The following is a 72,089-nucleotide window of genomic DNA, read 5'->3' as shown; positions in this document are numbered from 1 at the left end:
TCAGGGGTGGTATCTCACTATAAAAGGCACGAGGCACTCACACTCCGCCTCTTTCCACTGATGAACACCTACAGAGTGAGTCAGGGTGTATGTACAGTATCACACCTCCAGAACGTGGCTAAGAGCTAGCCTGGTTCAGTAAAACCGAGTAATCACACTTAGATTAGCAGAGAGTCAAACTCATATAGAACTGTGCTAACTGTGCTACTGGTTCAATAAATCCGATTGAACTAACTTCAAGGTTTGGAGTATCTTTTGGTTAAAGCTGCAACCAGTTGCAGCCTGTGTTATCCCAAAGTACATCACACAAGACGGGTTTCCTGGTGGCAAGGGGTGTATTCAACGGGAAACCCCGTTGACAATGGCAGCACCAGAGTTCTTGCTGCTGGCCAATGTTGGCCGGATCCGCTGTCAGAAAACCTCCTCCATTATATCAAAACAAAATTGAAAGAATGATGCGTGCTGTTGTGAGAGTGTTGGTTACAGAATGATATCTCTTAAATAAATCTTTGCAGTCTTCAATTGGTTAACTGCTAGTCTTTAGTAACAAGGAGAATATATACACATGAACTGTAAAGGGCACAGGCTCGGAGCTATATCCATGCGTAGGTCTTCACCCGCCTCTGCTCAACATCACAATGACTCCTAGGTCTTGCTCATGTGTCTTTGTACAACATTGTACTCAGACTCACATTGTCCTGTATGTGCTAGACCCTTATACTAAATAGTGCAGAGAACCACTTAAAATCAAATCAAAAGAGGTCGCTGAAAACCCCAAAATATTTTGTGAGTTTTATCTTCCTTTCTAAATATGCATTTCGTGGATTGACTCGTTTTATACTCATCAACCTCCACCATTTATCTTATTATGCTGAGTTAGTTGAGTCTTTTGCCTGGAGTTCTGCTGTGTGATTGTCAGTCGTGATTGGAGAAAGAAAAATGTTTTCAACCAAAATTAATGCTCATTTACTTTCTGAGAATGAGGGCACCTTTTCCCCATATGGAGGGATTATCTAAGGTGTTATTATCCTGGGATGTTAGTGTGCTAAAGTAAAGCTGAGCCATAGCAAAACGTATGCCTTTGCTGTCTGAACGAGATGGAATAAACCCACAAAATGTTTTAAAAAACAATTAAACTAAGAGGTTAGTTGCTGCTGTGGGCTAGGAAATTTAGAGTACCCAATTCATTTTTTCCAATTAAGGGGCGATTTAGCATGGCCAATCCACCTACACTGCACATCTTTGGGTTGTGGGGGCGAAACCCATGCAACATGGGGAGAATGTGCAAACTCCACACGGACAGTGATCCAGAGCCGGGATCGAGCCTGGGACCTCGGCGCCGTGAGGCAGCAGTGCTAACCACTGCACCACCGTGCTGCCCTGACACAGGGGTAATTTTGACTTTGCATGGGCAATATCCATCAGCTGTCTGTTTTATATCTCTCTTGCTTGTTCTTTCCATTACCGAGGAGACCAACACCCCGATTTGGAGAAGGCAACCTGGGCAGATTGCTGGACGCAGTCCTGTTCTCCCGAGGATCCAGAAGGGTTATCCACCGGACAGCCACCACTGCCTGGGAGGAAGAGGCAGTGGTCATCAGTTCGGGCCTCTCTGCCTAATACCATCAATTCAATTGATTAGGTGGCACAGTGGTTCGCACTTCTGCCTCACAGAGCTATGGACCCGGGTTTGATTCCTGCTCTGGGTGACTGTGTGGAGTTTGCTCATTCTCCTTGTGTCTGCATGGATTTCCTTTGGGTGCTCTTGTTTCCTCCCACAGACCAAAGATGTACACGTTAGGTGGATTGGCCATGCTAAAATTGCCCCTTAGTGACCAAAGTGACCAAAGATGCGCAGGTTAGGCAGGGTTAAAGGGTTATGAGGATAGGGCGGCGGAGTGGGCAGAGGTAGGTTGCTCTTTCCGAGGATCTGAGCAGACTCGATGGGCTGAATGGCCTCCTTCTGCACTGTAGGGGTTCAATGGAATTGTAATAGTTGAAGTAACAAGCTCAAATTTGAAGATTATTTTTTCCCCTAATCTTCACCTGGTACCACTGACCACACTGCACCACAGCAAAGCACAACAGCACATACCCTTTTGAGGTGGGTAGCCCAATATAAGTGGCCCCCACTGTCCATTCAACATATTTAATTTATTTTGACCCTGGAACATGGGCAGGCACCATGAATTTCCACCCTGCTGAAGATTCATCATGATTTCAGCAAAGACAAATCTAGACTATTATGTTCAATTTTAGGTGGCCTACTTTAGAAAGGATGTCAAGGCCATGGAGAGGGTACAGAATAGATTTAATTTATAATGGCGATATGAAGTATGAAAGGCTTTAATTCTGAGGAGCTACTAGTGAATGTATTATAAAGAAGATTAAGAGTTCTGATGGGCATGCAAAATTATGGCGGGCTTTTGTAAGACAAATAACACAAAACAAGTGGTCAGTGCAGTAACCAGAGGGCATACATTTAAGATCATCACCCTTAGACAAATGTTTTTCATTTCAAAAGTATATTGAAACAGAAGTCGCATCTCAGGACAGCTTCTCTATCATTGCAAAAAATGGTGGAATAGGCTGAAATATGGAAGGCCCTCCTCCATACATGACACCTACCCTTTTTGCACGGACGGGACTAGGAGCCGAGCACATTTTGTGCATGCTCATTTCGCGGTGGCAGCTGCTCATAAAAATCAGCTGGTACCTTCACTTATGTCAGATTTTGGGAACTTACATGTGTGAAACACGACGTGCACAGATTAGACCTGATAGGAACAGCTCTGAATTTAGCAAAGTCCTTTAGAGGGTGGGGTACCCTTTTGGAGAGATGGATGACTCCCTTAGTTAGGGTTCCCAAGACAGCTTTGGGAGAGATAATATGCCTTTTGGGAGAGCTAAGATGCCATGTGGGATTGTTAGAAGCGAACATAAATGTTCATAAACTCATTGTAACTCTCAGAAGAGCTATCAAGAGGAACTGTCAAAAGTATCAAAGGCAACTGTCAATAGGAACTGTCAAAAGTGTCAAAAAATGTTAAACAAAATTCAAACTCCTGCCTTTTAACTCTTCGAACAAACCGTGTGGAGCATTAAAAAATAATTGCTTGCTATTTCACTCTTTCTGTTAACATAAGCCTGAGGGTTACCATTGTTTTCACATCCTTCCATTAGAACAATGGGATGCCTTCCATTTCACAGTTTGATTGACAAATCCAGGTGGCTATGGACCCTCTAAAGTGGGACTATAAATTCCAATGCTTGTTTTTATAAAGTTTTTGAATAAACTGTTTGTTTTTATGAGGGACAATATAGTTGAAGGAATGTAAATATAACGAATAGACTTTTATGAATGACAGTGTATGAAAGTCTCTCTGTTTTAGTAAAAATGATGGGTTTGCCTGGAATTTGGAAGTCCCGCCCTGGACACGGCACCTACTATTTTCCCAGGGGTGGACTCGGCCAGGATTTGTGCATGTGCATTTCACAAAGGCAGCTGTTCATATAAATTAGCAGCTGCCTCAGCTCAAGTCGGATTTTGATATCACAGTATCTAGAATGAGATATGCGCAGAATAGACTTGCTTTGGCCAGGCCTGAACTTTGTTAATTTCTTTGAATAGCCAGTGTACCTCTTTGGAGAGGTGCAGATACACCTGTATAACTTGCTTTAAACTTATCTTATTTGCCCCAGAATTGCCAACAACTGAATTCAAACTATCAGGTTTTAACCCAAGGAGGCAGTACAGTGGGCTTGCTGAACTTGCAGGACTGATTTTGTGCCCCTATTGAATCGTGCATCCAGATGCCAGGAAGAACGTCGTGCTTGAGAAGGGGACAGTGCGCTTCCTGTGAAGGTAGCTACACGATCAGCATGACACCTTCACATAGAGTCAAAAGAAGTCCAGCATGTGTGCAGCTTGACAGAAGCAGGACAGAAGGTTGGGAAGTAGAACAGCGCTATGCACATGAGGAAAGAGAAGGATCTGAGGCAAAACAACTAGGCACAAGCTTGTGAAAAGGGTGTCGAGACCTAACACATCCTACCTCTATATGTCAGAGAATCAGTGCCAAAAAGGTTGAAGCGAAGCCAAGAGCTGATGGCAAACATATATCGTTTGGTCCATCAACAACTTAAACCACACTCAATGCATCCCATGCCCTGACAGTAGTTACAATGCTAACCATCATTTCAATTTTTATAGGGACCATCAGGAGACCAGCCTGATACATCCCAGTCAACAGCACAAAGCTGCATTGATGCTGTAGCTAATTCTCTGGCTAGGACTCGGAATACCATGGAGTTCCCAACTCCCTCAGCTATTTCAGTCACCTTTGCAGATCGGTGGTTGGCTTTAAGATGACAAGGATTACCCCGTAGGAACCTGGCTAATGATCCCCCTTAAGTCCCCTTAAACTGAGGCAGGCCACAACTACAACAGGAGCTATGTCATCACGCACAAGTATAATCAAGCAGGCCATTCTTTGGCACTTTAAAAATAAACTTCAGCTGTTTCAATCGTTCAGGTGGAGCCCTGCAGTGGGCCCAGCAAGGGTATCAAGATTAGTAGTGGTGTGCCACATACTGCACAAAATTGTACATTCTGACAACTCCTAAATGGAGGAGGATGAACCAATGGCAGAGCACATGCGAAGCATGGCCATGTAGCCAGGGCTGACACTCCAGGAGGGAGTCATGATCAGACCTGTCCTGGTGTAAAACTGATTCACATAGACTTTAATAGTCCAGATAAGGCATATTGTGCAGAATGATCCCAGAATTTTGCAACAACAGCTCTTCAAAATAACTTGCACACCATCTATTCCAGCCAACGGTCCATTTGCTGGGCTGGGCACCATATGCAATATGCTAGGCTTCCAGAAACTTCTGTTTCGCTCACAGTGATCTGTCATCTGGAACGTAAATGCTGCTAAAGTAGTGAGGGACCAGACAAACAATATTACCTGGAGCATACATGGCATGCCATGCTCCCTACATGACAGGGCCATGTGGATTACTGTCTTACTTGAAGCACATGTGCTTGAGATGCACCTACTGCACAGCACCGGTTTATGGAGTGTGATCAGTGAACCTCCCTTAAAGTCAAGTTTGGAAGGACAATGAAAGATTCAATGGTTGAACCTTTGAACATCACGGGCGTCATTCCCCGGCCCCCCGCCGGGTTGGAGAATCGCCGGGGGCTGCCGTGAATCCCGCCCCCGCCGGTTGCCGAAGTCTCCGGTACCGGATATTCGGCGGGGGCGGGAATCGGGCCGTGCTGTTTGGCGGGCCCCCCCGCTCGATTCTCCGTCCCGGATGGGCCGAAGTCCCGCCGATAAATTGCCTGTCCCGCCGGCGTGGATGAAACTACCTTTTGAACGGCGGGATAAGGCGGCATGGGCGGGCTCCGGGGTCCTGGGGGGGGCGCGGGGCGATCTGGCCCCGGGGTGTGCCCCCACGGTGGCCTGGCCCGGGATCGGGGCCCACCAATCCGCGGGCGCCCCTGTGCCGTGGGGGCACTCTTTCCCTTCCGCCTCCGCCACGGTCTCCACCATGGCGGAGGCGGAAGAGACTCCCTCCACTGCGCATGCGTGGGAAACTGTCAGCGGCTGCTGACGCTCCCGCGCATGCGCCGCCCGTGGATGTCATTTCCGCGCCAGCTGGCGGGGCACCACAGGCCGTTTCCGCCAACTGGCGGGGCGGAAATTCCTCCGGCGTCGGCCTAGCCCCTCAATGTTGGGGCTCGGCCCCCAAAGATGCGGAGCATTCCGCACCTTTGGGGCAGCGCGATACCCGTCTGATTGGCGCCGTTTTGGGCGCCAGTCGGCGGACATCGCGCCGTTTCGGGAGAATTTCGCCCCTGATTCTCATGTCGTAGACCAGAGAAGGAAGAAGCCCTCCATTGCCTCATAAATATGAACAGAGGAAATAGGAGCAGAAGATGGCCATTCAGCTCCACAAGCCTGCTCAGCCATTCGATAAGATAATAGCTGATATGTTTGTGTTTCAAGTTCTACATTCCCATCTACTCCGATATCCTTTGATTCCCTTTCTGAAAAAGAATCTATCTACCTCTGCCTTAAAAATATTCAATTTCCCTCCCTCCAATGCCTTCTGCTGCAGAGAATTCCAAAGTAAAAAATGTGGTCACACCATTGCTCCTGATGACTGCACCTCGAGATGGACCTGAGCATGCTGCCTTGATTATCGCTGGTAAAAATTATCTTCATAAAATCACCTTTCATTTGGAATTCTGTAATGTATAAACACACACCAAATCATCGACAAAATTCACTGAACCAAGAAGTGCTCACATGCAATATATGTAATGTGAAAGTGTAACCACAATGAACACATTCGTGCTCCACATGAGAAGGGGCCCTGCATTCGCACACACTGTTACAAAATAGCACCCATTTTTGCCTCAGAGGCGGCAATTGCTCAGTCTTATATGGCAATGAGGAGTGTGGTGTCTAGACTCATCTTGCAGGCAACCATTGGTGATCACCTTCAAACTGAACGCCTCTCCGTTCTAAAATAGGCACCTGTGGTCACTGGTGCATTTGGAGCAGATGAGGGTTCTGGTAGAGGTACTGGGGAGGTGGAAGAAGATGAGGGTGCTGAGAGGCTCTCGCCCAGTGACCCCCATAGTCCTGGGTTGACCTTCAGGTTGTGTCGATGGGACTAGCTACTGATGTACAGCACTTGTCTATTTCTACAACAGTGCGAACATCCTGTTAAGGGTACACAGTCTCTAATGTATTCCATGAATATCAGCACTCATACCCTAAGCAGACTGATCTAAACTACTACAGAGACAGTGGATGCATTGGTGATAATCTCTCAAAATTCTATAGATTCTTGAATAGTTCCTGAAGATTAGAAGGTAGAAAATGTGACCTCACTAGTTAAAAAGGGAAGTGTTAACCTTATATCAGTAACAGGGAAAATGCTAGGATCTATTTCAAGGATATGGTAAATGAACACTTGGATAATCATGATCTGATTGGGCACAGTCAACATAGATTTATGAATGGGAAATTATATTTGACAAACTTGTTGGAGTTCTTTGAGGATGTTACTAACAAAATTGAGAAAGGAGAAACAATGGAAGTGGTATATTTAGATTTTCAGAAGTCTTTTGATAAAGTCCCCCACAGGAGGTTGATTAGTAAAATAACAGCAGGCAATATAGTGCTATAGATTAAGGATTGGCTAACAGGTAGAAAACAGAGTAGGAAGAAAGGGACCATTCTCGCATTGGCAGGCTGTGACTATTGGGGTACCGCAATCATCAGTACTTCGGCCCCAACTGTGCACAATATATATATCAATGATTTGGATGCAGGGACCAAATGCAATATTCCCAGGTTTGCAGATGACACAATGTTATTTGGGAATGTGTGTTGTGAGGAAGATGTAAAGCAGCTACATAAGGTTTTGAACAGACTTTGTGAGTGGACAAGAGCATGACAGATGGAATATATTGTGAATAAGTGCAAGCTAATCCACTTTGGTAGAAGGAACAGATGTGCAGAGTACTTTCTAAATGGTAAGAAAATATAAAGTGTAAATGTACAAAACGACTTGCGTGTCTTTGTCCATAAGTCATTGAAGGCTAACATGAAGGCGCAACAGGTAATTAGGAAGGCTAATGGAGTTAGACTTTATCGCAAGAGGATTTGAGTACAGGAGTAGTGAAGGTTTGCTTCAATTGTATAGAACCTTGGTTAGACCGCACCAGGAGTACTGTCTGCAGTTTTGGTCCCCTTACCTCAGAAAGGATATTATTGCCACAGAAGGAGTGCAAAGGAGGTTAACCAGGCTTTTTCTGGGACTGGCGGGACTGACTTATGAAGAGAGATTTGGCGAACCTGGCCTGTATTCGGCAGCACGGTAGCACAATTGTTAGCTCTGTTACTTCATAGCGCCAGGGTCCCAGGTTCGATTCCCGCTTGGGTCATTGTCTGTGCGGAGTGTGCACGTCTCCCTGTGTCAGCGTGGGTTTCCTCTGGGCGCTCCGGTTCCTTCCCACAAGTCTTGAAAGATGTGCTTGTGCTTGTTTGGTGAATTGGACATTCTGAATTCTCCCTCCATGTACCCGATCAGGCGCCGGAGTGTGGCGACTCGGGGCTTTTCACAGAAACTTCATTGCAGTGTTAATGTAAGCATACTTGTGACACTAATAAAGATTATTATTATTCTCTAAAGTTTCGAAGAATGAGAAGTGATCTAATTGAAACCTACAAAATATGTCAAGGGATAGACAGGGGCCGGGATTTTCCGTTTGGGAGATTGTTCTCCCGCCCGAGCTGAGCTGCACCTGATTTCCGCTCACACTTGGGGCGCAAATCAGGAAACGATTCCCAATCCTTAGCCGTACAAATTTTTGAAAGGCGAGGATTATGAGGGATTCCCGTGGGAATCCCGCTATCGAACACTATTTTGAGCGGACGACCCAATAGCGAGTTGTCGGGACTGCCCCCCCTCCTCCCGCAACACAATTCAGCCCCCGCACCCCTCCCCTGGAAAACTGGAATTTTCTTTTGAACAGAGGCAATTACAATAGCTGACTTAGCGTATGATTCACGAGGACAAACATTTTCACTTCGCAGTTTGGAATTGTCACAAGTCATTATGCACGATTCAGCAAACTCAAGTTAACGTCCGCTGAACGGTGCATTTAGTTGGGTGTTTCTCAGTGGCCACAGCGCCGCAGATCCGGGGGCTATTTTGTCTGGCAGGCCAGACCGATACCCCACCCCCTTTTTGTGACCCCCAAAACTTGGAGAGGCCCCCGAACTCCCCCCCCCCCCACTACCTGGCAAGGTCGCCCTGGGCCCACCCCCTGGCAGTGCCAACCTGGCACCGTGCCAGTTCCCATGACACTCTGGCACCACCACCAGGGCATCATGGCAGTGCCAGGGTAGCACTATCAGGCTGCCCAGGTGGCATTGTCAGGGTGCCAGGCTGGCAGTGCCAAGGAACCCAGGTACCACCCTGTACTGTCCCTGACCACCCAGGGGCCTCCAGTGTCCTGGGGGACCCCTGAGTTGCCATCATGACTGGTCCACATTTGTGTGGACCAGTACAAAACGGCGCCCTACCAGGCATGGGGACAAATCTGCCATCAGGGTATTCAAATAAGCCTTCAGGCTCATTTAAATGTGCAAATTTGGATCTCGCCCAGTGAGAGAGAGATCCAGATGTTCCTGGGTGGAGCGAGTCGGGTGACTCATGATTGGCTGGCGCCTGTCTTGTTTCCCGATTTGGGGCTTGTGCGCATGATTCACCTGTTGCGCCAGGATCCACACCAGGCGTAACAGTGTCGTTGAATCACACCCATTATGTCCGATGAGCTTCGAACAGATCACATGGAACTGCACAGACCAACTTCAAAGAGAATGCAATGAAGGTTATTTTCATTTGAGAAAGTCAAGCTTATTCATGGAATTGGTGAGGCTGCTCAGACAATGACTTCCCAAACACATGGGGCGGGATTCTACGACCCCCTCGCCGGGTCGGAGAATCGCCGGGGTGTGGCGTGAATCCCTCCCCGCCGCTCCGACGCCGGCTGCCAAATTCTCCGGCGCCAGTTTTCGGGCGGAGGCGCGGTTCACGACGCGCCAGTCGGGTGCCGTTGGCGGGCGGCACCCCCGGCAATTCTCCAGGCCCCGATGGGCCGAGCGGCCACCTGTTTTCGGCCATTCCCACCGGCGTGAAATGGACATGGTCCATCACGGCGGGACCTGGCTGGTAGGCCGTCTACCGGAGTCCTCGGGGGGGGGGGGCGTGGGAGGATCCGGCCCAGCGGGGGGGGGCCACGGTGGCCTGGCCCGCAATTGGGGCCCAACGGTCTGCGGGCGGGCCTGTGCAGTGGGGCACTCTTTCCCTCTGCGCCGGCCTCTGTAGGGCTCCGTCATGGCTGGCGCGGAGAAGAAACCCCCTGTGCATGCGCAGGAAACACGCCGGCGTTTCTGCGCATGCGCCAGAACATGCCGACGGTTCTGCGCATGCGCCAACTTTCGTGGTCCATAGCGTCCCTTCGGCGCTGGTTGGCATGGCACCAACCCCTCCGCCGCCAGCCTAGCCCCCGGAAGTGCAGAGGATTCCGCAACCTCCGGGCGGCCTGACGCCAGAGTGGTTCGCGCCCCTCTTGGCGTCGGCGTCGGGCCATCCGGCCAGTTGCAGGAGAATCCCGCCCCACGCCCTCAATCAGCAAAACCCTTTTTCAATCCATAATTTCTGAGACATAATCAGTCCTGGACACAAAGCCAAATTCCAGATTTTGGGTGGACATCCTTTGTTGACATCACTGGGAAGAAGTAAGGTCACATGACTGAAGACTCTGGCTTACTAACCAGGTTAATTTGTTGCGCGAAGTCCTGCTTGGAAGGAAGATGTACTTAATATATTGCGAAAGGCCGCCAGCAGCATCTTCCGGTCCCGTCACAGATGATCTCCCGCAGGTGGAAAGGCAGGAAAATCCCACCTTTTCTGTTTTTGGACAGGTGGTGAGAGTAGAAATGATTGCTGTTTGAACTGATCCCCCCCTCGCCAGAACAGAAACGTGGAGGTCAACTCCAGGATCAACAATTTGAATTTTACCAGAGTCCAAATTTAAAAGGTGAGCCAAATCTCATATAAAAGAACCAATTGGATGCCAAAAGGAAACTTTGGTGGCTGGAATGAATTTTAAAACACAGTAAATTACAACACCAAATTTCTTTTCCCTATCATTAAGAAAATGGTCTGCGGGATTCTCTGCAGGATCCTCCACTTCGCTGGCAGTGCACCCACGCTCATGGATTTCCCAATGGCATGGGATGGTCACAATGGGAAACCCAATCATCTGGCTGCCGGAACAGAGGATCCCATTTTCGGTAGTGGTGCGCTGCACCGGAAAACGGGGCTGGCGGAATGGAGATTCCCGCCCGGTAACTTTCACCGCCCGGATGTGGGTCAAATAAGGAAACATAAACAATGAAATATTAGTATCCTTGTGTGTAGAGCAATTGAAAGCCATAGCTAGGAATTTATAGTTCAAATTACCAAGTAAAGCAAAAAAAGGGAACAGATCCAGTTGCTGATAGAATATTCGGATCCCACATATCCAACAGAGCAGGTAGAGGAAGAGCTCATCCCTGACTCCATATCCCTTCCCCAAGCCAAATTCAATCTGGAAAAGCTCAGGATCTGGCCACAATTTCAGGAGAGGGGAATAGAGAAAGAAAAGCTCAGGATGGAAAGAGAGAAAGCGAGTAAATCAGGGGCTGATCCTCCAGAGGGCCAAAGCGTTCCTTCCAGTAGATTTTAAATTGAATCAGATGACTTACTTCTGTTCTGTAAAATCCTGTTATTCCAAGAAGGTCTGGTAGAGAATATAGAAAGATGTTCTTCTCAGATTCAGGTGAAGATTCATTTTTAAGGCAAAATACAATGAGCTTCACTCTGACAATTGACAGCTCAAGGGACCTGAAGTTGGGAAATGTTTCTTTCCAAGTCCTGACCAAGCTCACATTGCAATGATCCCAAGCTGCATTTAGCAACTGCAATAAAATTGAGGGAGATGAAAACGTTGTTCTACCCTATTGCATAAAGTCAATATCTAACCCACTGACCCGACACACCGCACCAGGGATTTTTCACAGGTCCCTTAATAAGAGAATAAAAGTGAACTTGGTTGTTTATTTGGGAAAGTTTGCTTGCACAAGATGTGAGGGAGACAGTCACAGAATCTCATATTTTTTTTTAATGAAATCGGAGCTGGTGATGTATTTGCTGGATAAACAAGTACATCTTCCTGCCAAGCTAAGCAAATTATCCAAGGACTGTCAAAAGTCACGGATGTGTTTCATTTATTTTTCATGATGTGGAGATGCCGGCGTTGGACTGGGGTGAGCACAGTACGAAGTCTTACAACACCAGGTTAAAGTCCAACAGGTTTGTTTCGATGTCACTAGCTTTCGGAGCGCTGCTCCTTCCTCAGGTGAATGAAGAGGTCTGTTCCAGAAACACATATATAGACAAATTCAAAGATGCCAAACAATGCTAGGAATGCGACCATTAGCAGGTGATTAAATCCTTACAGATCCAGAGATGGGGTAACCCCAGGTTAAAGAGGTGTGAACTGTATCAAGCCAGGACAGTTGGTAGGATTTTGCAGGCCAGATGGTGGGGGATGAATGTAATGCGACATGAATCCCAGGTCCCGGTTGATGCCGCACTCATGTGTGCGGAACTTGGCTATAAGTTTCTGCTCGGCGATTCTGCGTTGTCGCGGGTCCTGAAGGCCGCCTTGGAGAACGCTCTCCCGGAGATCAGAGGCTGAATGCCCTTGACTGCTGAAGTGTTCCCCGACTGGAAGGGAACATTCCATGTTATTTTTCAGTTTGATCTCAGAATGTGGTGACGCATTCGTTACTCACTCTCAGTTGCCCTCAGAAGGTGATGGTAAGCTTTCTCCTTGAACCACTACAGTTTTTAATGATTCTGTTTGGTAGCAATTCTTTGACAACAGATTTGCTGGCCAGACCACTTCAGACGGCATTAAGAGTCAGGCAAATATTGTGGGACTGGCGTCACATGTAGGCTAGTCCGGATAGAGGTGATGAGGAGAAATTTCTTCTGCCAGAGAGTGGTGGGTCTGTGGAATTCATTGCCACAGAGGGCGGTGGAGGCCGGGACGTTGAGTGTCTTTAAGACAGAAGTTGATAAATTCTTGGTTTCTCGAGGAATTAAGGGCTCTGGAGAGAGAGCGGGTAAATGGAGTTGAAATCAGCCATGATTGCATGGTGGAGTGGACTCGATGGGCCGAATGGCCTTACTTCCGCTCCTATGGCTTATGGTCTTATGGATAACTTCGTCCTCAAAGGACATGAGTGAACCAGTTGGATTTTTGTAACAATCACAGCTTTAATTATACTTTCCCTGATGCTAGTCCACCAGTTACCAGGAATCATTTTATTTAATTTCAGAACACTGTGACATGGGGCTGGATTCTCCGGTGCCCCAGCTACGTGTTTCTCGGTGGCATGTCACTTGCTGGGGGCGGAGTCTCTACTCCTGCCGCTTGTCAATGGGATTTCCCATTGAAGCCCTCCCATGCCACCGACAAACCTATGGACAGGGGTGGGCTGTGGTGGGAACAGAGAATGACAGCGGCCTGAGAATTCAGATCATGATCTCACATCTTATGATTTGATAGTACAGCATTATAACTACTAGACAGATGCACGCTCCCCTGTTCGCCAAGGTGAAGTAAGGCCATGTTCACCCCAGTTACTGAAAAAACGGAATATGACATAAATTCCCTCTGGTTACCTCTTTCTGAAACATGGAGAAGAAGCCAATCTGACAACACCTATCTCTGGGCAAGCTAAGCTTGCACTGTGAGCCTCAAACATGCAATCTGGAAAGGTCTTAATATCTGTTTCAAAATTATGGATGCCAGTTTTACTTTCATCATTACAACAGGTGGTTGAAAATATGCTTACTGGCATCAGAATATGGGCTTGTAGTAGATTTGATCCCTCATAAACAGGTGTTGTGCAGCCAAAGTCATAGATTTGACAAACAGAAAACTGTTTTGTTCAGGGTTAAGCAAAGATTTCTCTTTTAGTTTGATTGGACGTTGACTGGGAGTGAAGGTAACTGCTGTACTTCCCTTTCATTAAACTGTCTCAATTTAGACTCTTGTGATTATACCACAGGCATTGTTTGTTGCTCCATGCTTATTTCTGTCGTCTTGGCTATTACTGCAAGAGGCTAAAACATTTACTTCTCCATATGTTCACTCGAGAAAAAGCATTCCTTCTCTAACCTCGCCTCAATTTATCATTGATTTCAGGAAAAGCCAACAGAATTCCCCCTGCCTAGGCCTCTATTTCTTTCAAAAGACAAATGTGAATGCGTCAGAGTAGGTGGACAGAGGGCCTTTTAGCTCATTGAGTCTGCATCAGCAATGCAAAGTTAATCTTGCTGCCCTCTCTCTCCTTAAAGTCATATATCTGCCTTTGCTTCATATATTTATCAAACTTTCCCTTAAAAGATGCAATGTTATCTGTCCCATCCACCTCCAGTGGAGATTAATTCCATGGCTCAACAAGCCTCTGAGTAAAGAGATTTCTGCTGTCCTTCCTGATATTCTTAATGCCAAATTTCAAATCAGTAACCTTTCACCACTGGCTTCCCAAGCAATGTAACCTATATCTATTCATGCTATCAAAGCCCTTTTCAATATTAAATCTCAGTTTGGTCTTCTCTGCTTCAATGGAAATAATCTGAAAATATTAAGTCTCTCCACATAACATTAGTTTCCTATTCTGGCAATGATCCTGGTGAATCTACAGTGTGCTCTCCAGTGAGAGTCAAAAGACTGCACATAGAACTCTAACTGAGGCCTAAGCATTGCATTCTGCAATGACTCATCAACTTTAACATTCCCTCCCACCGTGCCTTCATAATAGGCAAAATGATAATGGCCTTTTTAATGATTAGTTCTTGCCTAGGTGGGACAGCTTCACTAGAAATCTGATCGAGACTTGATGACAGCAGTTAATGATTAGATTGACAAGATACAGGATGGGCTACCCATTTAAGCAGAGGTGCCCAGCTACACAATAGAACTGGCTATTGCAAGATAGTGCGCCAGTACAATCTGTCTAATTCGGAAATTTCAGAGTAAATCTTTTCGAACAATGATCATAGATCATAGAATTTACAGTGCAGAAGGAGGCCATTCGGCCCATCAAGTCTGCACCGGCTCTTGGAAAGAGCACCCTACCCAAGCCCACACCTCCACCCAATTCCCATAACCCAGTAACCCCACCCGACACAAAGGGCAATTTTGGACACTAAGGGCAATTTAGCATGGCCAATCCACCTAACCTGCACATCTTTGGACTGTGGGAGGAAACCGGAGCACCCAGAGGAAACCCACGCACACACGGGGAGAACGTGCAGACTCCGCACAGACAGTGACACAAGCCGGGAATCGAACCTGGGACCCTGGAGCTGTGAAGCAATTGTGCTAACCACTATGCTACTGTGCTGCCCATGTAAAATGGGTGGTAAGAAGTCGGCAGCCCATTTTAGATCCCTCCTAATTTAATTTGGTTTGTTTCAAAATTTGAATCCACAATATATATTTTTTCACATAATTCAAATATTTATTTTCACTGCTGCATTTCCAGCTCCAGTGCCCTAGCCCAACTCCAGCACTTGACTTTATCGAGATTGACATGTCAATGCAGTACTGAAAGAATGCTACATTTCCAGTGGAACTTCCTTTCTGAGGAGTGATTAACCTATGGCTCTGTGTGCCTGTGCCTGTATCTACGGTACATGTAAAAACACTGTTTGAAGTAGAGAGCAGGGATTTATCCCTATGCAACATCCCTCCTTCATCCATCATTACCAAAAACAGATTAGTGGACTACTCATCTAATTGCTAAAAATGGGATTTGGTGAAGATTGAATGACACTACATTTTCTTAAATATCAATGATTCCTTCAAATTTGTATGCTACATATTTATATGCCACATTTCTAAGAAGTGTAGTAAAGTGCTATATGAATGCAATTTGTTCTTTTTGCTTTTTTTACCATTATCGCCCAGCACAGGGATTTACATCTTTTGGAATGCTGCTCAAATAATCCATGAGGAATGGCAGCAACAACAAATAAGGTGGCAGGAAAAATGTTGCTTTGAATCAACAAACGAGTTGAATTCGAGGTAACTGTGGAAGGAGATTGTCATGATTAATTCTGGACCACGAGAAGCATACTCTTCATTGGCGACTTTGATTGTTCCCAGCGCACGCACATTACAGAGTCCATGAATAGGATCAGCAATCCACACAGCTACACAGAGCAAACTAAAAGATTTTTAAACAAATGTAAATCTGCAGCAGGCTGAAAGCACAACTAGATAGATTTTCATCCTCACGCTTTGGGTGTTAGATTTGTCGAGAGCAGAGCACAAATCGGTGAGGAGGATTACACACCTGGTACAGAACATAACCAATTCTCCTTCCTTTATTCGAAAGGAAGGAAAATCTATGGAGGATCCGCTACTGGTGTGAACATCCTCACTAAATGTCCTTTCACTGTTCTGCTCAGGGTATCCTTAACATAGGGTGGTATTTATCCCACCATTCATTCATGGAAATTGGGACAAACGCTACACTGATTGGATGCTCTAATTTGTTGACAATTGTAGCTTGATTCACACTTGTAGAACTGAAGTTCTCACTCAGTCACAAGATTGAAGCCATGAGGACACTAACTGTACAACTCAAGTCACTTCAATGGAAGTTTGGAAATTAAACTACCTCTCAATGTCCATTGAAAATCAGTGGAGGCCAAATCAAATTAAGCTTCTATGTTTAAATGATTGAACATGAAGGATTACAATGCACACTTTGCTGCCTCAAGGTTTTACCACAATTCTGTATGCTTCCCATTTGGCAGCCCCCCGCTCACGTGAGATTCAAGTAACAATTTAGTGAGATTAAAAATCGAGTAGGACAAGAATAGATTGGCTAAAAATTGTTTGACACAGCTGTTATATCCTGCACGAAGTACATGGGACATGTTTGATGATAGTCCCCGTGTGACTCAAGGAATATGCAACCGCCCGTTAACTAAGGGTGGGGACTGTTCTATCTGAGGTCGGCCTGACTAGAAATGGCCTTCAGAGAAAAAGGATCGGCAAAACCTAACTGGTCCCTGTGTGTATATACGTTTCTGTTGTGAATAAACAAGTACTTTTTTTTTACTTGACTGACTCGATTGCCTTTACTCGAGCAACCCAGGTGTTGCCTGTGTAATTCTGCAACATACCTGATCCTGGCAATATGTGGAGAGTGACATCACCCTACAAAAGAAATCTTGAAAATCAGAATTTTTATGTATCCAGTTCAAGGGGTATCCAAAGTTATCACAGAACCTAGCAACTCATTATTTTACAAAGCCCAGAACTGAACTCATCATTTGGGTGGAAAACAATCCAATATAGCAGATGGCAACATGCACAAGCTCATTCAAAGCTGTATGCCAAATTGGTAAGGGGAACCTGGAATTTTTTTCCCAGTGAACAAGTTGTTTTTCATGTAAAGCTGAAAATTCTCAGGATCCTTTCTTTCAAATACCAACAACGATTAACTAGACTTTTAGAATTCAATTTCATAACTTAACAAAATGGGATTTGAATGCATGAGTTTGTTTAATGAGCGTACAAAGAAGAACAACAGATAAGGGCCAGCTGATCCATGGACTGCATGGCTTAAAGTAAGCCATGGTGATCAACAGCCAACATATCTTGAATGAGCATATCTTCCAAGACAACGGCAATCATAGCTGCAGGCACTGGCAAACCTGCTTGGCAACATCTGTACCTTCAAAACGTTTGTATCGGTAAATAACTGGATTCAATACAAAAGCAAAATACTTTGGATGCTGGAAATATGAAACATAACACAAAACATTTTGGAAAAACACAGCCAGTCTGGCAACATTTGTGGTGAATGAAACAGTTAACAATTCAGATGGATTACCTTTTTCAGCACTGTTCTGTTGAAAGGTTACCACCCTGAAAAATTAACTTGTTTCTTTCTCCACAGCTGGTGCTAGACCTGACGCCTGTTGCCAATATTGTTTTTATAAATTTCATATCTAAGTACTGTATTATCCCATTTGCTGGAAGAAGACCTGCAGTTGATACATGAATAATACTCATCGGCTAGAGGCTAGAGGCTAAAGGCCTGGTCTACAAGTAGGTTGCAATGCTGAGCTATGAAGATAGTACCATAGAGGAACAGGTAGGGCTACCTTCTCCGCAAGCAAGCTCCACTACACCAGTCCACTACTGTTGCAAACTGGGTGATGAATTGTTCCATCACCTATCTGTTGACTGAAACTTCTTGATTGGGTCCCTGAATTTCGGCAGGAATTCTCCTGGTCTCTCAATGTAATATCAATGAAAGATCAATGAATTCCATAAATCCCATTGACACTGTTTCTGTGAAGTGTGCTTCCAGTCACCCACCACACATATGTAGGAGATTGGGGGAACCACTGAGATTTTCAATGCCTGTGTTTCTTGGGCGGAATTCTCAGAAAATGGGGCTATACCCCCACACCGGCGCGAAAACGGGCATGAATCACTCTGGACTTTCCTGCTGAAGACCAGAGTGATTCTCCATTTTGAAGATGGCTTGCAGGGCCCCGGAGTAGTCCATGCAGCTCCAGCTGCGATACGGGGCCCTGCACTTCCGGCCGTGGGTCTGTAGCCACCTAAATTGGCCAACTCCCGATTTAAAATGGCAAACGGCAAAGGCTGATGGGAAAGTCAGCCAACACAGGCAGAAACCAGCAGGTGCGGGTTTGCTGTGTATTTAACTCTGCAAAAGCCCAGACAGCATCGATACCAGCGAACATCAGCATAACAATGTAGCAGCCGTCTACATACTGATGAGAAATCCCCGGGAACAATGGCAACATTTGGGACACGCAAATCTAAGCCAGACTCCCCGGCGCCAGCAGGAGTCAACACAAAAGAGGTTAACGAACACCTCAAGACCGCCCATCGATCAGGGAACCGCTCCAGTATTGTAGAAATCGAACCAAGCGATTGGAACGAAGTCCAATCAGCTAGAACCAGGTTCAGGGTCTGCCCCGAAAGGCGAGAAGCCACTGGGGACTATAAAGTTAAGCCCCCAAGTTCAACTCGCTCTCTTCTTCCTGCCCGGGTCACCCAACAACACAAACCAATCTTGACCGTGACCATGCAGTGACCGCCGAAAGACCGTAAGTCTTAATTCAACGCTCGTTACGAGATAGGCGCTCCTAGCTACCAATCCGTACCAACTTCGAACCCGCAGACTCAGAACCTGAACGAAAGGCCATTTGTTCCCCTGACCTGGTGGGCCAGTTCAAAGTTAAGTATAGGCCTGTTTAGTTATAGAAGTAGCTTAAAAGTAGAATTTGTGCATGAGTAGCGATTACTGTGTATAATAAATGTGCTTTGATTTGAATCTTACTAATCGGTGTATTGAGTTATTGATCATTACTTGGACTTGAACCTCATGGCGGTATCATAAAGATACCTGGCGACTCGAGAGCAAAGGTAATAAAACAGAACAATTGAACCAACCAGAAAGTTAGCAACATTATTTGGCGACATCCTGACGGGACCCGATCTAGAAGTGGCTTCACCACTCCGGGAGAACCCAGAATTTGAATTAGAGATCCAATTGGGAACAGAAAACCACAAGCGTTCAAGCAGTTCTGATCAATACTCATAATTCGGAAGTGTGTGTATGCATGCGTAACTGACAGGGCGATAAGGTAAAACTGATTTTTGTTGCGACAAAACTGTCGGGAGTTTGTATTTCGGAAAGTAGCGAAAGGCGTACCCGTATTTACAGCACCGCCTTAATACCCCTGTCCCAAATTTGAAGAGCAGCATTCGGATAGGAAAGATGGCAATTCAGGCAATGCAACGCCTCATGAACCCTGAGGAATTTGCGGTCGCAGCGACCAGCAGCAGTAGAGTGGGACAATGTCCCATTTGGGAGGAAGAAATCAGGAAGTACCTCAAAGGGAAAGGATGGCCCCTTTGGAACGAATTCTGTGACAACGAGGAATCAGGCCCCAGGAGTATAGGACATACTTGGTGGGAGACCCTGAGTGAGATCCACAAGAAGAGCTTAGGGGAAGCTCGCAAGCCGATGGCAATCGTGTCCTGCTTGGCACAATTGCGAGGCACAGAGGAGGTCGTTAGGACGCTCCGGAAAGAAGTAGAAGGCATACATCGAATGAGTAAGGTCAATGTAAGCGAGGTGGAAAAAGAGAACTTAGAATTAAGGAGGAAGTTGGCAGCAAAAGACGGAGAGGTGGATGGCGCCAAAAGGGCACACCAGTCTTGTCTGGCGCACTTAAGCAGCTTCTAGTCCCAGTATGAAAAGGCCTATCAGGACACGCAACATGCAGTCCTGGTATGTGAAGAAACCGAGAAGCAGGTAGAAGCATTGCAAAGGCAATGTAGTGACCTGAAGGCAGAGTTAAAAGCACTCCATGCTGCCACCACGGAGCAAAGACAAAGCTCACTAGACCACGCAAATTGCCGGAAGCAGATTGCAGTGCTGCAATCATTGCTTTCAGTTCAGAAAGGATTCCAGGAAGCCTTTGGAGCAAAGTTAGATGAGGAAGATGGCCCTGATTGGGAAGAGTTAAACGAGACAGCGCAGAGATATGTTCAGGGAACATGTGCGCAGGGAAAGCCACAAAAGAGGAAAGCTCCCCAACCCCGCACAGAGCAAATAGTTCAGGCTCCAATGTACCCAGTCACAACCCACCACACAGGCACATCGGACGACACAGAATTTTTGCATACCACCCCCTTAACAGTGACCCAATTACGGGACGCGTGCGAGAAAATCACCGTTCCTCCCCACCTCAGACCCTCACCATTCCTTTGAAGAGTAAAGCAGCAGGCGAGCATGTACGGCCTGGATGAGCGAGAGCATGTAAAGCTCACAGTTTTGAGTTTAGACCCTTCGGTCGTAGCAGCCCTTCCCGACCCACAGAATGTAGGAGGAGTCACCCTTGCAGAAATGCATTCCGCGATCCTGGATGCGATCGGGTATAACCGGGGTGACCCCTTAGATGGCGTCAATAAGTGCAAGCAAGCTTCCGGGTGCGGCGATGACCAGCTAAGTCGCACGTTTCGGCACCTCCCGTTTTAACGGACTTTTGGGCTCTTATCGGGAGCCCCAACGGCAATTTTCGAAGGCTAAACCCACTGTGAGGCGACATAGAAGGGAGTCCCCCCAGATTTGAATGGACAGAAGAGATAATAATGGCTAGATTACGGAGGATCCTCTGGAGCAGTGGCAAAGAAGGGAAGTGAGAAGCAAGATGGCGGCGGAGGGAGGCCAGTTGGTATGGGGCCTGGAACAGCAGGAGTTCCTCCGGCGATGTGTGGAGGAGCACAAGAAGGAGGTGCTGGCGCCAATGCTGCAGGCGATTGAGGGGTTAAAGGAGGCGCAGAAGACCCAAGAGATGGAGCTCCGTGGAGTGAAGGCAAAAGCTGCCGAAAATGAGGACGAGATACAGGGCTTGGTGGTGAAGACGGAGACACATGAGGCACTGCATAAGAGGTGTATGGAGAGACTGGAAGCCCTGGAAAATAGCTCGAGGAGGAAGAACTTAAGAATCTTGGGTCTTCCCGAAGGGGCAGAGGGAGCGGACGTTGGGGCGTATGTGAGCATGATGCTCCATACCTTAACGGGAGCTGAGGCCCCGACGGGCCCCCTGGAAGTGGAGGGAGCGTATCGAGTCCTCGTGAGCAGACCAAAGGCAGGAGAAATACCTCGAGCAATAGTGGTGAGGTTCCACCGCTACAAGGACAGGGAGATGGTACTGAGATGGGCGAAAAAGACACGGAGCAGCAGGTGGGAGAACGCGGTGTTCCGCGTGTATCAGGATTGGAGTGCGGAGGTGGCGAGAAGGAGGACGAGTTTCAATCGGGCCAAGGCGGTGCTCCACAAGAGGAAAGTGAAGTTTGGAATGTTGCAGCCGGCAAGACTGTGGGTTACACACCAGGGTAAACAGCACTACTTCGAGACGGCAGAAGAGGCGTGGACATTTATCGAAGAGGAGAAGTTGGACTAGATTGGAGAAAAAGTGTTTGAAATGAAGTAGTGAGGTGGTGGCAAGGGACTGTGAATCAGCTGGGGGGGGAGGGGCAAAAAATTTCTTTCCCCTCGAAGGGGACACACACGAAGAAATGTGGGCGCCGGTGGGGAAGGGGAGGGGGAAGGAGAGAGGGAGCTGCGCCATCAGGGGCGGGGCTGAGAGGGAAGCGCGGGATTTGCCCCCGCGCTATGGAAATTGTGGCGGGAAAAGGGGGCGCAGGAAGGAGGGGGCCTCACATGATGGGAGGCTAAGGATAAACGGGGGAAGCCGAGGGCTGCCAGAGTTTGCTGACTTCCGGAAGCAATATGGGGGGAGCAACTAAGCTAGAGAGGGATCTAGCGGGAGGGGGGGGGGGGGGGGGGGGGCTAACTGGGTTGCTGCTGCTAAGGGGAAGGGGGAGCTGTTACGTGATGGGATGGTCGGGACGGGAGGGCGCCGTCGGGGGGAAAAGCGGGTGCGTGGGAACCGGGTGAGGAGCTGGTCTAAAAAAGGGGGTGGTAGTCGACGAGGGGGGGGGGGGGGTAAAGAGCCCCCCAACCCGGTTGATCACGTGGAACGTGAGAGGGTTGAACGGGCTGATTAAGAGGGCAAGGGTACTTGCGCACCTAAAGAAGCTAAAGGCAGACGTGGTCATGCTTCAGGAGACGCACCTGAAACTGGCGGATCAGGTCAGATTAAGGAAAGGATGGGTGGGACAGGTATTCCACTCGGGCTTGGATGCGAAAAATAGAGGGGTGGCAATACTGGTGGGGAAACGGGTATTGTTTGAGGCGAAGAACATAGTGGCGGACAGTGGGGGTAGATATGTGATGGTGAGTGGCAGACTGCAAGGTGAGGCGGTGGTGCTGGTGAATGTATACGCCACGAACTGGGATGACGCAAACTTGATGAAGCGTATGTTGGGGCGCCACCCGGACCTGGAGATGGGAAAGTTGGTAATGGGGGGGGGGACTTCAACACGGTGCTGGACCCAGGGCTGGACCGGTCCAGATCTAGGACCGGGAGGAGGCCAGCAGCGGCCAAGGTGCTTAAGGGCTTTATGGAGCAGATGGGAGGAGTGGATCCCTGGAGATTTACTAGGCCAAGGAGTAAAGAGTTTTCCTTCTTCTCCCATGTCCACAAAGTGTACTCCCGGATAGACTTCTTTGTCCTGGGAAGGGCGCTGATCCCGAAGGTGGCAGGAACGGAGTATTCAGCTATAGCCATTTCAGATCATGCCCCACATTGGGTAGATCTGGAAGTAGGAGAGGAAAAGGAACAGCGCCCACTCTGGAGATTAGATATGGGACTGTTAGCGGACGAGGGGGTATGTGTAAGGGTGAGGGAATGTATTGAAAGGTACCTAGAGATTAATGATGACGGAGAGGTCCAGATGGGAGTGGTCTGGGAGGCGCTGAAGGCGGTGGTTAGAGGGGAGCTGATCTCCAGAAGGGTCCATAAGGGGAAACAAGAGGGTAAAGAAAGGGAGAGATTGTTGAGGGAGATTTTGAGGGTGGATAGGCAATATGCGGAGGCTCCAGATGAAGATCTATACAGGGAAAGACGGCGATTGCACATGGACTTTGACTTGTTGACCACGGATAAGGCGGAGGCACAATGGAGGAAGGCACAGGGAGTGCAGTATGAATATGGAGAGAAGGCGAGCCGGCTGCTGGCCCAACAACTTAGGAAGAGGGGGGCGGCGAGAGAGATCGGAGGGGTTAGAGACGAGGAGGGAAAGAAAGAACGGGGAGCGGAGAGGGTGAACGGGGTGTTTAAGGTATTTTACGAGAGGCTATATAAGGCTCAACCCCCGGAAGGGAAAGAGGGAATGTGCGTTTCCTAGACCAGCTGGAGTTCCTGACAGGAGATGACAGGACTGGGAACGCAGATTGAGGTGGAGGAGGTGGTAAATGGAATTGAGAACATGCAGGCAGGGAAGGCCCCGGGACCGGATGGGTTCCCGGTGGAGTTCTATAGGAAATACGTGGACCTGCTGGCCCCACTTCTGACGAGAACCTTTAATGAGGCTAGGGAAAGGGGGACACTACCCCTGACGATGTCGGAGGCGACAATATTGCTGATCCTGAAAAGAGACAAAGACCCGCTGCAGTGCGGGTCATACAGGCCTATTTCCCTCTTGAACGTAGATGCCAAGCTTTTGGCCAAGGTGATGGCGACGAGGATAGAGGACTGTGTCCCTGGGGTGGTGCATGATGATCAAACGGGGTTTGTTAAAGGGAGGCAATTGAATGCTAATATACGGAGGCTGCTGGGGGTGATGATGATGCCCCCACAGGAGGGGGAGGCGGAGATAGTGGTGGCGATGGATGCAGAGAAAGCATTTGATAGAGTGGAGTGGGACTACCTGTGGGAAGTACTGAGGCGATTTGGATTTGGAGAGGGGTTCATTAGATGGGTTCAGCTCCTGTACAGGGCCCCGGTGGCAAGTGTGATTACAAATAGGCAACGATCTGACCGCTTCCGACTACATAGGGGTACAAGACAGGGATGTCCCTGTCCCCGTTACTGTTTGCGTTGGCAATTGAGCCACTGGCCATAGCGCTGAGGGGCTCCAGGAAGTGGAGGGGGGTACTTAGAGGAGGAGAAGAGCATCGGGTGTCATTATATGCGGATGATTTGTTGTTGTATGTCGCGGACCCAGTGGAGGGGATGCCTGAGATAATGCAGACACTCAGGGAGTTTGGAGAATTGAATAAATTGAATATGGGGAAGAGTGAACTGTTTGTGATGCACCCCGGGGAACAGGGCAGGGGAATAGACGATTTACCGTTGAGGAGGGTAACAAGAGATTTCCGGTATTTGGGGATCCAGGTGGCCAGGAACTGGGAAACTTGCATAAGCTTAACTTGGCACGACTGGTAGAGCAGATGGAAGAGGACTTTAGGAGGTGGGACATGGTGCCCCTGTCATTGGCGGGCAGGGCGCAGGCGGTTAAAATGGTGGTTCTTCCAAGGTTTCTTTTTGTGTTCCAGTGCCTCCCTGTACTGATTACAAAGGCCTTTTTTTAAAAGGTGGACAAGAGTATTATGAGCTTTGTGTGGGCTGGAAAGACCCCAAGAGTAAAGAGGGGGTTCCTGCAGCGCAGTAGGGACAGAGGGGGATTGGCACTGCCGAGTCTAAGTGATTATTATTGGGCCGCCAACGTGTCAATGATATGTAAGTGGATGAGGGAAGGGGAAGGAGCAGCGTGGAAAAGACTGGACATGGCGTCCTGTAGGGGAACTAGCCTAAAAGCACTGGCAACGGTGCTGTTGCTGTTCTCCCCGAAAAAATACACCACAAACCCAGTGGTGGTGGCAACTCTGAAAATTTGGGGGCAGTGGAGACGACATAAGGGAGTGACGGGTGCCTCAGTGTGGTCCCCGATAAGGAACAATCATAGGTTCGTCCCGGGAAGGATAGATGGGGGATTTAAATCTTGGCAGCGAGCAGGAATTGCGAAATTGAAGGACTTGTTCTTAGACGGGACATTCGTGAGTCTGGGAGCACTGACAGAAAAATATGGGCTGCCACCTGGGAATGCATTTCGCTATATGCAAGTGAGGGCATTTGTGAGGCAACAGGTGAGGGAATTTCCGCAGCTCCCGGCGCAAGCTCCGGACCTGAACGGAACGGACTGACGGTGTTCGGGCTCCCCTAGTTGGGTCTGCGACACCCTTTGGGATAGGTCCGGACAACCGGTAGTTACAGCAAAAATTCGGGGACAGCCCATCGAATTTCTATGGGACACAGGAGGGTCCCGCACCACAATAAATTCCTCCACAATGTTCCAGAAGGACATGTGGCCCACTACAGCCACTACACCCTCAGCGGCTTTACAGGCCACTCACAGCAGGGACACATCACAGCCCCTGTACCCATTCAAATCGGTAACATCACCACCAAGCACCCTGTAGTTTTAGTTGATCTGCCCCACACAGCAGAACATATTCTGGGAATAGACTTCATGAATTCCCACAATCTATCATTTGATCCAGTCAACCAGTGTGTCTGGAAAATGGCAAAGTCTGCAAGAGCCCCCGCAACGCTCAACATAGGAGAATACGCAAACAAAATTAGCGCAGTAGGCGAATTTTGGTTCAATCCGACCACGCTTAGCACGGACAAGCAGGTTAGGGCAGTTCTACAAAAGAACAGGACAGCATTCACGACCCACAAACATGACTGTGGACGGATGACTGGTTCCGTACAAATCACAGGACCTGACCCTAGACCCCAAAAGCAGTATGGATTTCCCCAAGAGGCAGAGGGAGAAATCTCAAAGGTAATCAACAGCTTATCAGAGCAGGGCGAACTTAGATCAGTAGCCTCCACTAATAATCCCCCCGATTTGGCCAGTGAGAAATCCCGATGGATCATGGCGACTGACCATCGATTACCGGGAACTCAACAAAATCACCCCCGCAGCAGCCCCCACAGTAGCTACAATTCCCGAGACCATGCTCAAGCAGGGACTCAATGCCCGATTCTTTACGGTTTTGGATGTCAGTCATGGATTCTGGTCCATTCCATTGGCAAAGGCGTGCCAGTACAAATTTACCTTCACCTTTAAAAATCAGCTGTACACGTAGACATGCCTTCCACAAGGATTCCACAACTCCCCCTCCATTTTCCACCGACAGCTGGCAAATGGTTTAGCCAAATTCTCTCACCCCGAATGTCTGGTCCAGTACGTAGACGACCTACTACTGCAGACAGACACCAAGGAAAAGCACATTGAGCTTCTTTCCGAACTCCTGGAACTTGTTCATTTAATTGGTTGTAAAGTTAACCCCAAAAAGGCCCAGATTTTGGAAGACAAGGTGATATATTTGGGAACAATTATCACGCACGGTAAACGCGAGATCGAGCACAAAAGGATTGACTCGATTGCTAAATTGCCCCTTCCCCAGAACGTTTCAGCCCTCCGGTTGTTTTTAGGACTGGTTGGCTACTGCCGAAACCACATTGACGGTTTCGCCAGCAATGCAGCACCCCTCTCAGACCTCCTAAAGAAAGGAGCCCCCTGGGAATGGCTTCCGCAGCATACGGATGCTGTGGACTCTTTAAAACAGGCACTCATAGCAGCCCCCGTTCTAGAAGTTCCAGACCCGCTTTCCCCTAACGCTATAGAGGTAGCAACCACAGACCGCACCCTTTCGGCCGTGCTCCTCCAGGAACGGCATGACCAGTAAGGCCCGTAGCTTTAAAGCAAAAAGTGCAGAGGATACTGGAAGTCCGCAGAGGGATTTGGATAGGCTAAGTGAATGGGCTAGGGTCTGGCAGATGGAATACAATGTTGACAAATGTGAGGTTATCCATTTTGGTGGGAATAACAGCAAAAGGGATTATTATTTAAATGATAAAATATTAAAACATGCCGCTGTGCAGAGAGACCGGGGTGTGCTAGTGCATGAGTCGCAAAACGTTGGTTTACAGGTGCAACAGGTGATTAAGAAGGCAAATGGAATTTTGTCCTTCATTGCTAGAGGGATGGAGTTTAAGACTTGGGAGGTTATGCTGCAATTGTATAAGGTGTTAGTGAGGCCACACCTGGAGTATTGTGTTCAGTTTTGGTCTCCTTACTTGAGAAAGGACGTACTGGCACTGGAGGGTGTGCAGAGGAGATTCACTAGGTTAATCCCAGAGATGAAGGGGTTGGATTATGAGGAGTGGTTGAGTAGACTGGGACTGTACTCGTTGGAATTTAGAAGGATGAGGGGGGATTTTATAGAAACATATAAGATTATGAAGGGAATAGATAGGATAGATGTGGGCAGGTTGTTTCCACTGGCGGGTGAAAGCAGAACTAGGGGGCATAGCCTCAAAATAAGGGGAAGTAGATTTAGGGCTGAGTTTAGGAGAAACTTCTTCACCCAAAGGGTTGTGAGTCTATGGAATTCCTTGCCCAGTGAAGCAGTAGAGGCTCCTTCATCAAATGTTTTTAAGATAAAGTTAGATAGTTTTTTGAAGAATAAAGGGAGAAAGGGTTATGGTGTTCGGGCCGGAAAGTGGAGCTGAGTCCACAAAAGATCAGCCATGATCTCATTGAATGGTGGAGCAGGCTCGAGGGGCCAGATGGCCTACTCCTGCTCTTAGTTCTTATGTTCTTACGCCTCCAGAATTTTAGATGCTGTGGAGCAGGGATTTTCAGCCTGTGAGAGGCACCTGCTCGCAGTATTTTGGGCAGTTCAGTATTTTTCGTATACACTTAGGCGCACAGGCAGCAGAACTTGTGGCCATCGCTTTTATAGTGGAACACCCAGATTCATTCCCCAGCCCAGCAGACATATGCTCGGACAGCCTCTATGTATGCAACAGCCTCACGGAATTTCTGCCCCTGTGGAAAGCATGAGGATTTGTTTCCGCAGACGGAAAACCCCTCCCCTCAGCCCAATTACTCCGTCACATCTTAGAGAGAGCACAGAACAGGACTTTTGGGATAGTCAAAGTTCGTAGTCACCATCGTTTCCCCCCCCCCCCCCCCCCCGGAAATGTAAAAGCCGACGCACTGGTAAAATGTAAAAGCCGAACTAAAGCAGGTTCCAGGCATGGATATTTTTGGACACTTCCCGAAAGCGCACCATTGAATGCAGTTCAGGTCTCGCAGACTAATATTGAGGATTTAGTGCAGGCCCAGAAGCAGGACAGCAATCTCAGGGAGATTTTGAAAGGAAGCTCTTCAGCACCCTACGAGAGATTTAAAAATGCACTGACCACACATGATGGTGTGGTGTTAAAAGAAACCCTTTATGTGGTTCCTGAACAGGACAGGAATTAACTGATTTGTTTGTTCCATGATGGTCATGGACATCAGGGAATCGATCCCACTACAGCCCACCTCAGGCAGCTTTGTTGGTGGCCGAATTCAAAGGACGATGTAAATCACTACATCGAGAATTGTCTTATCTGTGCCCAGAATAATCCGGAAAGATATGCCAAAAAGGCTGAGCTTAGTCACACCCGACCCGTTAATGGTCCCTGGACTAACCTCCAGATTGATTTTATAGAACCATTGCCCCCTTGCAGGAATGGTTATAAATATGTACTCGTGGTGATAGACACATTTACGAAATGGGTGGAAGCATTCCCATCCAGAACTAACACGGCAAAGACCACAGCCAAGATTTTGACCCACCACATCTTTACAAGATGGGGACTCCCCCGCAGCATTGAATCCGACCAAGGTTCCCATTTTACGGGATATGTCATGAAGCACGTCCTCACGATATTTGGCATTACCCAAAAATTCCACATTGCGTACCACCCCCAGTCAAGTGGTATCGTGGAGCACATGAATCGGACCCTAAAATCCACCCTCAGAAAAATGGTCCAGCAAAACAACACCACTTGGGACTCAGTCCTCCCTTTTGCGCTGATGTTTTTGCGCGATACAGTTTCAACTTCCACAGGTTACACCCCACACACTCTCATGACCGGACGCCCCATGAAAGGCACAGAATTTTTATTAGGTTTAGATTTGACCAGCCCCGAAGTGCCGGCCCTCACACACGAGAAAGCAGTAGAACAATTAGTGGCGAATGTTAAAACGGCTCAGCCAGCAGCCGCAGTGAAATTGGGCACAAGAAAGAAACAGAGCAAGGCTTGTTTCGATAAGACAGTGCATGCGACTGAGTTCAGTGTAGGATAGCAAGTCATGCGTTCTATATACAACCCCAGCACATTCCTGTCACCTAAGTACTCGGGTCCGTACTCCATTGCGGACAAAGTAAGCCCTTCCATCTACAAAATAAAGTATCCCAACGGTAAGACTGCGTGGTTCCATATCAACCAGCTGAAGACATATGGAACACAGTCTAACCACTCACACCACGTCATGCTCAGCACAGCACACCACACCCCGCCCACTGCCAACGTAACCCTACCATCCCCTAACACGTCCAGCCCAGCCACAGACTCAACCTCGACTCCACCCCCGAAATATACACTCCACCCCGGAATGCCCACAGACTGCAGCAGCAGAGACAGCGACAGTGACTCGGACGATAGCCACAGCTCGCCTCCCTACTGTCCCCATGCAACAGGGCCCACACCCAGTGAATCTGACCACGATTCGAGTGATCCCTTCATGATCACTTTCCTGAACAAACCCCACCACCAACCACTGACCTACCATGAGGACCCCGATTCCATCCCCACACAACTAGACACCACCTATTGGCACAGAGATAACTCGTTCAGACTTGTCCGGAATGACGAGAGCGATCCAAAATCATACCAAGCAGCCCTATCAGCCCTGATACATTCAAGAGTTTGGCATCCGGGAGAAGATGACGACCTTGAGTCTGACTCCCAAAACGAGAACCCCTTTGCAACCCTGTTCTTAACCGATAACTGAGGTGTCCAGATGATGTTTTAAAAGGAACCGCTTGAGAGAAAACGGTGTCCTTTCTGATGGAACCTGCTGCTTGTTTGATGTTGTTTGTGGTGTATTGTTAAATGTTGTATGTCAGACCGGAAATTTTATTTTCCACTGCCCCACGCCCTTTCGGCCGAAACATCTGAGGACTTGCCCACAGAGACTTGCCACTGTCCCAGACGCCAGTTCAGAGGAACTCGTCTTTCGACAGACGCCCATTCATAACTGCTCTTCTGGTTCGAGGAAGGAACCAATACGGCAGCCGCCCACGATGACTACATTGTTCTTCTCGGTTGCTCAGGAAGTGGAGAAACGGATTGGGACCTGCCCTGCCTAGGAACCCCCTCTGGTCAGCTATGCTCGGGTAGGGGACACACGTCATTGGTCGCTGTCCTACCCGGGGACTCCATCCAACTCTTACCCTTCGCGGCCCATACGCACCTCATTTTGGAAAGTTTTAGTTCAAAAAGTTTTGTTTTGTTTCAGGTAACCCTTAGGTTGCCAACCATATGCTATTTACATCCTCACACATTGGGATGGTAAATTGCACAGTCTGCGAGACGGCTCGCACTGGTTCATTATTTGTAAGTGTGTCTTGTCCTGAAATTCAGTTTTTGGAAAAAAAAATGAGGGAGTCACACATAGTGACCAATTATAAAGGGAGTAATTGGCACTAAAGGACAGACTGGCTATCATATGAGATGTTAAACCAAGATAGTAACAGACACTATGATTGTTTCCACAGAACTCCAGAAGCTCCAGGACCGGAGAAGAGAAGAGAAGTGAAAGAAGAAGAACCATGAGGACCTCCTCCGCGTGGTTCATCGTGATAATGGACATTTGGTTGCACATGAACACGAACCCCATGACCTCAAGCCTGCCAGCCATTAATGATTCACTTCCCCACAGTACCCAGAGCCCAGTCACCAGTGACACCACACCATCTTGGTGTGCCAGGTTTAAAACCTGGTACTCCCTGTCCTACTTGATAGAATCCTTACTGGTATTGGTGATACTCTGCTGCATCGTGCAGACTATACGACTGAGAAAATGGAGAAGGAGAGCCTACCGCGCTCGCACCCCGGTATATAGAATCAGATCCCCTATTTTCGGATACGACCAGACCCCCGACCCCCGCGATCTATAATAAAGAGCATTCGTTTGCGTTTTTGTTGTAAATAAAGAAATGTTCATGAGCAATTGTATGATCCTGAGCTTGACTGCCAAGCCAGGAAAAATGTGTATAAACTGCTATGATTTTGTTTGTATGGTTGAGGAAGTTAAAGTGATGAAATGTTTAAGTGAGTGTAGTGTATTAAGGATAGTTAGAGGTTCCCATTTTCTTGTTTTGTAATGCATGTCCCTGTTTGACATAGCGCCCCTTAGAATTGTCAGTTAAAATTTTTTTGCATAGTTATGGTCATTGTAGGGGCCATAGAAGAAGTGCTCGCCGGCTCAGGGAATGGAAAGCAATGCAGTTATGTGATCCTTCACGCTTCGCGTTAGGATCACAAGGAGGGTGTGTAGCCACCTAAATTGGCCAACTCCCGATTTAAAATGGCGAACGGCAAAGGCTGATGGGAAAGTCAGCCAACACAGGCAGAAACCAGCAGGTGCCGGTTTGCTGTGTATTTAACTCTGCAAAAGCCCAGACAGCATCGATACCAGCGACCATCAGCATAACAATGTAGCAGCCATCTACATACTGATGAGCAATCCCCAGGAACAATGGCAACATTTGGGGAACTCAAAACTAAGCCAGACTCCCTGGCGCCAGCAGGAGCCAACACAAAAGAGGTTAACGAACACCTCAAGACCGCCCATTGATCAGGGAACCGCTCCAGTATTGGAGAAATCGAACCAAGCGATTGGAACGAAGTCCAATCACCTAGAACCAGGTACAGGGTCCACCCTGAAAGGCGGGAAGCCCCTGGGGACTATAAGAGTTAAGCCCCAAGTTCAAATTGCTCTCTTCGTCCTGCCCGGGTCACCCAGCAACGCGAACCAACCTTGACCGTGACCGGTGCAGTGACCACCGAAAGAAGTAAGTCTTAATTCAATGCTCGCTACGAGATAGGCGCTCCTAGCTACCAATCCGTACCAACTTCGAATCCCGCAGATTCAGAGTCCGAACGAAAGGCCATTTATTCCCCTGACCTGGTGGGCCAGTCCGAAGTTAAGTATAGGGCTGTTAGTTATAGAAGTAGCTTAGACGTAGAATTTGTGCACGAGTAGTGATTACTGTGTATAATAAATGTGCTTTGATTTGAATCTTACTAATCGGTGTATTGAGTTATTGATCATTACTTGGACTTGAACCTCGTGGCGGTATCATAAAGATACCTGGCGACTCGAGAGCAAAGGTAATAAAACAGAGCAATTGAACCAACCAGAAATTAGCAACAGGTCTGTGCATGCGTGTGGCGGCCGCCCGCAACGTCGGCCCTGCGCAACATGGCGGACGCACACAGTAAGTCGGACCCAAAAATATAGACCCCCCCCCCCAGATTGCGCGCGCCTGCTGTCCTGGAGGCATTCCCCCCCCCTCCCAACCCCCCGGGGATGGATCCCCACGACCCCCACCAGGCGGCCACAGACTGGGTCCACAGCCGCCACTCCGAGCTCCCGCCGGGTGGAACCATGAGTGAACCACACCGGTGGAAACTCGGCCAGCTGCCGGCGGAGAATCGTTGCGGGGGCCTCTTTCAATGGCCTCTGACCGGCACCGCATCGACCGCGCACGCGTGACTGCCGCCGATTCTCCAGTCCAGGGAGAATCGCTGGAAGGTGTCCGACCCGATCGCGGGTCTGACGCCCCATTCTCTGCCCCCGTGCCTAGCGCAATTTCAGCACGAAGGCCCAGAGAATCCCGGCCCTTGTTCCTTCAATTTTGTCTTTTAATTCTTGACCTCTCCTTGAACCTAAGCACATGTCAATGGCCAAAAATGGTTTTGCATTAGCTGCACATTTTTGATGCTTACTCTGACTCTTCCCTTTAATAGTCCTCAATTGTCTGACCATTTTCCGGTCCCTTACTAGTGTGTTCTCTGCACCTAGCTGCAGTTATGAAAATGATGGCAGTAAGCTGACTGCAGCAGTTCTCTGTCAATGGCGTCTTTCACTTTTGACTATCTTTCCAAACATTTCTCATCCTTCAACAATCAACAACGTCTTTGTCAAAAAATGTCCTTGGGACTGCAGGTGGATAAAAACGTACATCCAGCATCAGATCTCTTCCATGTTGAATTTCATCCAATCCATCTAATTTCTTGAAGTAAGAGTCTGAAAATGTTCTGTTTGTCTTCTTACTGATCAATTTTATTTTATGTGTCTTTATGTAATGCCTTTCATAATCTCAGGCAATTCCAAAACATTTCACTGTCAATGACTTACCTTTGCAGTATAGTCACTGTTGCAATGTAGGTTGATGCCTATGTAATCTAGTTGGTGGTGTTTGTTAAGGGACAGGTGGTCACCAGGATACTCGGAGAACTATCCTGTTCCTTTTGGAGATAGTGTCATGTAATATTTTGCAACCACCTATGAGGGCAGTTAAGACCTCAGATAAAACATCCCATCCAAAAGACTACACCTCGTACAGTGTAATGCTACATCAGTAGCGCATTGAAGTGTCAACACAGATTTGTACTCAAGTCTCTGAATGGTGCTTGAACCATACAAGCTTTTGACTCAGAATCAAAAGTTTTATCACAAACATCTTGCAAAAGCCCTCAACATATACCCATGCTTACGCTCCATACTATTCATCCATAACTGACTGGTTAGGCTGGGTTTTTGCTCCCAAGCTGGGAAACGCAAAACTTCGCAACTCAAACCCTACTTCATAGATTATCATAGGATTTACAGTGCAGAAGGAGGCCATTCGGCCCATTGAGTCTGCACCGGCTCTTGGAAAGAGCATCCTACCCAAGGTCAACACCTCCACCCTATCCCCATAACCCAGTAACCCCACCCAACATTAAGGGCAATTTTGGACACTAAGGGCAATTTATCATGGCCAATCCATCTAACCTGCACATCTTTGGACTTGGGAGAAAATGCCTGGGACGGTCAGATTTTCATTCTGGGGCGAGGGGCGAATGTTGGGCCCACTGCCACTGGAGAAATTCTGAAGGTAGCCACAGGGGTTGTCAGGTACCAAGGTAGGCTGTTTAAAAGGTTTGCCACGGTGCTCTGAAACTTTGTCCAGTTGTTAAAAACAAACAGTAAAACCAAAAAACATCCCTCAATCCCTTATCCCCTCAACCCCCCACATATTTCCCATGCACCATCTATTCTAATTTATGCCATCTCATGCCCTCCACCTAGCCCATTGAATGCTCCATGCCCATTTAGTGCAAACACATAGCAACCAATTACCCTCATTCGCCACCAAGCCCTTTATAGTCCCCCATGCCAAATTAGTGCCTATTCATGCCCATAGAGGTTTCCCAACTGCCACCCTTTTCCCTTACACTCTTGAATCCAACTCAGTCAGTAGCCACCATGAGTAGACCTCAGGAGCAATGGTGAATTAAAATAAAGTTTTAAACATTTATTACATACTTCACTTTTGTAATGATTAGAATATTTTAGAAAATTGGATTATAAAATGTAGTGGGCAATTTGAGGGTTAAAAGCCTGGGTTAGCGTGGTTTGGCGAGGGATGTCCGTAAAGAGTCAATGATATACAGCCTACCTGCAGAGATATTGTTTTTTTCATCTTGAGGAGATTAAATCAGTGCTGGGTGGAGCTCAGAGAGACACAGAGCCAATTTGAAAGATCAGAAGGTTAGTCTGTTGGGAGAAAATTGAAAGGAAGTAATCTCTGATCTGGCAACCTTTGAGGAATCACAATAGAGGTAGTTTGCTTTCCCAGTGAGATAGCTTAAAAATTATAAGAGTTTAAACCAGACTGGCCTTATCTGGAAACAAGGAAAACGACTGGGACGACCAAGTTAATGCAGACATTTGACGATATTCAGATGGAATCTGAGGGGGTTCTCACAAGAGCCAGGATCTGTTTTGGAATGCAAGTATTGTTTAGACCTTACTTGTTTAAGCTGGACTGAGAGCTATGTGTTTTTCTTGTTGTTTAATGGGAAATGGAGTCAAAGTGTTCAGATGTAATTGTAGTTGTTCATTTTGGGTTTGTAGTTAAAATCAGTTTAGTATAATGCCCCATAATAAAGTTTTGTTTTAAAAATAACCAAACCCCATCTTCCTTGCAATCACTCCTAGAGAGAATCATTCTTTCAGCATAGTCTTAAAAATTAAAATTAAAAATTGTGGTTTCAGTCCAGTATCCTAGCCACTGTTGGGATCTGGTCTGGATCATAATACTATATTTTTAACAAATCTCATTGATAACAGTCCATTCTATACATTCAATTTCCTTCAAGTACCCAATCCCATATAAAAACAAATATTTCCACTAAGTACTCAATCCTGTATAAAAACAAACATTCAAGTACTCATTTCCTGACAAAAACAAATATTTGTGTTCAAAGCCTCATATAAAAGACAGCTATCTCTCTTTATAACCTCTTTGAGCTATCAATCAAACTGTAAATTTACAGGTCCCAATGTGATAACGATAGGTTGTGGATATAGATTAATGTTATAATGATAGCATCCAGGCCTATGTTACTAAACAGCTAGTGAAATTGCAAGGACTGATTTTGTCAACTACAGGCTAGCTGTTTGTTTTTCAAAATATAAAGGAAGGACATTTAAATGGCTTGACAGTTCTACAGAGCTTATCTGATTTTTTGCACATGAATATCTATGCTTAACAATCCCAAAGGGGTACCTGGGCTCGTCCAAGTGGGCAGCATATCTTACCAATGAATTCATCGTAGGTGCAGCCTTTTGCTCAAATGTCTAAACACCACAAGTGTAATTCTACTGAACATTTGATGACCAACATTGCTTCTGTTTGAAGGCAGTTGAATTTTTAAATCAATTGTGGTTTTGGCAAAATATATCCCACCTCTCTTCACACAGTCCACCCCTCTTGCCCCCATACACCCTCTACCCAGGCCCTCGCCCTGTCCCTCGAGCAAAGATTGTGGGTGCCAGGTTCAGGAGAAAACTACTGGATTCCTGGTTCCTGTGCCATTTTTGAAAAGGCGTGGAGCCCTCCTGACTTTTCAAAAATTCAGGTTGTTATCTTGATTTGTTTAACATCTCCAAGGTCCTCAGTGTTCAAAATCATGTTGCATCCTTATTCAGTAATGAACAACATTCCTCAATTCCCTAATATGTCCAACCATATATTCACCCCATTCTGTTTAATCAAATTGGATTCACTGTTTTAGCTAGGAATCTGTTTAATCTGTATACAGCTTTGTGGAAATTAACTTGGAGATCATTTTCAAAATAGACAATGATGTGAAACCTCAGTGCATTTCATAAAATCATAGGCATTATAATTATCAGATTTCTTTCAACCTCCAGTGTCCTTTCAGGCTTGACACAATGAATGCCGAGGAGAGAGAAGCCTTTCATTCTCTGGGGATAGTTTTATCTTTTCCGATAGAGTAAAACAGATGTTATCAATTCAGTCACCCATTATTGATTTCTCCTGTAAATCTCCTGAAGCTACTCAGTGGTGCATCTCATGGTAGATGAGTACTTAACAAGAGGTCCACCTGGAATATATCAAATTAATAAAAGCTTTGTCTCAGAAAAGCTCTGCTCAAATGTTAAACACACTTGACAAACTTCACAATGTTGAACAATTTCTATACATTACCAGCATTACAGTTTGTTGTAAATTCAAATTTAGGGCCAGAATTTTGCCACGATGCATGACCTCCTCCTAAACCTGACATTTTTCATCTTTGAGCGGGTGGTACTGGTGTTGGGCCGTGGTATGCGCATGCCCAATTCAGAAAGTCAGCTGAGCATTTAAATCATCAGTTGCCTCCACTTAAGTGGGAATTTGGAAGTAACGGTGTGGAATCCAGAATGCATAGATTACAACACATGAGAGGAGGTCTGAACTTAGTGGATTCTTATGGATAGTCATGGCACCTATTTGGACAGGGTCCAGGTGCACCTTTGGGGGAGGTAAGGGACCCTTTAGGATTGTTTTAAATGTACATGATTATGTAGTTTTCAGCACAACCGCACTGGAACTCTCAAGCTGAAAAAAAGCTGTCCGGCTATCCAGAAATCGTCCATTGTTAAGGATCTGTTCCAGCTGGCAAGGAAATGTTAGTGAGATATCCACCTGTAAAATCTGTTAAAGCTATCCAGGAAATTTCACGCCTGTCAAAGTTACCCAGGAAGTCTCAAAGCTGTCAAGGAAATGTCCACGGATGCTTGGTAAGTTGGTATGGAGTAAGTATGTACAAAGGGTGATGGGTAGGGGCATGGGTTGGCATTTGTTGGCATTACGTTGGCATGGGGTATTGGGGCCATGGATGGGAAGAGGGTAACCAAGTTGGCATAGGGGTCTGAGGAATCATGTGGAGGCAGTGGAGGTTGAGGGCCTTGATTATGCAGTTTTTCTAATCTCTTTTTTCCAGATTCAATCTTCTGATGCAGGGCAGAGGGCATTGGGATGGCCCTAATGATCTTTGATGTCAAATCGGATTGACATTGATTTTTGCTTTGACACCTTTGCTCCGGCCCAGTTATTTATGAAAAATGTCCTCATACCTCCTCAGACCATCTTGAAGGATGTCAAAATTTCCAGCCAATTGAGACTAACCAGTCTCTTCCCATTAGACTGGGTTTGTGCCCTTCCACGACAACGAAGGGCATATTGACCCCTTGCTCTTTATATATCACTGGTGGTTTGTGGTTCCAAGGATCTTTAAGCTTTCTCCTGTGTAAGTGGAAAGCTTGGCTGTGGTGCTGTTCAAACTTAAAGAGTGAGTTCCATCACGGATATACTTGAAAGTCTGTTCTCCCACGATGGTCACCAAAGCCTCGGTGTCGACTTCCATTTTAAGGGGTTTTCCATTTACCCTTCGGACAATTTCGATTGGGGCTATCTTATTCAAATGGACTGCATTCAACCAATACATTGCATATTCCTCTTCAGAGCTCCTCTCCACTATGTCCAGTGGCGCTGTGAACTGCTGCTGCGGTTGTTTTTTTTTTGCATTGACGCAGTTTGCCTAGTGTGGCAACGTGCTTGAATGTGACCCCTGCGATTGGATCAGAAATACGCAAACTCCTAAACAGGGCCAGTCTCTTGGGCCAAAACCAGAAAATCTCAGGACAAACATAGAACATACAGTGCAGAAGAAGGCCGTTCGGCCCATCAAGTCTGCACTGATCCACTTAAGCCACTTAAGCCCTCACTTCCACCCTATGCCCTAACCCAATAACCCATCCCAAACTTATTGAACCCCAAGTGCAATTTAGCATGTGACCTGCATGTCTTTGGATTGTGGGAGGAAACCGGAGCACCCGAAGGAAACCCACGCAGACACGGGAGAACGTGCAGACTCCGCACAGACAATGACCCAGCGGGGAATCTAACCTGGTACCTTGCCGCTGTGAAGCCACAATGCGAGCCACTTTTGCCACCGTGCAGGAGATCTGACAGCATCTGTGGAGAGAAAAGGGAGCTAACGTTTTGAGTCTGGATGACTATTTGTCAAAGCTGACTCTCCGTCAAAGACTCTTGGGCATGGGCATGGGCATGGGCAACCTGCCCCAACCCCCCCCGCCCACAATGATAATTGTTCACCTCTAACTTGAGTTGCCGCCCCATCCTTTTCCCGGTCCTTTGATTCTGATCCAGTCCCGAGGACAGAGTCTGGTTCTCTGCTGTGCCTGTTGATCCTGCTGCGCAAACCGGAGGCTTCCAATATTAAATAAGGGGCTTATTGAAGAAAGGCAGAGACAGGTAGGTAACAGACACAGACCTCGATATCACAGGTCTGGTCACTTCAGCTCCTGGATCCACGCTGCCTGGCATCCTACTCCTAGAGCCCCGCACAAACTCCTTATTGGTCAGGGGTCGTGTGTTCCCACGCGTTTGACTCCCAAGCCGGTCACGTGGTTCATCAAGCCTGCCCCGTTAAATGAGCCATACTACCACAGTAACTAAGTTAAAATATGGTGTGGGGACCATTGTGGTGGGTGGAGGCATGGATGAGTCATACGGAGTGTGTGGGGGTTATGAGGGGCTTGAGGGGTAGAAAAATGTTTTTGTTTTATTATTATTATTGACCTTTATTTCAACACAGTGCCAGAGCTCAAAGGCGGGCCTTGCACCTAGCCTGCATCTGCACATGACAGCCTGCAGATGCAATCTGGGGGTACGATTTAGCCACCGCGGTATGCCCAGCTCAAAGCCAGGCACAACAGGTGAATCCTGCGTGAGCCTCAATCGGGCTACGGGCTGGGCACCAGGCCAATTGTGAGTCACCCAACTTGTTCCGTCTGGCACGACCTGGATGTCGCCCTTGTTGGGCGTGATTCAGATCTGCATAATTAAATGAGCCATTCCGATAATTTAAATACGCAGATTACACTTTCACCCGGTGCCCGGGCGTCAACGGCTGCGTTGTCTAGTACTGGTTTCCACAAATATGGACCACGTGTGATGGCACCTCAAGGGATCCTGCAAACCATTGGAGACCCACGGTTGGTCAGGGACAGGGCAACGTGGTACTATTGCATTTGGGCACCTTGGCATGGTCAGTCTGGCACATGAATAGTGCAAGCTGGCAACCTAGCACTGCCAGGGTGCCAGGCTGGTAGTGCTAAGGTGCCCAAATGCCAGGTTGTCATTGCAAGGTTCTGCCAGGCGGGAATCTTGCCAATTAGAGGGGGGTAAAGGGAGGTTCCAGTGGTCTTGAGAAGGTTGGGGGGTTGAAGGGATGGGGGTCCATAAAGGGGGAGAGGGTTGAAAGTGGAGGGTACAGAGTTCAGGCAAAGTGCTTGTAAATAACAGAGTAATTCTTGGTGCTGTAGCTGCTGAGAAACACCCAGCCAAACGCGCCCGAAAGCAGACTTTGAATTATTCCTGGGATTCAACACCAACTCATTTTTCAGCCCAATCCCCAACTGAACAAAAACTCCATCTATGCATGGACATTTTTAAAGTTTGGGTTGGCAAAGCCTGGAAGTCTCCTCATTCGATAACAAAACTCAGGGACGCAAATTTGGGCCTTACTTAATCCAAATGATTCAATGGGACGGATTTTGGTCTGGGTGAGGAGGCACATTTTGTGTCATGAATGGCCACACTCAGGCTCAATTTCTTACCATGACATAAGAACATAAGAACTAGGAGCAGGAGTAGGCCATCTGGCCCCTCGAGCCTGCTCCGCCATTCAATGAGATCATGGCTGATCTTTTGTGGACTCAGCTCCACTTTCCGGCCCAAACACCACAACCCTTAATCCCTTTATTCTTCAAAAAACTATCTATCTTTATCTTAAAAACATTTAATGAAGGAGCCTCTACTGCTTCACTGGGCAAGGAATTCCATAGATTCACAACCCTTTGGGTGAAGAGGTTCCTCCTAAACTCAGTCCTAAATCTACTTCCCCTTATTTTGAGGTTATGCCCCCTAGTTCTGCTTTCACCCGCCAGTGGAAACAACCTGCCCGCATCTATCCTATCTATTCCCTTCATAATTTTATATGTTTCTATAAGATTCCCCCCTCATCCTTCTAAATTCCAACGAGTACAGTCCCAGTCTACTCAACCTCTCCTCGTAATCCAACCCCTTCAGATCTGGTATTAAGTGCCAGTACGTCCTTTCTCAAGTAAGGTGACCAAAACTGAACACAATACTCCAGGTGTGGCCTCACTAACACCTTATGCAATTGCAGCATAACTTCCCTAGTCTTAAACTCCATCCCCCTAGCAATGAAGGACAACATTCCTTTTGTTTCTGTCCCTGTTTTACTACCTTCCAACTCCTGCATCGGTTCCCATCCCCCTGCCACATTAGTTTAAACCCTTCCCAACAGCTCTAGCAAACACCCACCCAGGACATTGGTTCCAGTCCTGCCCAGGTGCAGGCCGTCCGGTTTGTACTGGTCCCACCTCCCCCAGAACCGGTTCCAGTGCCCCAGGAATTTGAATGCCTCCCTCTTGCACAATCTCTCGAGCCACGCATTCATCCTATCTATCCTGACATTCCTACTCTGACTAGCTCATGGCACTGGTAGCAATCCTGAGATTACTACCTTTGAGGTCCTACTTTTTAGTTGCACTCCTAACTCCCTGAATTCAGCTTGTAGGACCTTGTCCCGATTTTTACCTATATCGTTGATGCCTATGTGCACCACGGCAGCTGGCTGTTCACCCTCGCTCCCCCAGAATGTCCTGCAGCCGCTCCAAGACATCCTTGACCCTTGCACCAGGGAGGCAACATACCATCCTGGAATCTTGATTGCGTCCACAGAACCGCCTGTCTATTCCCCTTACGATTGAGTCCCCTGTCACTATAGCCCTGCCATTCTTCTTCCTGCCCAGCTGTGCAGCACAGCCAGCCACGGTGCCATGAACCTGGCTGGTGCTGCCTTCCCCTGGTGAGCCATCTCCCCCAACAGTATCCAAAGCGGTATATCTGTTTTGCAGGGAGATGACCGCAGGGGACACCTGCACTGCCTTCCTACTCTTGCTCTGTCTTTTGGTCACCCATTTTCTAGCTCCCTCAGTAACTTTCACCTGTGGTGTGACCAACTCGCTAAACATGCTATCCACGGCGTGCTCAGCATCGCGGATGCTCCAAAGTAAGTCCATCCGTAGCTCCAGAGCCATCAAGCGGTCTAACAGGAGCTGCAACTGGACACACTTCTTGCACGTGAAGGAGCCAGGGACAGTGGATGTGTCCCTGAGCTCCCACATTGCACTTGAGGAGCATGACATGGGTCTGGGATCTCCTGCCATGTCTTAAACCTTAGGTTAACTTATACAACTACAATTCCAAAAAACGAAAGAAAAAATAAATAAATTAGACAATGTAAAGAAAAACTACTTACCAGTCACTTACCAGGGATAAAAAGCACCTCCCCCCGGGAGGGGATTGTTTTGCCAATCCCCTCCCGCACTTTTTACACTCTTGCTCTACTTTGGGCTAAGAGGCATGTCGACAATGGCCCCATTATGTAGGAATCATCGGTTTATGCTGGGTAAGATGAAGGCAATGTATGGTAGCTGGTACAGGGAAGGAGCAGAACAGTTTAGGGACCTATTTATTGAAGGTTTGCAAAACTGGAGCAATTACATGGGAATTCTGAATTGCCTAGGGGGAGCAAATTTAGATACATTCAGGTCCAAATCTTTGCACGCAAATAACTACCTTTGTTTTCTCATCAGTAGAAGATGAGTATTTGTAACCATTTATAAAGGTTAAACAAGACCAAGTCATAACTGGAGCTACTCTCCAGGATGCTTCTCACTCATCTTCCTTCAGTAAGTGACAACACAATGACAGAGCTCCTTTCACAGATGCTCAATAGATATTATTAGAATTAATCATTGACTCCCCATCTTCCTGCCCCTTCCCCTCCCTCCCACTGAGTCCAATTTCATACAAGCTGTTAACTGCATATGCTATTTACAGTTTTCATTCCTCTCCTACTTTCCCTGCCAACCCCACCCTTCCCAAGTCACTTTCACCAAAGGTGTCAAGCCCCAACAATGTTCTTGGCTCTTGGAGGACATATAAGACATATGTGTTCACTTATTGCCTTCTTAGAAGGCAAACACATTGGGGGAGTGGTTCTAAAGACAGCTGGTTCCTGTCTAGCTTGAAGTTGGTCAGATGCCCATTTACATCAATGTCAACTCTCCAATATGGTTTCACTTTCCTTTACTTCTCCAACAAATGTGCCTTCCTGATTGCCAAGGTCTTGAATTTCTTGAATGTATGTTTCATAGAATTTACAGTGCAGAAGGAGGCCATTTGGCCCATCGAGTCTGCACCGGCTCTTGGAAAGAGCACCCTACCCAAGGTCAACACCTCCACTCTATCCCCATGACCCAGTAACCCCACCCAACACTAAGGGCAATTTTGGACACTAAGGGCAATTTATCATGACCAATCCACCTAACCTGCACATCTTTGGACTGTGGGAGGAAACCGGAGCACCCGGAGGAAACCCAATTCACCTAACAAGCATGTCTTTCGGGTCTTGTGGGAGGAAACCAGACAACCCGGAGGAAACCCACGCACACACAGGGAGAATGTGCAGACTCCGCACAGACAGTGACCCAAGCCGGGAATCGAACCTGGGACCCTGGAGCTGTCTTGTAAGCATGGATTTCCTGGAATACCAAGTCACTTTAAAATGACCTAACTTGCCACAGCCATAGCGCTGCATAATTTGGGTGGGGCATTCTTCCTGCCACAGTGGGATAATTTAAAAAACGACCGTTGGTGTCTTTTTAGTGCATTTCTCTGGTTGCTGCCTTGCTATTCTTTTGGTTTTGGAACCCACAAATTGGATGACTTAATTGGGCTGTTCTTTACAAAATCATAGCCATTTCTCACCCTGATTCGAGGTTGCATTTTCCCACATTGCTTGCCTTTGCCAGTCACTGGGCTGCCCTCATTATTTGCCATCTCCAGTGTGGTTGCTGAGTTGCCCTCAAAGTCCTTTGATGGCTGAACTGCACTGTTAATGGACTTCACTCAAGTCTTTCCCCACCATTTTGTTCTGTGGGTATAGTCACTGCTGCCACTATTTGTGATTGTGGTTTTACCTTGGCATTCGTTAGCTTCTTAGACCAGAATAGATCTTTCTGGAGGAAGTGGTCTTTTATTGAAAACACATTTCTGCACATGTTCAGTAGCTCTCATTAGTGTTAACCCTTTACTCTACAAGTAACAGTGCTGTGGTGCAGAAAGAAGCATTATTTTTACTCCTGGCTCCATTTTAAAAAAGAAAATTGCATTTAGCTTTTCGGTAGCTGCTGTAGGCTGAGTTGGAAAGTGATATTTGCTCAGATTATCACCCTGTAAATTTGCTTGCTATCTGCAAAATAACGCATCTTAACAATTCATAGACGGCCTTGTCTTGCTAATTGTTTTCTAAGCCTGCCTTTGAAAAGATTGGAGACGTGCATATGAGATCCCAATGGCTGGTTCATATCATAAGGAGATCTTACAGTTACAATGAGATTACTTTACCCGACGGATATATATCGGACAATGCTGACATATCTCCAAATCAAAGGCACTCTGACTACTTGCCTCATTGTGTGTAAGAGAATGTTAAAGTCATACTCCATATTGTAATGGAACTAAACAGAAGTTTAGACTTTCTAATTGATATGGTTTGCCTATCTCAGTATGTCATGTGGTCAGTGGTATTTCATGAGAGAGGCGTGGCGCAGTGATCAGCTGTTGGTGTATCTGAGGCACTGTAAATCACATTTGAAACCTTGTGCATTTATGACCTGGCAATGAAGGGAGCTTTCTAGATAGTCTGAATCATCACAGGACCACATTTAGTGTTATGAAATATGCTGCAAGGACACCTCAAGCCACTATGCAGGGCTTTCACAGCCAGTGTGCTACCTGAAACCTCTCTGTACATCCTGGCAGGCCTGCTGTGCTGTCGCCCTCAGGGACTGGTGCTATTAGGTGGCACAGAATGCAGGACCATGCTTCTCCTATCTGGCCCGTGTAGACTTATCTCCGCTTCAGCAACCATCTACCATAGAGCGGGGTGTTTGGACCCTCTGTGACTCACTTCCACATCCATGCCTGAACTGTTACTTCTTAGTTCCCTCATCACCCTCAGGAAAGGGCAACTAATAAGTTGAGGTACCTTTGAATTTTTTCAGAGGCTATCAGAACTGCAGAAGCTTCCCTTCAATCATCCTGGCCCTTGACATTTCACTTAAACACAATCTTTTTGATCCCATCAGACGTTTATTTCACACCTTAAAATAAGCACCTGGAATTTGACATAATTAGGATCTCAGAAAATTCAGTATAACTAGTACAGATTTCATCTGTGTTACTAGTCTTTCAGACATAAATTACACCAGGAAAATTATTTTTCTGTTTCCATTAACTAACTTCTGAAGTATTGGTAGATTTGTGGATGAATTAATGCATAGCTCAATGTATAAAATATGGTTTGGAAACCCTATCCAGCAGTGCTATGAGCCATGGAATGAAGATTAACCTTTAGCTGGAGTGAGTTCCTTAATGTATTCATAATTACAAGGTCTGCAGTTTGCTAATGAGCCAAAGCAAGGCCAGTGAAGTCTGGAATCAACTATTTTATAATGCATTTAGGCACTATGAGAGAAAATACTTATAAAAAAAGAGAACAGTTCATCAGTTTAATATTTCAGATGATTCCTCCCCTCATGGAATTAATTTTGGGCAGCATGATAGCATTGTGGATAGCACAATTGCTTCACAGCTCCAGGGTCCCAGGTTCGATTCCGGCTTGGGTCACTGTCTGTGCGGAGTCTGCACATCCTCCCCGTGTGTGCGTGGGTTTCCTCCGGGTGCTCCGGTTTCCTCCCACAGTCCAAAGATGTGCAGGTTAGGTGGATTGGCCATGATAAATTGCCCTTAGTGTCCAAAATTGCCCTTAGTGTTGGGTGGGGTTACTGGGTTACTGGGTTATGGGGATAGGGTGGAGGTGTTGACCTTGGGTAGGGTGCTCTTTCCAAGAGCCGGTGCAGACTCGATGGGCCAAATGGCCTCCTTCTGCACTGTAAATTCTATGATAATTCTATGAACACATTGGTTTTGTTGTGACAGTCACAATCACACAATGTACAAATAGAATACGAACATTGTGGTCTGGCACATTTAAGAGCTCTATCCACAAGCATTTCCTGATACGTCAATAGTATTAGGGTATTTTGACATAGTTGAGAACTTGGTCCTCTGTGAAACTGCTGCTAAGGTTTTGAAATGGTTCTTAGGTTGGAGTGTGATCATTGGGTAACAATGATACCATCATCTATGAAGAAAGTCAGTGCAAAATTGTAGGTTTTTCTATTATTTGAATTATTCATTGATGGCCTAACAAATGCTCTCAAAAACTAACTGAAGTGAAGGTCCATGGGTATTTTTCCATTTATTGATAACTTGATGGAAGTGTCACAGAAAAATAGTGTAAATGATGGTAACAGTGTTTTCGTCATCTCTGCATGTCTTCTGTCTATTATAGAGGGAGAATAGAGATCCCAGTGGAAATTGACACTCGCCTCGCACTCTTGCCCCTTCCCCACAGTGTTCTGTTTGCTGATAATAGAACCCTCTTAGCTGTCTGAGATTGAAGTACGAACTAATTCACTGAGGCAGCTTGTTATATATAACCAGCATGAGACTTACGGGGTTGGAGTAATCAGTCTCCCCCTGCATCTCACTGAGTATGAGCTCCCCCATTAAGGGGGGCGGGGAGCCCGAGGACATTCATGATTGAGTTCTATAAAACGTTGGCTAGTGTGCATGAAACCGACAGAGCAGACCCGGCTGGGATCTGATGTATATTGTAAATATAATTGCTTTGCGATAAATATCGTTTTCTTTTATCCACTCGATTCCGACTCATTTGTGGCCTACAAAACAGCTATAAATATTGAATTGGGAGGCGTAAATGAGAAAACCAATTCAATATCTCCATTTAGAAAATTGGGCCACAATATTATTGATTCATCACTATTCTTTTATAATTCCAAGTTCTCTTCAGTTACACCCACAGGGCTGAATTTCCTAATTAGTGTACAATGTGGCAAACAAGTGGTAGAGATGAGTGGAGGAACTGAGTAAAAATGCCCATTTAAAAGTGCTACTTGTTATTCAAGGAAACCACCGTGCTCATAAGATGCATATTCCATGATAGAATACTGTGTTGTGAATCTCTTTCCTATGTTGTCATTTTGCTGGTATTACGAGGATGTGCTTTTTGAAGATGCCATTTGTCATTTTTCTTCTCCTGCTGGACTTTGAAAAAACTGGGAGCCCATGCAAATAATGGGAATTAAAAACAAATCAGCCAGACTTTTGCAACACACAAAATTTCACATCAAACTGTCTAACTCCCATCTGTGGGTCTGCACAAAACTATGCAGTACCCTTTTTCTCTGCATCATGATCTCAAACTTACTGATCAACACTGATGTCCTTCAGCTCTGGCATCTTGCTTTGTATCTTGCTGTGTAAATAGCAGAACAGCTGGGCCTTTCACATCGTAGAGTGTGGAGTTATTCTCGAAATGGCCACCCCCGACAGCAATGCATCTTTCTCATGTTTGCCCACAACCTGAGCAATCCTCATCCGTTTCTCTTAGGGTTGGTTTTATCCATCTTTGCCTTGGGCTATTTTGGGGTTACTCTGTGATGTTGAATGCCTGTGGCTTGCATGTAATCTGCAAAAGATTGCAAAATGAATTGTGGCCCATTGTCTGGATATAAATTGGCAAATATTTCAGTCAATGCAGACACCATTTTATCAGCTACTGTAGACTTCATCGCTACATACTTATAGTGATGGCCATTGTAGTCAATCGCCACTCATATGGACTCTTCTGAAGGAAAGAGTAAGAAGTCTTACAACACCAGGTTAAAGTCCAACAGGTTCATTTCGGAGCACAGCTCCTTCCTCGGGTAAATGAAGAGGTGGCTTCCAGAAACATAAATATACTCCCGGGATATTGTGGTTCACATGCCTCTACTATTACTTCTATCTTGACTTTAGCTGGATTGATTTCACCATTTGTGAGTTTATGTTCCATGATTGTTAATTCCATCATGCCATTTATCCTAAATCTTGCTGACTGTAATCTAGTCAATACCAATCTCAGGCTCTTCTAATGTTCCTCTCTTTCAGTTCCATGATACCACCTGAAATATTGGCTGTTCCTAGGATCCATTGCTTCAATGCATGGATTTCAAGCTTGTAATTCTCTGATGCCACATTGATGCCAAACAGTAATTATTGGTAAAGTCACGATGAGTGACAAATGGTGCCACCTTCCTTAAATAAGGATGAAGCACCAGCTGGTGGTATCCCCATTTGACAAATACCATGCTTGTTGACAACTCTTGAAAGGCTTCATCCTTGGAATTGAATGTTGATCTCTCACTGATGCTTCATTCACCTATCACATATCAACACAGAGTCTGACATCATCATTTGGTTTAGGCACGACCTAAAAAAGAGCGAATACTCATTGTTGGTCCTTCAACTGGCCCTTTGATATCTTAGTCAATCAGTTCCTGGATATATGCTTCAAATTTCCCACTCAGACCAAAAGATGTTCTGTGCACAGGCTGAGCTACAGCCTTCATATCCTCATCAATAGTTAACCTCACTTGGGGGTTGTACAACTTCTCAATTCCTTGAAGTATTGCTCGAAACTCCTCTCTAAGCTTTGCATGGGATTTCACGGAATTCCCTCTGAACCTGACGTATCACATCTCCAAGGCTCAAAAGAAGCTCACCTTGTTCCTCAATCACTACAAATGCTACCTTTAATGTCCAATCCCCAGCTCTCACATCCACAATGAATCATCCAATAGATTGAAGTGGGGCTTTAAATGTGTAAGGACAGAGATTTTTGACACATTTTTGAGATTGGACCTGATCTGTGTGGTTGGATTGGATTGGATTGGATTTGTTTATTGTCACGTGTACTGAGGTACAGTGAAAAGTATTTTTCTGCGAGCAGCTCAACAGATCATTAAGTACAGGGGAAGAAAAGGGAATAAAAGAAAATACATAATAGGGCAACACAAGGTATACAATGTAACTACATAAGCACTGGCATCGGATGAAGCATACAGGGGTGTAGTGTTAATGAGGTCAGTCCATAAGACGGTCATTTAGGAGTCTGGTAACTGGGGAAGATGCTGTTTTTGAGTCTGTTAGTGCGTGTTCTCAGACTTCTGTATCTCCTGCCCAATGGAAGAAGTTGGAAGAGTGAGTAAGCCGGGTGGGAGGGGTCTTTGATTGTGCTGCCCGCTTTCCCCAGGCAGCGGGAGGTGTAAATGGAGTCAATGGATGGGAGGCAGGTTCGTGTGATGGATTGGGCGGTGTTCACGACTCTCTGAAGTTTCTTGCGGTCCTGGGCCGACCAGTTGCCATACCAGGCTGTGATGCCGCCAGATAGGATGCTTTCTATGGTGCATCTGTAAAAGTTGGTAAGGGTTAATGTGGACATGCCGAATTTCCTTAGTTTCCTTCGGAAGTATAGGTGCTGTTGTGCTTTCCTGGTGGTAGCATCGACATGGGTGGACCAGGACAGATTTTTGAAGAAGTGCACCCCTAGGAATTTGAAACTGCTAAACAGCTCCACCTCGGCCCCGTTGATGCTGACAAGGGTGTGTACAGTACTTTGCTTCCTGAAGTCATGACCTGCTCTTTAGTTTCCTGGCATTGAGGGAGAGATTGTTGTCGCTGCACCACTCCACTAGGTTCTCTATCTCCCTCCTGTATTCTGACTCGTCATTATTTGAGATCCAGCCCACTATGGTCAAATGTGATGCCACAGCTGCTAGTAAATGCCGAGCTGCTCAACACGTTAGTTTTTTGCAATTTGTATAGTATGAGAAGTTCTGAAATCTGGAAATCATGTCCTGACTACTTGTGATGATTTTATTGTAAAGCATATTTTTATTAAGAAATAAAGGAAAAAAGTAGAATTACACTTAAACACAGCAATGACTGCACACAGTAACAATACTTTAACACAGTTCCAAACAAACTTGATTTAATTATCTTCAGAGCTAACCTTCCCCTTATCGATCCAGCAACATCTTATAAATTTCAAAATCTATAAAAATATACTAAGTTTTATAATGCTGTGCCTTTATTTTCTCTTTGGGCCTCCGACAAGGTTAATAGCAGTTTATTCTTCAGATCTGACTTCATTCACACTGCTTGCTGGAGTTGGGTTGACCCGATATTTCTGCTGTGAGCTGAGATTTAAAACATCTACTCACATAGGTTTTAGTATCTCCCTAAATATGTTCTTTCCCTTTAATCACTTCATTGTCTCACCCAGTGTCTTTAGAAATGCTCTCTCTCAGAATTGATTAACTTCATGGGCAGGATTCTCCGACCCCCCTGCCGGGCCGGAGAATCGCCGGGGGACGCGTGAATTCCGCCCCGCCGCCGACTGCTGGATTCTCCGGCGCCAGTTTTTCGGTGGGGCGGGAACCGCGCCGCGGCGGTCGTGGGCCGTTGGAGTGGCCCCGCCGGCAATTCTACGGCTCGTGATGGGCTGAATGGCTGCCCGTTTTCGGCGGGTCCTGCGGCGTAAAATACACCAGGGGCGAAATTCTCCGGAAACGGCGCGATGTCTGCCGACTGGCGCCCAAAATGGCACAAATCAGACGGGCATCGCGCCGCCCCAAAGGTGCGGAATGCTCCACATCTTTGGGGGCCGAGCCCCAACCTTAAGGGGCTAGGTCGGAGCCGGACGAATTTCCGCCCCGCCAGCTGGCGGAAAAGGCCTTTGGTGCCCCGCCAGCTGGCGCGGAAATGACATCTCCGGGCGGCGCATGTGCGGAAGCGTCAGCGGCCGCTGACAGCTTCCCACGCATGCGCAATGGAGGGAGTCTCTTCTGCCTCCGCCATGGTGGAGACTGTGGCAGAGGTGGAAGGGAAAGAGTGCCCCCACGGCACAGGCCCTCCCGCGGATCGGTGGGCCCCGATCGTGGGCCAGGCTACAGTGGGGGCACCCCCCCAGGGCCAGATCACCCCGCGCCCCCCCCAGGACCCCGGAGCCCGCCCGCGCCGCCTTGTCCCGCCGGTAAGGTAGATGGTTTAATCTACGCCGGCGGGACAGGCATTTTAACGGCGGGACTTCGGCCCAACCGGGCCGGAGAATCGCGCGGGGGGGGCCCGTCAACCAGCTCGGCGCGATTCCCGCCCCCGCCGAATCTCGGGTGCCGGAGACTTCGGCAACCGGCGGGGGCAGGATTCACGCCAGCCCCCCGGCGATTCTCCGACACCTCGCCCCAGGTCTGTACCAGTGGGACCTGGCTCTGCGGGCGGCCTGCGGAGTCCTCGGGGGGGCGCGGGGAGATCTGGCCCTGGGGGGGACCCCCACGGTGGCCTGGCCTGCGATCAGGGCTCACTGATCCGCGGGCGGGCCTGTGCTGTGGGGGCACTCTTTCTCTCCGCGCCGGCAGGTGTAACGGTCCGCCATGGCCGGCGCGGAGAAGAACCCCCCTGCACATGCGCTGGGATGACGCCAGCACACGCTGGTGCTCCTGCGCATGCACCAACACGCGGCGGCCGGTGGAGGCCCTTCGCGCCGGTTGCCGCAGCGCCAAGCCCTTTGACGCCGACTGGCATGGCGCCAACCCCACCGGCGCCGGCCTAGCCCCTAGGGTGCGGAGGATTCCACACCTTCTGGCCGGCCTGACGCCAGAGTGGTTCACACCACTCCTCGGTGCGATACAACCCACCCCGCCAGGTAGGGGAGAATCCCGCCCCATATCTTTACTTTAGCTATTAGGACTTACAAAAAAAGCCAACTAGCCCTATCCTGACTTTACCTTTGACACATTTCTCTCACACTGCATATTTTCTCCTTTTTTTTATTGTCACAAGTAGGCTTATATTAACACTGCAATGAGGTTACTGTTAATAGCCCCTCGTCGCCACATTCCGGCACCTGTTCGCATACACAGACGGTGAATTCAGAATTCTCAGCTGGGTACAGGAATTGAACCCTCACTGCTGGCCTTGTTCTGCATAACAAACCGGCTGTCTAGCCCACTGAGCTAAACCAGCCATTCAAATGTATCTCTGTTGTACCAACATCCTTACTAAATTACCTCATGTAAGCATCTGTTTGAAGTCTTTCTAGACTCATTACCATATCAAACCCACATTTTATTGTCAGCTTAGATTCTCACAGTCACCCTGTCACTTGTTTCAATTACCATTCACACATCCCTAACAGTTTAAAAGATACGACACGAAAATTGCCAACAGAAATCTGTTAGAATTTATTGGGTTTCCTGACTTTTGCATTGACTTAAGTTCCTCCTACAGTCCTCTGTTGATGGAGTTATGGGGGCAACATGATTGGTTAGCACAGTTGCTTCACAGCTCCAGGGTCCCAGATTCGATTCCTAGCTTGGGTCACTGTCTGTGCGGAGACTGCACGTTCTCCCCATGTGTGCGTGGGTTTCCTCCAGGTGCTCCGGTTTCCTCCCACAGTCCAAAGATGTGCAGGTTAGGTGGATTGGCTATGCTAAATTGCCCTTAGTGTCCAGAAAAGGTTAGGTGGGGTTACGGGGGTAGGGGTGGAATAGGGTGGAGGTGTGGGTTTAGGTAGGGTGCTCTTTCCAAGGGCCGGTGCAGACTCAATGGGCCAGGTGGCCTCCTTCTGCACTGTAAATTCTATGATTCTATGATTTATTCATTCGCTAAATCCAGAATCATGCTCACTTCAACACCATCAGCAATCATTGGAACTTTCTTATGTTGCTCCCATTGACAGGAAACATGTATCCATGATTGTTATTAGGGTCCTCACTCTTTGTGTCTTCTCCCTCATCTCACGGAATGCTACCTTTATTTCTCTTTCCTTTATGTGGTTTAGCAGGCTTCCCACTCTGTTCAGCTTTCCTTCTGCACTCCTTGGCAAAACAATCTTTTCCCCCACATTTTCTGCATATCTTTCCCTTGGATGGGCAGCTGGCATAATTTCCATAGTGCCCGAGTTGCCACATCTGAGACACTCTGTCTGAATGCAGTTTAGATTTACACGTACTTGGATTCCGTTGCGCTACCTGGTTCACCTCAATGTTTGTTGCACCAAAGGCAGAAGTGGGACCAAGTTTCATACTGTGAACTTGTCCATCCACAGCTTCCAATGCAGTTGCTATTTTCGAAGTGCCATCTCCTCTTTACAGCAGCCTAGACCTCAACATATCAACTTGCAATGTTGGACCCCTGATTGATTGTCTGGTTATTAAAATAATTTGCAATATAATTCCGATGCCTGCCTCAAACAGGTCACAAATTGGGCTGCGGTTTCTCTATTGGTTGTTTCTTTCTGTCTCATCTGATGGAAAGCCGGAATTCTCAGGTCATTATGATTCAATTTTCCCACGGGCAGTGTTCCCGTGCCAGTGGGTTTCATGGTGGCGTTGGGTGGTTTTAGTGGGAAATCTCATTGATAATCAGTGGGGGGATAGAATCCCGCTGCCAGTGAACAGCACGCGGCTGAGCAACACATGGCTGGCGGACTGGAGAATCCTGCCCCATGCCTTTGGAATGTGGCATTTGGAGTCACCATGTAATGGCCCTTTTAATGCTTTCCCTGTACGTTCATGATCTGCCTTTTCTCCTCTGTCAAGCAATGTCTTGAAAGTTTCCCTCACTGAAGCACCCACACTGAACAACAAAAAGGTCCGTCGCTGTGCTCACTGAGGGCCCATCCAAAAACAGACTGCAACCGCCAGCATTTGCATAAAACTTCTCCAGCCACACTTTCTATTTCACACTGACGGTCCTAGCATCATCTGTGAGATCAAATGGTTCAATTCCCCTGACTGCAGACACATCAGCTGTAATAAATGCCGGGACACAATCCTATATATCTTCATATTTATCCTCATGGCGAATATCACATCTCAGGCTGAAAGAACAACACTTGAAGCCACAGATTTAACTGCAAGAACATCATTTAATTTGCCATGCAAGCTAACTCCTTCACATGTGCTATTTGACCTTCACACTTTCCCACTCCCCATATGTACCACTGAGTATAGCTTACAGTATCCAAGTACAGAATAATATCTAATACTCAAACCCCCGCACACCATCAGCTTTCATCATGTCAAGGGGCAATGTTGGCAAGGTGAAATGTACTGTCCACCAAAGAGGCCATTTGTAGATGATCAAATAATGTGGGACTGATCAGACAGGGGTGGCAGAATCATTTCTTTGATAGGCATTAGCGAACTAATTGAGCATTTACCACAATTCTGCGGTTTAATTTTATCAACCCATAAATAACCCAGGAACACATTTTGATTTTTAATTCATCATAAAGCTTAATTTTAAAGACTTCTCTCCCATATGCTGGCAAGTGCTTATAAATTATAATCCTTTCTCAGTTGCATGGGACCGAGAACCAGGGATAACTGAAATGTGACAATTTAGAATTTACTTCAAAATATTTGCCTTTGTTTTTGAATTTTGGGGCAAGAGGACTGGGATTTGTACAGCACTTTTCACAACAAGCAGATGCCTCGAAATGTTGTCCAAACAATGAAGTATTTTTCAAGCATAGTTACTATTGTAATATATTAAATATGGCAGCCAATCTGCACACCGTAGTCTCTCGCAGACATCAATGTCACATTGACCAGCTAATCTGCTTTTGTGATGTTGTTTGAAGGATAAATAAATATTGGCCAGGGCACTGGAAATAACTACACTGCTCTTCTTCAGACTAGAGAGTGGGATCTTTAGCATGAACCCAAGCAGGTAGATGGAGCCTCAAGTTAATTTCACATCCAAAAGGCAGCACTTCCAACAGAGCAGCATTCCCCCCAGGACTACACAGGAATGTCAGCCTTAATTCTTGTGCTGCAGTCCTGGAGTGGCACTGGAGCAGAAGAATGAAGGCTGAACCTTCATCGTGAACCCCTCACCGATTCCGGTATCAGTGAGTGGCTCGTACTGCTGTCGCGTGAAACGCCCGGAGATTGAGCAAAAAGCGGCCGGAGAATGGACGAGTCCCGGGCTGCGCATGCGCAGGACTGACGCCCTGCACCGCACACGCCGAAAACCATGGCGCCGCCTGTGTTGGAACTGTAACCCACCCACCCCGACCCAACAGCCCACTCACTGGCCATCCCCACTAGTCCCTCCAGTTCTAGCAAAAGCCCCCCGGCTAGCGGCACAGATTCCGGACCAGTGTGGCGGCGCTGGACACAGTCCTCAGCCAGCATGCCGGGTTCCCGACCGCTGGAACCACATGTGGCCTGCGCCGTCGGGAACTTGGCCCATCGGGGGTGGAGCATCGCGGGTGGACCAGCCAGTCACACGCAAACGGCCTTGGGACTGCGCTCAGCACGCGTCCCGATGACGCTGGTTTGGAGGGGGTGGAGAATCGCAAACCACCGTCAAACCGACACCTGCCCCGATTCCGCCGTCAAAATCCATTCTCCACCCGATCGCCAATCCCAATTTCAGCGTCAGGATACGGAGAATTCAGCTCATGGTAATTCAAAGATGAATTCAAAAACAGTTACGTCCAAGAATTCTGATGTTTGAAAGAAGATATATGTGAAGTCAAATGATTATCAGAGCATTAACAATTTATACCTTCACCTATTTACATCATCTCATAACAAAGTGTATTTTTAAAAAATAGTTGGTATATTTAAATACAATCTCTTACCGGAAATTATTAATTGGGTAGTGATAGTGATATCAGCTGAACTGACAATTCAATGTGTGTTGAGCAATGAGACATGGATAATCAAGGAATTTACTATGGTTGGATCATGATTATACAATTACATATTTTAATTACATCAGCAATTCTTTATAACTGGAGAGAATAAGGAATTGTGTTACACAGGGTGCCTATTGGATCAGGTAGGTTTTTGATTTAATGTATGTCATATTTCTGTACAGAGCACAAGCCTTTCAATCTTCATTTTTATTCCTAAAAGATATACATTTAAGTTGAGGTTAATTGTTACGTTAAACCGGGCAACACGGTAGCACAGTGCATTGTGGCTTCACAGCGCCAGGGATCAGGGTCCCTGGTTCAATTCGTCGCTGGGCCTCTGTCTGTGCGGAGTCTGCACATCCTCCCCGTGTCTGCGTGGGTTTCCTTCGGGTGCTCCGGTTTCATCCCATAGTCCAAAGATGTGCAGGTTAGGTGGATTGGCCATGCTAAATTGCCCTTAGTGTCCAAAAAGGTTAGGAGGGATTATTGGTTTATGGGGATAGGGTGGAAGTGAGGGTTTAAGCGGGTCGGTGCAGACTCGATGGGCTGAATGGCCTCCTTCTGCACTATATGTTCTATGCAAAAGATAAAGTCACCACAGTCCCGATGACCATAAGCTACTTTCCCCTTTTAAGGGGAAAAGCTGATTGGTGGCGATTTAACCTGAAGATCACCACACCTCAGGCGAGAGGCAAGGTTAAGAAGACCGTGTCTCATGAATAATCTCAGCTGATACAGGAATTGAACCTTCTGCTGCTGGCCTCCCTTTGCATCACACACTAGCCGTTCAGTCAACTGAGCTAGACCAGATTTTTACCTTATGCTACTATCCGATGCAAAGAAAACTGCAAATTTTGAAAGTCTGAAAGTAAAACAGAAACTTCTGGATTTACCTAAAAGTTAGTGCGATTGTGTGAATAAAGACATATTGTTAACATTTCAGGCACAAAAACTCAAGATTGAAATTCTTTAGTAAGGATCAGTAAGGTTGGAAAACACTATGAAAAAGAGATGATACCAGAAAGAGAGAGAGAGAGAATGTAAATTAATATGAGTCAACATAAATACAAATTTGGGTTTAATGCGTTGAATCATCGAAGGAGACTTAGAAAAATTGAAATCAATGGGAATCAGGAGGAAAACTCTCCACTTAATGGAGTCACACTTTGCCCAAAGGAACATGGCTGTAGCTGTTGAAGGCTAATCATCTCAGTCTCAGGACATCTATATAGGAGTTCCACATGGTAGCATCCTGGGACCATTCACCTTCCATTGCTTTGTCAATCGTCTTCCCTCCATCCTAAGGTCAGAACTGGGAATGTTCGCTGGTGATTGCACACTGTTCAGTTCCATTCATAACTTCTCAGATATCAAAGCTTGCCTGCAGCAGGACCTGCACATATTCAGGTTTGGGCTGATAAGTGGCAGTAACATTCAGGCCACACAATTGCCAGGCAATGGCCATGCCCAACAAGAGAGAATCTAACCATTTTCCTTTGCTGCATTAGCTTAATACCCCACTATCAATATCCTAAGGGTTGCCAATGACCAACAACTTAACTGAACAAACCATATAAATACCGTAGTTATAAGAATAGGTCCGAAGCTGGCGATTCTCTGGCAATTGGCTTATCTCCTAACTCTCCAAACTCTGTCCATCATCTACACTGCAGAAGTCAAGGGTGTAATGGAATAGTCTTTACTTTCCTGGATGAGGGGCAGCAGTGTGCATCATCTACAAGATGCACTGCAGAACCTCGACAAAGCTCCTATGACAGTATGTGCCAAACCCATGGCTTCCACCGCTTAGGACAATGGCAGTGGTCACGTGGAAATACCACCCCTTCAAGTTCCCTTTCAAACCATGCACGCTCTTGAGTTGGAATTATGTCCAGCGTGAACAACCATCCCCAGATTTATGGAACCTTCTTGTGTATGAGGCAATTGTCCTGTGTCCTGGGTTATTTGTTTTCGATATGGCCTTTATCCTTTATTTCAGATTTGTGATTCTTATGAATGTGCAGTACATGCCTGTGAATATTAACTATGCTCTGCCACCAATATGTCTTTCTCCCTGAATCTTGACAGCATACCCCAATTCCCTTTGGTCCTACAGTCTAGACAGCAACCTCCACTGCTGACATGGTTTCACCAGAACCACCCCAACAGCACTCCACACCCACCACGCAACACACACACACACACACACACACACCTCCCCCAACCCGCTCCCACATTTTGAATAGTACCCCCACTCTCGGCACTTGTACTGCTGCGTATGCCATTATTCTACTCCCTGAGGATTGGTCATTCTGAGTCATTCATCACTCCTTCATTGTTGCTGCATCAGTAACTTGGACCTTCCAACGTGACAGCACTGCAGATGTAGCTGCACTGGATGAACTGCAGCGGTTCAAGACAATAGCGCACCACCATCTTCTCTAGGGCAATTAGGTATGGGCAACAAATGCTGACCTAGCCAGTGTCAGTCACACTCCATGAAAGAATAATTTTAAGGAGAGGCTAATAGAAAGCTATACATTGATTTTCAGATCATCAGTGATCTGGTCCAGAGCCAAATATGGTCACGTGATGCAATTACTGTAGGATGAAACAAAACACAGGAGGAGGCAATGAAAATGTTTTAGAAGCTCAGGAAAAATAGAGAAGCTGGAGAAAGAAAAGACAAGCTAACTGCTGGAGATCTGAAATTCAAAGCTGAATGACATGACATTCTGTAATGAATGCTGCTTATGATGGTGCAAAGCAGGTGTGCAAAATAGAGACGAGTTCACATCTTGGAAGAAATTTTGACTTTGGATAATAGTGTTAAACAGGCAAAAACAACATTGTCATCCATCAAATGACTCACTTAATTTTGAGTGAAAATGAGAAGGGATGTGTTACTGACAGCTGAATCCTTATCACCTGCTTTACACTGTTTCTCAATGTTACTTCATGTTTTAGTGTGGTAGAACTCAGCTTGCTGACCTGACTCCAAGCCATGCTACCAACCTGATGTCACAGAACACCTGAAACCACTTTGCACCAAGATGAAAGAGGTTGCATAATTGTTTTGGTAATAATGAATATAGCGTTGTGCATTTGATGACAGTGATTTCATCTCATTAACATTCATTTTGGCACAAGGTGAACCAGCTAATTATTGGCATTACATTACACATTTCTTTTCAAAATCATTGAAATGACTTGTAATTTCAGACTGGCACCAGGCTTAGTGTGTGTGGATTTGAGATGTTAATGGTGGTTTCCTCTCCTACATACACACAGAACAAGAAGTGATATTAGAAAATAAGCCAGCATTGATGCTGCGCTGCACCAGCTTTGAGGCCTCACCATTGCCAGGAACCCAGATGTGAATGTTAACTTGTGCGTGGGGATAGTACTTTAGCCTTTGGGTCGCTAGGTTGGGTTTCAAATCCGACATCAGTGATATAATTTGGACCAACACTCCACTGTGATACTTAAGGTGTTTGACATTGTTAAAAACAGTTCTCTTTGGGTCAATCTTGAAACAGATGGTTCATCTGTCCCCAGTGGTGGCAATAAGCGATCCCATGGCATTATCTTCAAAGAAGCACAGTATTGACAAGCAGCACCTGGGTGCCATGACTGTGGAGGGGGAACAGGAGGCTAGAAAGCCTCTAAAAAAGCCACAAAAATTGTTGGACTTGCTGCAGGATGGCTGCCTGCGCCAAGGGCTGCAGCGGGAAATAGCTTGGTTCCAAGTTCATGGACTTGGATGTCACCCTTGGGATCGGGGTGGGCTGGTTCAGACCACCATTGCTGTAGTATGTATTTTAAACACACCCATTTGGTGCTAGGTACAGGCTCCTGACTGCTCATATTGCTGTGTGTTGTGTGTATCTTTTGAATGCTCAGAGAGTCTTTGGTCGTCTGGGAGTCCACACAGGCTGCTCCCCTGGACATCCTCATATCCCAGCTGCTTCATCAAGGGATGAGCAGGACCAAGGTTAATCAGGGGCCCACCAGGTGTTGACACTCATCAGAAGTGCTACCCACCACAGAGGACGCAGGGGAGCAGCAGAGCCCACCCCAACCAGAAAGCACCTGCACCGTGGCCTTTGGAACCCATCTGCTTCTTCTCTGTCCCTCTCATGGCAGAGACCTCAGCGGTGAACCAAACCCCTCAGGATCACCGGCTGTCTCCTCCTGATGGGGCTGGCAGTGCTGATTAGCTCTTCCACCACCTCCCAGGCGGTGTTCAGGAGGACGGGCTTGAGTCTACTGCCCACCCTGAGAAAAGGGTGTCCCTCCTCTGCTCACTGGCTGTGGGCCCACCTCGGAATCCCGAACTCGGGGGAGGGGGGGGGTGGGGGAAGGTTCTCTGAGCCAGCTATGTGGCTGCAGTGATTTTGTGGTATGTGGAACGCTTAAAAACAGCTCCAGCTGACAGGTTCTTTGCCACTAACTCCAGCCCCAGCAGCTCCAACAGCCGCTGCTCCAGGAATTGCTCTGAATTCATGCTGGCAGAATGCTTCGCGCTTGAGTGATGTTGAAGTGCTGAGCTGGAAATTAAATGCACTTAAGGGCGGCACGGTAGCACTGTTGCCTCACAGCTCCAGGGTCCCAGATTTGATTCCCGGCTTGGGTCACTGTCTGTGCGGAGTCTGCACCTTCTCCCCGTGTCTGCGTGGGTTTCCGCCGGATGCTCCGGTTTCCTCCCACGGTTCAAAGCTGTGCTGGTTAGGTGGATTGGCCATGATAAAATTGCCCTTGGTATTCAAAAAGGTTAGGTGGACTTACTGGGTTACAGGGGGAGGGTGGAGATGCGGTCTTATGTAGGGTGCCCTTTTCAAGAGCCAGTGCAGATCCGATCAGCTGAATGGCCTCCTTCTGCACTGTAAATTCTATGATGATTCTTAACTCTCTTTGATCAAGGAGATGTTTGTAAACATTGTGGTTCCAGCGCTTAGACTTATTCATCCATGAATAAACAGGTCACAGCTGTTCTCTTTCCAAATGGACACATCGTGCTCCCAGGTAAGTGTTACTGTAATTTCCTTCACTTCCTCTGTCGGGCTGCTCTCAAGTTTCCACACAGGAATTCTCCCCGTGTTGGCGTGGGTTTGTGCAGGGTAGGGGGATTGGCCACTCTAAATTGCCCCTTAATTGGAAAAAATGAATTTGGCACTCTAAATTAAGAAAAAGAAAACAAGTTTCCACACAGGGTTCTTTTTTCTGGGGGGTGGGGTGGGTGTTGTGGGGTCCACTATTTAAGGGATCCATGTGGAGGGTTCCTTTAGTTAGAGGGTTTCTGTGGGGGGGTTCCTCTAGTTAGGGGGTCTCCCCATTTAAGGAGTCCGGGGGGGGAGCAGATCAGGTCACACTGTACGTAAGGGAAGAAGAGGGAGCACACAGAAAATCTGGGAATGGGAGTTTGCTTTGCAATACGGGTGGGTGGGGGGGGGATTTATTTGCTGTGTAGGTGGTGGTGGTAGCCTCCAGCGGGACTATGCGATCGGGCCACCCGCTCAAAATGGCAGCTCCCTGGAGAATCCCTCTGATTCCTCACCATGCATACATTTGCATGGTGAGGGATGCTGAATTGCTCAGTGAAGTGCAAATTGCATGCAATTCAGCTCCACGGAGAACATAGGGCGGGATTCTCCGTTGTCCGACCCCGATATCGTAATCGGCGATTGGACGAAGAATCCATTTTGACGCCAAATTCGGGGGTGGTGCCTGCTTTCGGATGCTCCGCCCCCTCCAAAACAGTATCATCGGGGAGTATGCTGCACGCCGTTGGGACCGCTTCAGGACGTCACCTGAAGCTCTCTCCCGTTGCTCCACCCCCGATGGGCTGACTTCCCGACGCCATGGGACACGTGTGCTCTTAGTTTTCTTCAACCTCGCGCGGCGGCTGCGGACTGTGTCCAGCGCTGCCACAGTCAGGGGGAGCCATTCCGCTGGACAGGTGGGCTTCGGCGGGGGCTGGGAGGACTAATGGGGGGTGGTCTGGGGTTGATGAGGGGGTACAGCGGGGCATTATCTGGCAGGTCGGGTCCACACACAGCCAGCGCCATGTTGTATGGTGCGACCGCTGCAGGTCATCACCGTGCGCATGCGCGGCCATGGACCCAGCCTATCTCTGGCCGTTTTTGGCACGGGAGCCGGGAGTTTTACCCAACGCCACTGCTAGCCCCTGACCGGTCCAAGAATCGATGAGGGTTCAGCGCCAATTTTGGCATCGTAAAACCCCACTGTTCCCACGCCGGCGTCGGCACTTAGCCACAAAATTGGAACATCCAGCCTATACTCTCCCCAACGGAACATTTTGCCAAATGTCTGAATTACTCCGGCTCTTCCCACCGACTGGATCTTTCAGTCCATCTGACAGTGACCCATTACGGAGCGTTCCTCCGGGGCAGTGGGTACCGGGCACACAAATCCTCCTGGGCATCAGCAGGACCAGAAGATCCTGCGGCCAGCCAATGGAGGGCCACCGTCGCAAAACATGCCATGGTGCGGGGGCTGGAAAGTCCGGCCCATCAAATGGAACAAGTTGACTATTATCAAACATGCTAAATTTAAAAACCACTACGTCCAGTGGTCCTACTCTAGACTTAGTTCATCCATTACACACTGACATGTAAGATGTGTCAGGAACGCCTTGGAGATCTACCAACGTGACACCATCCCTCAGAACAGCAGCTTTCTCATCAGTAACATTTGGTTAGCCTTACTCAAGAAACACATTACTATAGAACATAGAACATAGAACATTACAGCGCAGTACAGGCCCTTCGGCCCTCGATGTTGCGCCGACCTGTGAAACCACTCTAAAACCCATCTACACTATTCCCTCATCGTCCATATGTCTATCCAATGACTACTTGAATGCCCTTCGTGTTGGCGAGTCCACTACTATTGCAGGTAGGGCATTCCACGCCCTTACTACTCTCTGAGTAAAGAAAAAACCTCTAACATGTGTCCTATATCTATCTCCCCTCAATTTAAAGCTATGACCCCTCGTGCTAGACATCACCATCCGAGGAAAAAGGCTCTCACTGTCTACCCTATCTAATCCTCTGATCATCTTGTATGCCTCAATTAAGTCACCTCTTAACCTTCTTCTCGCTAACGAAAAGAGCCTCAAGTCCCTCAGCTTTCCCTCATAAGATCTTCCCTCCATACCAGGCAACATTCTGGTAAATCTCCTCTGCATCCTTTCCAATGCTTCAACATCCTTCCTATAATGCGGTGACCAGAATTGCACGCAATACTCCAAATGCGGCCGCACCAGAGTTTTGTACAGCTGCAACATGACCTCATCACTCCGAAACTCAATCCCTCTACCAATAAAAGGTAACACACCGTACGCCTTCTTAACAACCCTCTCAACTTGGGTGGCAACTTTCAGGGATCTATGTACATGGACACCGAGATCTCTCTGCTCATCCACTCTACCAAGAATCTTACCATTAGCCCAGTACTCTGTCTTCCTGTTATTCCTTCCAAAATGAATCACCTCACACTTTTCTGCATTAAACTCCATTTGCCACCTCTCAGCCCAACTCTGCAGCTTATCTATGTCCCTCTGTAAGTTGTAACATCCTTCCGATTGTCCACAACTCCACCACTTTAGTGTCATCTGCAAATTTACTCATCCATCCTTCTACGCCCTCCTCCAGGTCATTTATAAAAATGACAAACAGAAGTGGCCCCAAAACAGACCTTGTGGTACACCACTAGTAACTGGACTCCAGGCTGGACATTTCCCATCAACCACCACTCTAGCCAATTTCTGATCCAAACTGCTAAATCACCCTGAATCCCATGCCTCCGTATTTTCTGTAATAGCCTACCATGGGGTACCTTATCAAACGCTTTACTGAAATCCATATACACCACATCAACTGCTTTACCCTCATCCACCTGCTTGGTCACCTCCTCAAAGAACTCAATAAGGTTTGTGAGGCACGACCTACCTTTCACAAAACTGTGTTGACTATCTCTAATCAAATTATTCCTTTCCAGATGATTATACATCCTATCTCTTATAAACCTGTCCAAGACTTTGCCCACAACAGAAGTAAGGCTCACTGGTCTACAGTTACCGGGGTTGTCTCTACTCCCCTTCTTGAACAAGGGGACAACATTTGCTATCCTCCAGTCTTCTGGTACTATTCCTGTAGACAAAGATGACTTAAAGATCAAAGCCAAAGGCTCAGCAATCTCCTCCCTAGCTTCCCAGAGAATCCTATGATAAATCCCATCCGGCCCAGGGGACTTGTCTATTTTCACACTTTCCAGAATTGCTAACACCTCCTCCTTATGAACCTCAAGCCCTTCTAGTCTAGTAGCCTGTATCTCAGTATTCTCCTCGACAACGTTGTCCTTTTCCTGTGTGAATGCTGACGAAAAATATTCATTTAGCACCTCTCCTATCTCCTCGGACTCCACGCACAACTTCCCACTACTGTCCTTGACTGGCCCTACTCTTACCCTAGTCATTCTTTTATTCCTGACATATCTATAGAAAGCTTTAGGGTTATCCTACCTGCCAGAGACTTCTCATGTCCCCTCCTGGCTCTTCATAGCTCTCTCTTTAGGTCCTTCCTAGCTAACTTGTAACTCTCGAGCGCCCTAACTGAACCTTCATGTCTCATCTTTACATAAGCCTCCTTTTTCCTCTTGACAAGTACTTCAACTGCTTTAGTAAACCACGGTTCCCTCGCTCAACTACTTCCTCCCTGCCTGAGTGGTACATACTTATCAAGGACTGCAGTAGCTGTTCCTTGAACAAGCTCCACATTTCCATTGTGCCCATCCCCTGCAGTTTTCCTCTCCATCCGATGCATCCTAAGTCTTGCCTCATCGCATCATAATTGCCTTTCCACCAGATATAACTCTTGCCCTGCGGTATATACCTATCCCTATCCCTTTCCATCACTAAAGTAAACATAATCGAATTGTGGTAATTATAACCAAAGTGCTCACCTACCTCCAAATCTAACACCTGTCCTGGTTCATTACCCAGTACCAAATCCAATATGGCTTCGCCTCTCGTTGGCCTATCTACATACTTTGTGAGGAAACCCTCCTACACACATTGGACAAAAACGGACCCATCTAAAGTACTCGAACTATAGCGTTTCCAGTCAATATTTGGAAAGTTAATGTCCCCCATAACAACTACCCTGTTACTTTCGCTCCTATCCAGAATCATCTTTGCAGTCCTTTCCTCTACATCTCTGGAACTTTTCGGAGGCCTATAGAAAACCCCTAACAGGGTGACCTCTCCTTTCCTGTTTCTAACCTCAGCCCATACTACCTCAGTGGACAAGTCCTCATCAAACGTCCTTTCTGCCACCGTAATACTGTCATTGACTAACAATGCCGCCCCTCCCCATCTTTTACCACCTTCCCTGAGCTTACTGAAATATCTAAACCCCGGTACCTGCAACAACCATTCCTGTCCCTGCTCTATCCATGTCTCTGAGATAGCCACAACATCGAAGTCCCAGGTACCAACCCATGCCGCAAGTTGACCCACCTTACTCCGGATGCTCCTGGCATTGAAGGAGACAGACTTTAATCCATCTTCCTGCCTGCCGGTACACTCCTGCAACTTTGAAACCTTACTCATGACCTCACTACTCTCAACCTCCTGTATACTGAAGCTACAATTCAGGTTTCCAATCCCCTACTGAACTAGTTTAAACCCTCCCAAAGAGCATTAGCAAATTTCCCCCCCAGGATATTGGTACCCCTCTGGTCCAGGTGTAGACCATCTCGTTTGTAGAGGTCCCACCTACCCCAGAATGAGCCCCAATTATCCAGGAATCTGAAACCCTCCCTCCTGCACCATCCCTGTAGCCACGTGTTCAACTGCTCTCTCTCCGTATTCCTCGTCTCTCTAGCACGTGGCACGGGTAACAACCCAGAGATAACTTTATTTGTCCTAGATCTAAGTTTCCACCCTAGCTCCCTGAATTCCTGCCTTACATCCCTATCCCCTTTCCTACCTATGCCGTTGGTGCCTATGTGGACCACGACTTGGGGCTGCTCCCTCTCCCTCTTAAGGATCCCGAAAACACGATCCGAGACATTGGATTACTATCATTCTGCACAGCTCACCAATCAGCAGCAAGTGCTAACATGTGCACCAATGTATGATAAAAAAATAGCCTGATCAATTAATGGTGAGTTTGCATCCGTATTCTCATCCTCCACCACATATGACTTCCTCTTTCACTTGTCCCTCTCTTTCCTTCAGGCACTGAGCAGCACACACCACCTGAAATGCTGAGTCCCACCAACTCCCTTAAGCTAACAACTGCTCTTTTCAGAGCAAATTCTTTCAAGGATGTGAATGTAACTGGCAAGGCCAGCCTTCGTTTTCCATCCCTAATTGCCTTTGAGAAGAAGATGATGAGCTGTCTTCTTGAACTGCAGGTGTAGGAACATCCACAGCGCTATTAGGAAGGGAGTTCTCAGATTTTGACCCAACCGCAGTGAAGGACTATTGTAGCCATGTAAAATGGCTGCGTTCCGATTAATCTGGCCAAAACCCAGTATAAAATGGCTAAACCGAAAGACTGCTGGGAAAAGCAGTCAAGAAGACACAAGCAGGCAGCTGCAGACAGGTTTGCAGCTTCAGCTCTGGGAACGTAGCCATGATCGCGATCGCTATCCGGTAGAGACACCTAGCCACCGACCTGTAGCAGCCTTTTGAATCCCTCGGGCCAGATTTGATTGGACAAGCCATTCGTTTCCCTGACCTGGTGGGCTCTTCCTAAGTTAAGTATTGGCCAGTAGTGATAGGTTTATTGTATAGAAAGTAGTATTAGGGTATTAATATTGCTTGTTGTATATAATAAATGACCGTTGTTTTAATCCTTACTAAGCGGTGTGCTGTGTTATTAATCATAACCTGAACTTGAACCACGTGGCAGTATCATAAAGATACCTGGCGACTCATGAGCAAAGGTGACCTAAACAGAGCAAATAGACTAAAGCTAGAAAGAGCAACATAATTGGCGACATCCTGACGGGACCCGACTTAGAAGTGGAAAACCACTCCGGGAGAACCCCAACATTTTGAATTAGAATCCAATCGGAAACAAAACAAAACAAAAACCACAAGTGTTCAAGCGGTTCTGGTTAATAATTCACAATTTGGAAGTGTGTATATGCATGCGTAACTAACAGGGTTATAAGGCAAAACAGATGGACTTTTTGTTGCGTCAAAACTATCGGCAGTTGGTATTTCGGAAATTAGCGCAAGCCGTACCCGCATCTACCACACCACCTTGGCCCCCGTTCCAAATTCGAACGTACCGAGCCGATAAGAGAGAGCCATGCAGGCAATGCAAGCGATGCAGCGCCTCATGAACCCCGAAGATTTTGCTGTTGCACCAGTCAGCAGTGTAGGAGCGGGACAGTGTCCCGTTTGGGAGGTGGAAATCCGCAAATTTCTGTAGCGCAAAGGATGGCCCGTGTGGAAGGATTTCTGCAATAACGACGACTCAGGTCCTGGAAGTATAGGGCATACTTGGTGGGAGAACCTAAGTGAGATTCACAGAAAGAGTTTAGCAAAAGCGCGCAAGCCGATGGCAATTGTGTCCTGTCTGGCACAATTGCGAGGCACAGAGGAGGTCGTCAGGATGCTCCGCAAGGAAATAGAAGGCATACATCGGATAAGTAAAACCGATATATGTGAAATTGAGAAAGAGAACCAGGAATTGAAAGGGAAATTAGCAGCAAAAGACGAAGAGGTGGCTGACGCCAAACGGGGTCACCAATCTTGTCTGGCGCACTTGAGTAGTTTCCAGTCACAGTATGAGAAGGCTTATCAGGACCTGCAGCGTGCAGTCGTGGTAAAGAAATAAACAGAAAACCAGTTAGAGAAGCTCCAGAAACAATGCAGTGATCTCAAGGCAGCCTTGAGAGCGCTCCACGCCACAACAACGGAACAAAGGCAGAGTACTTTAGACCATGCAAAGTGCCGAAAGCAGGTTGCAGACTTGAAAGCACTGCTTTCTGTCCAAAAGGGATTTCAAGAAACCTTTGGGGAAAGTTTAGAACAGGAAGACGGCCCTGATTGGGAAGAATTGCAAGAGACAGCGCAGCGATATGTTCAGGGAGCATGTTTGCAGGGAGAACGCCCAAAGGAGGAAAGCACCCCCACCCCCCACACAACAGATAATACAGGCTCCCATGAACCCTGTAACAACCCACCGCAACGCCACAGCAGACGAGGCGGAAGTCTTATATTCCACCCCCCTCACAGTGACCCAATTACTGGACTCGTGTGCCAAAATCACACCGTTCCTCCCCGCTTCAGACCCACACCATTTCTTCGCCACCGTCAAACACCAGGCGACCACGTACGGCCTGGATGAGAAAGAGCAGGTAAAGCTCACGATCCTCAGCTTAGACCCATCGGTCGCAGCAGCCCTTCCCGACCCACAGAATGTAGGAGGAGGCACCCTTGCAGAAATGCATACCGCAATCCTGGATGCGATCGGGTACAACCGGGGCGACACCGTAGACGGTCTGAATAAATGCAGACAGAAAAAGTCTGAACACCCCACAGCGTTCGCAGGACGCTTGTGGATTCACTTTGAAGCCGTTTTCGGCAACGTACATTGCGCCCATTTGTCCGCAAACAATATGGCCAAGTGGACCCGCACCCTTATCTCCCATGCCACGGAAGCAGGACAGAATGCCTGTAACAATTATGACTCCTCGGAGGAGGCTCATAATGAGAAGTGGGTGGTCAAGGGATTGTCCCGCGTTTGGGAACAAGCGGCTCACGGTAAATCAGCCACTAGAACACGCGAGGAAAACCAAGCTGCCGCAGATGTGCAGGCAGAAAGAACCACTCTTCACAACCCCGCCTGGGTAAACGAGGGAAAGAACAGCCCCCCAGCCAAACCGCAAGAGTGCTACAATTGCGGACAGTTGGGACATTTTGCTAAAGAATGCAAAGGCCCTAAGAAACCACAGAGTGCCCAACCGACAGGCACTCTCGATAAGAAAAAGGCAGAGCCCGTAGCGACCGAGAACTGAGGTGTCCACATGATGATTTAAAGGAGACACTTGGTGAAAAGTGTTGTCCTTTCTGATGGAACCTGCAGAATGTTTTATGTTATATGTCTGTCTGTTAAATGTTTTATGTTGTCTGTCCGCTGGTTAAATGTTGTTTGTCCTACAGGAGAATTTTCTCACCGCCCCACACCCATTCACCTGAACTTTTTAACTTTTCCCACTGACACCCACCGCGGCCACACGCCGATTCTGTCGAAACCTCTGAGGACTTGCCTCAGACACCCACCAGACCAGATGCCCAATCGTAGCTGCTCTTCTGATTGGATGGTATAATCAGAACAGTGACTCCACCATGATGACTACATTCTTGTCCGTTCTTTGGTCGCTCAGGCAGTGGAGAAACGGCGTGAGACCCGCCCTGCTTGGGGACCCCCCCCATTGGTCAAAAACGCTCGGGTAGGGAAGATACGGTATTGGTAGCCGTCCTACCCGGGGACTCCACCCAAATCGTACCCGTCGCGGCCCACACGCACCTCATTCGAACTTTACTTTCAAAAACCGTTTTATTTTATTTAGGCAACCTTTGGGTTGCTGCCACATGCTATTCACAACCTAGAGCATTTGGATGATAAAGTTAGCACTGGTCCACCATTGGGAAGTGTGCCGTGTCCAAACATTTGTTTTGAAAAAAAAATGGGGGGAGAGTCACATACTGTGACCAATTATAAGGGTTTAATTGGCCCCAAGAAGGGCAGACACACTAACACACCAGATATTAAACTGAAGTATTTACACACACTACGCTTGTCTTACAGAACTCCAGAAGTTCCAAGTCCGGAGAAAACCAGCAAAAACATGAAAAGGAAAGAAAGAAGACAGCCATGAGGACTCCTTTCATCGTGCTCAACATATTTATGATGGACTTTTTGTTGCACGGGAACGCGAACCCCATTACTCCAACCCCCCCCCTGCCGTTAACACTTCACTGCCCCGTAGTACCGAGGGCCCAGTCACCAACCACGCTGCATTATCCTGGTGTGCCAAGTTCATAACTTGGTACTCCCTATCATACATCATTGAGGCACTGTTGGCATTGGCTGTACTCAGTTGTGCAGTACAGACCATGCGCCTCCACAAGTGGAAAAGGAGAGCGTACCGCGCTCGAACCCCGGTATATCGGATCCGATCCCCGATATTCGGCTATGACCAGACCCCAGACCCCCGCGACCTATAAAGAATAAAGAGTATTCACGTGCATTATTCCTGTAAATAAAGAGATATACGGAACGTTTCATTAAAAAAAAATGTATGATCCTGAGCATGACTGCCAAGCCAGGAAAGAGTATATTAAATGTTGTGATTGTTGTTGTATGTTAGGAAGATAGGATAAAGCAATGTTTAGGAGTATAGAGTGTTTCGGTAAAATTAGAGGTTCCCAGTTTATTGTTTTATAGATACATGCCCCTGCCTGACATAGCGCCCTCAAGAATTGTTTAGGTAAATGTTTGTGCATAGCTAGGGTCAGAGTAGTGGCCATGGGGGAGGTGCCCCCCCCCAGTTGGGAAACGAAGAGGACAAAATTTATGTGATCCTTCACGCTTCGCGTTAGGATCACAAGGTGGGAATGTAGCCATGTAAAATGGCTGTGTTCCGATTAATCTGGCCAAAACCCAGTTTAAAATGGCTATACCAAAAGACTGCTGGGAAAAGCAGCCAAGAAGACACAAGCAGGCAGCTGCAGACAGGTTTCCAGCTTCAGCTCTGGGAACGTAGCCCAGATCGATACTCAGGGCTATCAACAGCCCATCAACCCAGGTATCCGTAGTTTCATTCAGGACTGTTTACACCTAATCTACTCAGACATCCACAGTTAAATCGGCTATCCCCGGGAACAATTGCAACATATTAGCAATTGAATACCGGGCCAGACCTGTCGGCGCCTGCAGTGGCCGAAACAAAGACAGGTGAGCGACCATCCCCCGATCGAGGAATCGCCTCACCATTGGACACATCGACCCCAGAGACTGGGGACAGAATCCAATCACTTGGGACTCAGGGTCAAGGGCCGCCCCGGGAGGCGGGAAGCCCCTGAGCCCTATAAAAGTAAAGGTCCAAGTTCAGATCGCTCTCTCTCTCCCATCTTCGCCTGCTCGAGACCTTCGCAAGACCAGCCACCGGCCACTGTGAAGAAGGCCTATGGTGTGCTCGCGTTCATTAACAGAGGGATTGAATTTAAGAGCCGTGAGGTGATGATGCAGCTGTACAAAACTGTAAGTGTGAATCCAACGATCGCTATCCGGTAGAGACACCTAGCCACCGACCTGTAGCAGCCTTTTGAATCCCTCGGGCCAGATTTGATTGGACAAGCCATTCGTTTCCCTGACCTGGTGGGCTCTTCCTAAGTTAAGTATTGGCCAGTAGTGATAGGTTTATTGTATAGAAAGTAGTATTAGGGTATTAATATTGCTTGTTGTATATAATAAATGACCGTTGTTTTAATCCTTACTAAGCGGTGTGCTGTGTTATTAATCATAACCTGAACTTGAACCACGTGGCGGTATCATAAAGATACCTGGCGACTCATGAGCAAAGGTGACCTAAACAGAGCAAATAGACTAAAGCTAGAAAGAGCAACATAATTGGCGACATCCTGACGGGACCCGACTTAGAAGTGGAAAACCACTCCGGGAGAACCCCAACATTTTGAATTAGAATCCAATCGGAAACAAAACAAAACAAAAACCACAAGTGTTCAAGCGGTTCTGGTTAATAATTCACAATTTGGAAGTGTGTATATGCATGCGTAACTAACAGAGTTATAAGGCAAAACAGATGGACTTTTTGTTGCGTCAAAACTATCGGCAGTTGGTATTTCGGAAATTAGCGCAAGCCGTACCCGCATCTACCACACCACCTTGGCCCCCTGTTCCAAATTCGAACATACCGAATTGTTTTAATCCTTACTAAGCGGTGTGCTGTGTTATTAATCATAACCTGAACTTGAACCACGTGGCGGTATCATAAAGATACCTGGCGACTCATGAGCAAAGGTGACCTAAACAGAGCAAATAGACTAAAGCTAGAAAGAGCAACACTATATAACTCCAAGTCATGATGGTGCATGTTTTGGAGGGTAACCTCTAGGCAGTCTTTTTCTCATGTATCCGTTGCCCTTTTCCTTCTGTGTAGCAGAGTTTGTGATGTTGAAGTCGGCTTGGTGAGCTTCTACTCCCTGCATATGGTACACAATTCTGACACTGTGCATCGGTAGATGCTTTTAAATATGGCTTTCTTTTTACATATGGGTGAACGTTAATGGGCTTCTCTCATTGTGATACAACAACTGCTTGTAGCTCAAATTTAAGTAAACTTTACCGAACATTACAAGTAAAATTTCAGAGATAAACCTTGTCACGCTAACCGTAGGAAGTTTTACAAACAATAGTTCTGTTCTTCAGCTCCAGCCATAATATAACGGAGGCCATGACAAAGTCCTATTGAGGTCAACCAATCTGTTGCTGCTTCAATTTGTTTATTTTTGTTGGTCTACTTTTCTGAAATTCATGCAGGATTGAACAAGC

This window comes from Scyliorhinus torazame, chromosome 15 (assembly GCF_047496885.1).
Source record: "Scyliorhinus torazame isolate Kashiwa2021f chromosome 15, sScyTor2.1, whole genome shotgun sequence".
Classification (NCBI taxonomy): domain Eukaryota; kingdom Metazoa; phylum Chordata; class Chondrichthyes; order Carcharhiniformes; family Scyliorhinidae; genus Scyliorhinus; species Scyliorhinus torazame.
This window is presented reverse-complemented; position numbering follows the sequence as displayed.